The 71,943-nt window shown below is 43.6% G+C and overlaps 1 protein-coding gene and 1 pseudogene across 1 annotated transcript; one reads left to right on the forward strand and one right to left on the reverse strand.

Moving 5' to 3' along the window:
- The first annotated feature begins 2,888 nt into the window (after positions 1-2,888).
- On the forward strand, positions 2,889-60,067 carry ARHGAP40 (Rho GTPase activating protein 40). The gene is made up of 18 exons (XM_074970222.1): positions 2,889-3,207; positions 8,208-8,450; positions 9,409-9,531; positions 10,017-10,195; positions 28,578-28,777; positions 38,217-38,437; positions 42,354-42,432; positions 43,608-43,768; positions 44,815-44,980; positions 45,340-45,431; positions 45,542-45,619; positions 45,898-46,057; positions 47,813-47,895; positions 49,036-49,242; positions 49,882-50,022; positions 51,617-51,777; positions 53,246-53,301; positions 56,883-60,067. The coding sequence occupies exons 4-18, from the start codon at positions 10,080-10,082 to the stop codon at positions 56,987-56,989; spliced, it is 2,028 nt and encodes a 675-aa protein (XP_074826323.1). The 5' UTR covers positions 2,889-3,207; positions 8,208-8,450; positions 9,409-9,531; positions 10,017-10,079; the 3' UTR covers positions 56,990-60,067.
- Positions 34,702-35,519, reverse strand: LOC141997797 (lysine-specific demethylase 4A pseudogene; annotated as a pseudogene).
- Positions 60,068-71,943: the final 11,876 nt, after the last annotated feature.

Raw genomic sequence — 71,943 nt, forward strand, 5'->3', positions numbered from 1 at the left:
ACGTTATGCAACTACATCACTCATTGCTGGTAAAATAAATACTTGAACTACTTAAAGTCACTAGTGCAGAAGAACTTGAGGTTTTACTAAACTCCAGTACATACTAAAAAAAGCTTTTTGGCAATGAAAAAAAAAGAGAACTTTGCTATTACTAGTACATGATATGGTGCTTTGCCAGAAGAAAAACATTAATAAGGAGGATCAAATAAAACACTGGTAACATTAAACATGACCAAAGAATTGCTTCTCCAAGGCTACTCTTTGTATACTTGGCATGTAAGTAATGAGTGCAGTCCTACAGCAGAAATGAGCATCCAATTGCGGTCAATGCAGCAGGCAAGGAAAGGGAAGACTTTGTAAGGTAAAGGAAACACCACTTGGCTGCTGGAGGAGACATCTGTGAACATAGATAAAAAGATTTGTAACCTTTGAGCTCAACACAAAGTTCACAATAACATTTGAACACAATAAAACATCCGAATTGAGTCACGCACATGTGGGGAAAATATCAATTGTGAAGGACATGCTTTGCTGCTTAGAACTGATGGATTATAACACTTACTAGAGCTGACCTGAAGTTCAGATAGTACAATTATGGCATGCAGGATTTGTGAACTAAGAAACCAAATCACTGTTATAGCATATCTATCTGTGTAATGGATGTGTGCTCATTTAAACTTAATCTAGAGATACCTGAAATTCAGGGTGTGTGGGGGGAGGGGGAAAAACTGTAAAATGATGCCAAATTGTATGGAATGGAATTCTGTCCCCTTGTCCATCTCTAGTACTTCATACAGTGTCTTTCATCAGAGAATCTTAAACAAATTAAGCTGCAAAACACCACTGTTAAGCAAGTAAGTATTATTTCCATATTGCACACTGGGTATAAACTGAAGTTTAGGAAGCTTAAGTAACTTTGCAAGACAACAGAGCAAGTCAGCAACAGAACAAGGAGTTGTGGCTTCCAGTTCCTTGCTCTAACCTGTAGATATGTGAGGGATGCAGGATGATGCATGTTATGTGATGGTGGACAGGAAGTAAAGATATGTGGGTTCTAGTCCAGCCATTACCACTGACCACCTTCTGTGTAGCCTTGAGCAATCATTTCACCTCTCTGTATCAGTTTTCCAGTAAATTGGGGATAATAGTACTTGCTCTCATTGTAAAACAATTTGAGATTTATTGATGAAAATAGCTAATCAGATCTTACTATTATTTCATCTCTCTTTAAGATCTTCACTTCACTTCACAAATTAAATTCTGTATTTCCTCACTTCACCTACGCAATGTGCCCATCTTGGCTTTCATTAAGATCAATGTAATTCCATTTATCGTTTGCCCTAAAATATCTTGGAAAAATTAAACTAGAATTTCCACTGAGGGTTTTTCTGGATTGTTGAGGTAGGATTATAAAGAGGCTTAGTTATTACTAAGTGATTTGTATCTGATGTCCTCTTCCATAGCCCCCTCATGAAACTGGTAGCTGTATTGTGAAAACCACTGTTGCGTTCTTACTGCAGGTGCCGAGAGCGAGCTTGTTCCAGCTGTCATTCTAGCAGCTTTTTTGTGCATGATGCAAGGATCAGTCTGTTTTTTTTAAATTTTTTTTGAAGATCTAGTGTGGGGTAAACTGAGGCAACCAAGTTGTCTTTAACGGCACATTTTTCAAAGGAAAAAGGTCAACACGCTAAATATGATATTGTCCTATGTCGGTCCCAAATCGCTACTGACATGGATGGCAAATGAGGAAAATGACTGACTGTAAATCCCAGTCGCATGACATTTTCCATAAGAAAAGGACTGTATGACTAAGAAAACAATTGAATTCCTCCTTAGGGGCCTGCTCTGGTTCCCACTGGATGGATGACAAAGATCTTGTGGAGTGGAAACAGGCTGCAAGTTTAGACCTGTAGCCCATGCTAAACCAATGCAACAGTAATTACGCCTTTGAGTACAAACATTGGCTGATATCGCTTAGAGAGGGGTTCCCCAGCAAGCTTCTAATTAGCAAGCAGAGGACAAGTGATGCAGTTAATCAGGGAGCCGAAGTAAATAGACTTCTTTTCTGGGGTGAGACTAGTGGGCGTCAGTGTCCTGGTGAAACTGAGAGTATTATCCAGAGACAAAAGTGCCCCCAGCTCCTCTGAATTGGAAACAAAACTCTCCCTTGCTTTTGCCGCACAATATGTCCTTTTAAAGTAAATGCTCTCCTTCTGCAGTGAAGAACAGAGCAAAGGCTCTCAGAGGGCAACCGATGGGGATGGCTGGCGAGGGAGTTAAACTGGTACACGCAGACAGCTTTATCTGTATTTCAGTAGACAGAGGACCCCGTTGGCAATGTTATCAGATGAATGTATTTCTCTCTCGTTTAGCGCTCCTGTCATACTTTACTTAGCAAAGAGAGGCTGGCTGGTATCCAAAACCACAAACCAGTGCAGCAGCATTTGCTTCAAAAAACAAACTAGAGAGAAAAATAAAACACAGCCTGTGTCCAAAAATACTGAGAGCGGGAGGTTACCTTGGCCATGATGATGTGTGGGTGCTTGCTTGGGAGCTAATGTTCTGTGGGTACAGAGAGAAACAACATTGTTCTGGAGAAGTGAATTCAATTTATATGGTCTCTTAGTGCATTATTACAAAGCAGAATGCTGGCATTCCAGAGAGTGGCCTGTTCTACCTTCCAAACCAGCGGCTGGTTTGGAGCAAATGAACAAGCTGCAAGCTGTTTTGAATTCCAGAAGGGATTTTGGCACCTAGATATATTTTGTCTTCAAAAATGCAAAAGGGGGCAAGATTGAAGAAGGTGCAATATGCTGAGTTTGCAAGAAGCAGCATTTGCTTTTTTTTTTTTTTTTTTTTAAATCCTGACTTCAAAGTTTGCTAGTTCTTGTGTCTGGGCATGGGTTGCAATGGGAAATCTCACAATAGTCTTGTTGAGAGATTCAGCCCTCCTCCCTGTGATTAGATTCTCTTTCTCTCTATAATCCCTGCCTGAATATTATTTCAAATAAAATACGGGCACTAGTTGCCGCTTGGCGAGTTCATTTTGGACAATACACAACCTTGGGAACCCGAGAGCAACTGATCCCACGTTCCGGCAAAAAACGGTGAAGCTGCATGCGCAGCTGTGCTCCTTCATAGTGGTCGTGCTTCGCTCTTATCGAATGGTAAACCCCCTGGGATGTTTGGAAAATGCATTTACTCACAGTAAGTTGAGCTCACGGTGACCATCCAGCTGTTGCGGAGATCCTTGTAATTACGGGGCAGGAAATAAACAAGATGTCTGCCTTAAATTTCTGTGGTTTATGCTGAAAAGCAGGGCAGCAGGAGAAGAAATAGTGGGTCCATGTATAGCATTGCCTGCCCTACAGCTCCATCCATCTGGGTACCCCAAGTGTCTCAAGTCTTATAGCGAGTGTCTCCTTTAACTTCTTCCCGGGGCGGGGGAGGAGGGAGGGAGTGAAATTAGTGTTTGGAATGTGCTGAGTTGAGAGCTGGAGTCTGAGCTCTGCAGGCTCTTTCTCCATGGAGATGAGTAGGTGGCAGCCAAGAGTAGTGCAAGCTTTCAACATCACACTCTGCCAGTGGGTCCTAAACCTGGTGTGGAGGGGGTGAGCGCTAGGGAAAGAGGGTAGCTTGGTCAGTTCCTGGCTGCTCTGCAGAGATGACCAGTTATGTTGGGGTATTTTGTGATGTGGACTCTTGTCCAGCTCACATTGGACTGAGGCTACTGCACGGAAATTGGATATTCAGTCATTATGGTAAGGGGCTGAACTTAGAGGGTGGAAGGTGCTCTGACCAATTGCCAACCCCATCCTTGTATTCTGTCTTCAGAAGTTAGAGGCAGCATTTCATGTCATCTGGTGGTGGGTTGCAAGGGCCACCGTTTATTTTTATTCCTAAAGCTACCTGACCGACTACTAAAATGTATTTAGCATGCTAGACTGGTGGCTCTCATTCTACTCTGCCATCGGGTTTGTATCTCTCTTAAAGGTACAGCTGGAAAGATATAACCTGATACAAGATATTGTACGCCATTAACTTCTTTACTGTTCTTATTTCCCTATGGGGCCGAGTGAGGTGTGTGTTCAACAGCTAGGTAAACAGTCATAACCTGAAATCTATTTAAGAGCTGCAGTTTTTTACGGTCTTTGAAAAATGCCCTGGAGGCAGAAACTTGTGCAACTAAGTTAGTAAATAACTTCATTCATCAAAGCAATAGTGGCTTTTATGTATTAGAGCTTCCGTCTATTGTTACAGCTTTTCCTTGGGCAGTGGAAATGTTTTGGGTGGTTTTAAATCTCATTATTTACAGTAGTGACGAGACATATATTTGTTTAGATAAACTTTATTGTAGAGCTGCTTACAACTAAACGGAGAGCTTTGGCCCGAGTGTGAAATGATGTAATTAATAGGGTCCAAAAATGTTGGTTGCAGAAATGCATTCTCTTAAATGGTGTATGAAAAATACAGGAATAATGAAATTGGTGCTGTTTCCTAACCGCTATTTTGCAAGTGTTCTGGTTCCCAGAATGGATGACTGAAACAGGACAGTAACTAACTTGGAGTAGAAACTTCCAAGCAAATGTACATTTGTGCACAAGTTAATCAATTTTTGGTGGCCTGAATGGTCACCAATAATGAATGCTCCATACAAACAGGACTGAATCAAACTCAGGGTGCAGAATGTTTTAAAATAAATGTACAAAGGTGGGTCTGAACTACTCACATCAGAATTTAAATAAGCTCTAGTGGCAAAACAGCATAGTGAATGATACAGCATCCCAATACAAGGTATGGGGGCCGGAAGTGTATGACTCAGTGGATTTTTGGTGTAGTATGAGAAAAGACATTTGGGGAAAAATTTTTTTTTAGGTTCTGATAATTATAACGTCTCTATGTAACATCCCCTCCCAGTACAGCTGCCCCCACCTTAGCATCTAGGATACATACTCTCTTCTACTTACACACACCCTCACCCCTTTGGGTGCCCTGCCCCCGAACCCTATTGTATTTGGAAAGTTGCCTCTGATTAAGAAAGAAAAATACAGGTTGCAATTCTACTCTAGGCAGGAGCAATCATGGAAAGCTTTAACTCAAAAGGAGAATGTTTGACAAAGGTCTGAGTAAGTCAACATGGGTGGGTTATAAATGAAAAGGTTCTTCAAAGTTCACTATAGCTCTCAAGCCTGATGACTGCTATGTTAGGGCCCAAGGTACTTTTATAACTGAAATATCATTGATGTTGTATGCTAAATCTGTGTACAAAATTTGAAACTCTGGGCTTTTGTGTACAGATTTTCTGCGTTCTCCTTCCCCCCCCCCCACGTCTTCACTATTAACTCTTCAGTTCTCATGTGCCACTTTAGAGGCACACTGGGGAACAGCAGAAGTGGTGAGATAATGGGTCAGCTAATGCTGAGACCACTTGGGAATGCAGAGCCTGCTCGGCAGTGCCTCTTCCTGCCCTCTTCTCCATTTCCCTATCCTGCAAGTTTTCTTTTCCCCTGTGCCCACCTCCCATGGTATGCAATCTATTCCTGCTTTGTGCAGGCAGCTCCCAGCTTCTGCTCTACTTTCAACTGAACAGCACAGCTGCAACTGCTGATAGTGTGTTGAATGGACAGAAGTAACTCTGGGTTCCACTGCTTGTCTGTAGCTCTCACTGCATCCACCCCGTTTTCCCCAGCTGCTAGTGTATTCCCTGACCATCATTCCTTTTTTTTTTTTTAAAGAAAGATATTCAATTACAAGATTAAAAGTTTATTTGCATGAAAACAGAATCTGCAATGCTTTTCTGAGTCATCTGCTCCTGTTGTTTGTTCTCACTTGAAGTTCTGATCCTCTGTTTGTCACATAACACGTAGGTGCTTTAAAGCAGATTATGAATCCACAAATGGAGGATTATGCCCTCTGATTTACAGTCTTAGGCTGGGATCAGATTGGGTCTTATATGTGCCATTGAGCAGGCTCTCACCTGTGCAGTATTTGGATTGAATCCTCCGACTTAAAAGCCAGGTGGCTGCATGATGTAAAGTAATGTTGGGGATTCACTGAGGTGATGCTTCCCCTCTGAGTCAGCCCTGAACTGATGCCCCAGCATAGCATGGGGCTGCGTGAGGTGCCATTTTCCAGGTAAGATGTAAAACCAAGATCCTGACTCTTGGAGGAGTTGTAGAACCACAAACTTGGGAGCTCTATAGGGTCCAAAAATCTCTGTAGCTGCTTTATTGCTACCGGTTGGTCACCATTAAATAAACCTCACTGTTACTTTACACTACCCCAAGCCACAACAATGCCTCTGTAGCTAGAGCCATGCAAATCTGCGGATATCTGCTTTATATCTGTGAATATCCTCATCTGCATGCTTGCAGATTGTGGATTGGATGCGGGTACAAATTCGGTATCCGCGCAGGGCTCTATCTGTAGCATCATTCTGAGAACAGGCAGAGACTCGGATAATCTTATCCATCCATCACACAGGCTCATCTCATTAGGGACTACAAAAACTATAATTACTTCTTAATCTCAATAAGGATGTGTGGATGGATAGATAGTGTAGCTTGAGGTTTCTCCTGATCTCTGAGGAGCAGGGGGAAGAGCTAAAATTACTTGGATGACTTAATGTTGTTTTACGTACCTAGAGTTAATGGGCACTCTGTAAAATGTAAAGAGTGCTTTCTAACCTTCATGCTTTTTGAGCAAAGGACCTCATTCTCTTATGGGATTTCAGCTGACGTGACACACTTTCACCCTTCACTCCAGGTAAACACTGTCTTTCACTTGGGAGCATATATGAAGTCTGAATGGCTAAAATGCACTCTACAATATCTGTTTCTGTCACTTCTAGCGGCTTGTCTTCACTGCAGAGTTTACTGGAGTGGTGCCCTTAACTTGACTCACATGCCCACGCATACTCTTAACTGAAATATGGTGGTGATTTTTGACTCAAGTTGGCTGGCCCAAACAGTGGTATAGGCTACTGCTCAAGTTAGCGCAGCCCATCATCTTCTAACATGACTAACCAGCAGTGTGGCTGCAGGCTAACACCACGTACCCAGAAAGGTGTTGCAACATCTGAAACTGTTCTTGCAGAGCTCATCCTGCAGGAGCAAAATTCTCATAGGAATGTAGCTACAGAGATCTTGGGGGTTGCACATGAGCTTACCCGGAGGCTTCAGCCCTGTGGGGCATGTGCAGTCTGTTTGACTGAACCTCCTGGTTATCTGAACCTCTTACAGCGCCCCTCAGGCCTCCCCGCACTCCCCTAGCGAAATGAGGGTTTACTGGTGTTGGCCAACTTGTCTGAAAACGTTTTGTGCGGCATTGGCAAGCCACTAAGCAGCAACTCATGTTTTGACGATGGAGTCACCTATATTGTTAACAGCCGAATCCCAGTGCTGCGTTGTTGTAATGACTCATTCAAATGCTCTCAGAAGCCAGAAATGAATTCTTGTTTTTTCCTTTTGGCTGCGTCTTTTTTTCCATCTGGAAGATGCATGACTGAGGATGCGCGTGAGGGGCCTGGTTCTGAACCCAATTAGGCTTTATACCCGTGTAATCCCACTGACTTCACTGGAGAGATTCCTGATTCTCAGTGGTGTGAGATCAGAGTCAGAACAGTGGAGTTGCACCCGGAGCACAAGCTTAGCAAGCGGTGTGACTTTCTGTCCTTTTTTTGGAAAGAGTTTCACACGAATTATCCCTCGCAGATGCCAGCAAGTCACCAACTTTAATGCAAAAAGGAATGAATACGGGATAGGCTCAGAACTTTCACCCAGTTGGCCCCATACAAGATATGGAGCAACTCTGAGTTGCATACATGTACCCCTGTTGTTAAACTCAGTTTTGAAATATTGTGCGCAAGCTGCTCTGCTCCCAGGAATTAAGTTACATAAACAAATTGAAACATGTTCCTGTTTCAGTACATCCTATATACTCTAAACGCTTCCATTTTGTAGCTTACCTGATTGAACAATTGTCTTGTATAGTCACTGTCCATTTTAAAAACCCAGGACTGTGAATCTAGTTTGTATTATTATTATTATTGGGTATCCCGCAGACAACTTGTATATCGGAAAACCTGTTTGGCAAAGGCAAGACGTGTTGAGGCTGCCTACAAGTGCTGGGAGAAGGCGTCTGTGGGGTGTGACGTGCCCTCTGTTTTTTCAGCAATGGTAGTTATGTGCACTTGTTTTCTTTCATAGGAATTTTAAGGGGGAGCTGTGGAAGGATCATCTAAAAGGCGAAGAAAAGGCTGTGAATTTTACAGCCTGTGTCAGAGCACAGTGCACTTGGCATGAGACCTCTTGTGGGACAGGTCCTCAGCTGCTCCACTGGCTTCAATGGAGTGATGCCAGTTGACACCCACTGAAGATCTGTTAACATTTAACATTCATTCTGTCAAGCTCCAAGAATATCAAAAGGACAAATTCTTCAACACCACAGAAGTGAGGGTAATTTTTATACTTTTAAGAAAACTGGAAATGTTCCCCTCCTAGCTAATATTAATGCCCGGGCGACAGACTTACTGACTTCTACAAATGGGTTGGGGTGAAATTCACCCCAGTGCAGATTCCCTGCACATAGCCCCATGCCTCACTCAGTTCCTAAGTGAGCCCTGCGGAGGGACGGCAACGAGGGTAGAGTGCCACATGTTGCTGCCATGCGTCATGCGTGTCAGCAATGAATAAACTAGTGCAGACTGGCCGCTAGATCTAAATTTATGCAGATCCAGTGGTTAGGAATCCCCTACATAGGGTCTATAGTTACTAGTACACAGGCTGGAATAGTGGCTGTGTTAATAAGTAGAAGGAATTCACAAATGAGATGGCCTTAGCATACTCTTACTTTAAATATTGAGTCCTTCTGAGGAAATTCAGTTGGTGGTGCCCCTTCTCTTGACCCAGTAATAAGAAGAATGACCCATAGAACCATTAGTGCTAGGAACATTGGGAAGATCTGTTAGTATTTGACAAGCCTCACATGGCTTCGCTGAGTACATTTCAAATGTGATTTTATTTTTCTGTAAGATTTGCAGCGATTATGGTAACTCAGTGTTAGTGAAAAGACAAGGAACAGAAAACAAACATTGAAAATCAGACAGGAAAAATCTCAGAACAACTGAGGGTGGAAGGAAGGTGGAAAGAAGACCGCTGATGAAAGAACAAAAGGAGGGAATGTGACTGCTTTATCCTTTCCCCCTCTCCTGTCATATATTGCTTGTCTTCAATGAGTTTTTGGGCCTGGGATTTGTATCTTGCCATATGTTTGGTTGCATGTTGTTGGTACTACTGTAATCCAGTTAATACTGCTCTTTACGCTCCTAACTCGTCAGGAAATAGGTTCAGAACATGATACCAAAGCTTGGAACAGCCATATAACTGTCTGTTTCTCCTCTTCTCCCAGAGTTCTTGGGCTTCAGTTTGTGCACTTATATCATCTGACCCTCTGGTAGATATAATGCATTCTCAATGGGATTACTGAAAGGTTAACGTATCCCAGTCTGTGAGGACCCTTGGTACAGTTCAGGTGGGTTGATTGTTCAGAGCTATTTATGCCACTCATGGGAGTTACTTTTCACATGGTTGAGATTTTAGTTATCGTTTAACTAGCCCTGTCTTGGACATGTTCCCTGTCTGATTTGCATCAGTTATGTGGAAAATGGTAGAGCAGACAGTTTCTGTAGATCTAAACATATAACAATACAATTTTCAAATGCCAGAAGCTGGTTTCACTATGTCCTTCAGGTATGTATTGCATTCCCAGCACAGGACAGATGATTATAGCTCTTGGACGGGTTGCATAGCTGTATATTTAAAGTCACAGGTATGTTTACCATGATATTATTACATCAGGCTGGCTGGGTGGATGAGAGGAGGAGGAGGGAATTACCATCCAATTAGCAGAGTTTCTGCAGCATGAGTAGGTGGTGCTGTGGTTTTGCTTTCTTTGCAATCAGCTGCAGATGTAACGCAAGGAATAACAGCAACTCCCTTGCTCTGTGACTGTCAAAGGCATACGGATGGACTGCTGCTGCTGAAAGAAAGCAACCATTGATTCCTCTTGTAACCAAGACCATGGATAAACTTGAAAAGCCTGGTTCTGGGTTTGCCAGAACTCGGATTCCCAGACCTCAACTTGTATTCCGTTCCATCCAGCCTCCTTCCCATTCGCAGGTCTCGGGCATTTGCAGGTACGGAGTGCTCACATTTTTGAGTTACTTTTTTACTGTACATTTAAGTTCTGTTCAGAAAGCAGGATGTAGAGTTAGAACAATATTGCACTCCAGTAGAATATACAAATGTGTGGAAACAAGGCGAAACCCTAATGGGAATAGGAACAAGAGTAGTTAATTCCTTTAAAAACACACTTTTTGGCCATCTTGATCTTCCATAAATTCTCATATAGCATTTTAATCTAAATCAGTGTCACATAAATATGCTTCTTGGCTCGGAATTCTTGTGTGAAACAGAATAAACCTTAAGAATCAATGCATCATATCAGAGCATCTTTTACTGGATTCTGCTAGTTAGCTAGCTTACCACTTTGAATCCAGAATATACACCGGCTGCAAAGAGACCCTCTATTTAAAAATCATACTTCTGTTTGAAAATGTTTTATTGTTAGAATGAGCAGTGTAGATTATCCCATCTGAAAGGGTTTACAGGAAAATGTATGTTTCTCTGTTTTCAGTTTATGTACTTTTGAAGTTCACAATATTTTGTGTGGTCTGTTTTGCTGTATAATCAGTCTGAGTCTTTCACATAGCAACAAAGGAGGAAAACAAAAAACATGTTTGTAAAAACTGTTGGGAGGGGAACATTACTTTAGATTCCACATTTTTAAAACCTGGACTAGATTCTAAGTCCGCAGTATTTCGTTGAGACAGTTCGGGGGTTTCTTTTAAGACAGTTGGCTATTGAATAGTTTGAACTCTTGGTATTTTTGAAAACCACTTAGCCACATGTTCTTAATTCTCCACACTGCCAACATAATACCTGTATTGCTCAATCAGAAGGTGCTGGAATAGAAGTAGTTCTCATTAAATTCAAACAGTAGGTTGAAGGCAGAATGCCAGGTGTTGGTTAGAAACACTCATTCAAGTCCAGCCATCATATAAACCACTTAACTCTTGTATAACTAATCTCTCTACAGTAGTCTTATAGACATAGAATTTGATTGTTGTACAATGAAGTGTATGTTTGTAAAATGATGTGCAAAAAATCCCAGTATTCTGATTAATTGCTTTTAATGATCCATTGTTCCTGCAGTGGTAACTATGGAATGTGTATTGGATTGTCATTAAGATACCTATCATTTTACCCAGTACAGGGGGTCCCCGGGATATGTCTTCCTCTTATCTGTCGGTTTCACATATCCATTGCTCATCAATAGGGGAACATGTTCCAATTCGTATTGGTCCCAGTCCGCATATCTGTTGCTTCACCTTCTGTGTGGCTTTTTTTGGGTGCTTCCCCTGGTGTTCAGGAGGCGCTGGGAGGGAGGGGGAGGAGCGGGGATGGGGCGCGTCCAGAGGAGGGGGTGGAACGAGGTGGGGGGGCATTATTTCTTATGGGGAAAAATTCACTGATATTCGTCATTTCAGTATCTGTCGTATACCCCGTCGTATACCTGGGACCCCCTGTAATGGTAGCCTTGTTACCATTCCTCCCAAGCAATCTTGGAAAAGCGCTATTGATCCAGCTCAAATTCCTTCCCTGAGCGCACCTCCCCCTATTACTTCTAACCCTTCTATTTAAATCTGGCAGGCAAAGGCCATGTGTGAGTATTGGTGAGTTCCCTACTCTGCATGCTGGTAGCCAGCTGCTTTGCATTCTCTGAACTCTAGAACTTGCTTAGTGACATTCCGTGAGATGACCAAGCTGCACACAGGAACTGTTCATGCATCATGAACAATGGTGAGGTTAACCTGTCCTTGGCAGTTGCTTTTGCTAAACGCCTGAGAACGGTTACCAAGCTGCGGAATTTTCTGTCTCTGTGCAAAGTCAACATTTTTTACTGTTTCAGCATATGCCACTGAAAAAGTGAAGTCAACCCAGCTATGTCGCTCAGGGTAAAAAAATACACACCCAGAGCCATGTAGTTAAACCGGCCTAACCCCACCATGTGGACCGTGCTAGAAGAATTTTTTCTGTTGACCTAGCTACCACCTCTTGGGGAGGTGGATTAACTACAGCAGTGGTTCCCAAACTTTAACAACCTGTGAACCCCTTTCACTAAGATGTCAAGTCTCGCAAACCCCCTCCTAAAAATGAATATTTCCAGGAATTTTCTCCTTTACCTGAGTATAATTCATAAAAGCAGTGATCTTGGAAATATAAAATTTGTTTTTATGACATGCTTATTACACACTATTTATTATTAATTCTTATTTATCATTACGGTATTTTTATTACATTTATGAAAATGGCAACACTCTTTCAAGATCTCACTTTCATAACTTGTATCACTTTTTGAATAAGCCTGTTATAAGACAAGGCTCCTGTGTTTCATCAAGGAGTATCAGATGTGAAACAGCATGAAGGTATTTAAGAATCCAACTCAAAGAGTTCCTCGTACACAAGCATTCAGGTCTTGAGAAGTCCAGGCAAACAACACACCTTACAACAAAGCTTAAATTTGTTCTTCATAATAATTTAAAAAGCAATACTAGCTGCCTGCAAAAACTATCCACCTCCCTTTCCATTTCTTATAAGGAGTCTTGAAGTTTAAATCTCCTCAGTGTGATAGATATGCTTGCTTTGATCTGCTTAGCTCTTGGACGTGCAGGGGCTTTGGGCTGCTGGCTCCGTGCTGCCTGGGGTCCCTAGGGACAGCTCTGTCCGCCATTAGGGAATTTTTTCCCGAGAACCCCCTGTAACATTTCGCGAACCCCCAGGGGTTCACGAACCCCAGTTTGGGAACCACTGAACGACAGCAACTGGAGGATCCCTCCTGTCACTATAGTGAATGTCTACACTGAAGCACTACAGTGATGCAGCTGTGCCACTCTAGTTGTTTAAGTGTAGACATAACCTGAGCAATCCAAGTAAGGAGCTTATGTTTCTGCCCTTCATGTTTTTCTACTGTCCCTAAATCTCTTAAGCATGAAGCTTAACTTGATCCTTCAGTGTATCCTTCTCTGGTCCTTTCTTTCTTTCTTTTTTTTTTTTTTATGCTGTTGGTCAGTAGTTAATTCATGTACCTTCCTTGTAATCTCTTGCCAATTGTTTCCCAGCATTCCTGAGCAGTAAACTATGCTTATCTATTCTATCTGGTTTAATGCACAGTGAAATTGGCCAGCTTCTGGAATGGGTTACAACAGGAAATGACTGGCGCTGCTGAGTTTTTTTTCATAGTAATTACTACACCGATTAAGTAGGTGTTCAGCACTAGAGTAGTTGTAAGGCAAATTAGAAACATACTAACCACATGTGATATGTATCTTTGTAATTCCAAGGAGGCCTTCCTTTAATAAATGAAGGACCAAACAGAAAATAATCCTTGGCGTACCCTCCTACCATGATTTGCCTGAGGATCTCAAAGCATGTTAACACACAGACTAGCCCCCCCACTGAGAGACAGATAACTTGTCCCTGTACACATGGGAAGGCTGAAGTACACAGAGGTTAAGTGTTTTTCCCAAGGTTGCACAGCTGAGATTGGAATAGAACCAAGCTCACTTACTTTAACACGGAGGCAACATGGTCTACAGGTTGGAGCAGAAGTCTAGGAGCCAGGATATATTGACTCTCTGGCTTTTGTCAAATGATTGAAATTCTGTGCCCCAGTTACCTTGTGTGTGATGGAAGTAGATCATCATTACTCCCACTTGCGGGTAAGATGGTGAATAAATCATGGTTGCCTGTGTGGTTGCAGAGTGGATAAAATTGATTTAAATTTTTTTTTATTTAATCTTAACTAAATGCAAGTTTACTTAAACTATTTAAAATTTAATTTTAAATAAATTTATATTAAGTCCAAAAATTATTATAATCTATTAAAATCAGTTCAATTAAATTCAGAAAATAATATCAAGCAGTACATGTTTGCTGCTGTATTTTCAAGAAAGTCAGAACACTGAACTGATGGAAGAGGTTGAGTGTGCTAGCTTTTGACAGCAGTAACCCCTTTTGCTGATACAGAGAGAACGTTTTCTTCATTCCAGTGTATTCAACTAGTTAAATCAGTCGAGAGTTGAGAAAGCATGAAAGCTTGTTTTTTCTATTCCAATCTGTGAATAAAAAGTAGGCGTGAGAGGATGAAATCTACCAGTTCTGAAATCTTGAAGGACATGGTGGTCAGAAACAATCAGTTCACTTCGCTAACTACAATAGAATTTCCTTTGTTGAATAAATCACTTTTAAATGCAAATTGTGTCTTGATTTTTTTTCTTATGTATTGATTTTTTTCTTATGTCTCGATTATGTTTAAGGTAGTTTTGTTTTATTAGTGGTGTGCAAATCTCGTGTTTCCTTCACCTCTAATTTGGTTATTTCCTTTCTGCACCACCACACCCTAGGTGTGTAATGGTAGCCTTTTTGGGATGTAGCCCAGAAAGGAGAGGATTGAGGTGCAGTTTCCCAGGGCTCGGGTCATTTAGCTTGAAAATTTGACTTGCTCTTACATTGGCACGGCTGAAGTGGGAATAAAGATTGGAGAGGTTTAGATCTGGAACAGAAAGCATTTTTGTTGCTTGGATGCAGCAGTACAAGTTGATTTGAGGACGCACTTTTAGGCAAATGTAGGCTTCATAGTTCACCACCTCATGTAGACAGGGCAAGGTAATATTTTACCACTGTGTTCTCACCCTGCTCTGGGTAGGGTTGTGGGGTGAGAGGCCAGCAGTTGGGGCATGCTCTCCTTTTTCCTGGAGAAGACTCGGCTGGAGCAGGGGAGAATTGCACAGATGATTCAGTGCACATGCTAGGTATGCCAAGTCTGTGGAACACTTATTGTCTAAGGAGGCCCTGTGTGCAAGTGAAGAAACTGCTTTAAAAGTACAGCACAATACCACATTCAGCTGACAGAAGGAGCCAGTCAGCCAGCATTGCGTGCTTATTTCTGTTGTGCTGAGGGATCATCAGTGGGCTGAAAACATTGGTACCACAATAAAAAATGTGCTTGACATCAGGCTGAAGGCAGCTTAAGCAGAGAATTCCAGCTCCAGAGCTGTTCCCAGTGTAGAGGAAGGCCATGCTAAACCAACTGTCATGTCTGAGCACAAACTATAATCCCAGAGGCAGATGGTGGTAACAAAATCCCAGCTACTGTTGCTAGTGCCTGAGAGTTGCAAGTCTACAGTCTTATGGCCAAGCAATCTTGATAAAGTATTTTGACACAAGCATGAATGCTGCGGCTCCTCTGGGCTGTGGATGACCTGCATGTAGCATGTCAGGGGAGGTGTGTGCAGAGCTGGCTCAAAGCTCAGCTTTGCACTGCCCTGCAACTGATGCCTCTTGTTCTGCAGTGCTGATCCAGCTGTGCTGAGCTAGAGAAGCCTGGAGGCAGCTCTAACTTTCACTGGCTTCAAATCACAAGTAGAGGATCAGCATAGTCTAGAGGAATCTTGACCCTGCCCCTTTTCCTTGAAATGCCAGCAGTAGAGGAAGGGCAGTATGGAAGTCCCTACACCGGCTATAGCTTTGAAGGCTCGCTCTTGCACTGGTTTGATCCGCCCTGAGCTGATTACACTGGCATTAATGCCAGATTCATTAGTGGTGTGGTGTAAAGTGTTAGCCTTGCACCTAAAAAACTTGGTCTTGAAACTGCAATGAAAGACTGGGATGCCGCCATTAATTCAGGATTCGGTGTACATAGAGCCTTCCAACTTATGGTCTGTCGTCGGCAAAATAGCCTACAAACTGCCTTAATGCTAAAAGAAAAGGAGTATTTGTGGCACCTTAGAAAGCTCATGCTCAAATAAATTTGTTAGTCTCTAAGGTGCCACAAGTACTCCTTTTCTTTTTGCGGATACAGACTAAGACGGCTGTTACTCTGAAACCTGTCTTAATGCTGTGTCCTATTTTTTGTTCTGCTATCACTTTTTAAATGGAAGTTGTTTCCAGGATCTATTCCTATTCTCAGAGAGATGCGATGACAGCAGCTTTTACTACTATTGCTATTACTATCTTCACGGAACAATCTCCGGGACCCATTCAGTCCAGTTCCCAGCGAAATAAATAAAAAGATCAGGGCTGCGTGGCTGTTTCATTGGTGTGTAGACTTCTGGGCTTGGGCTGGACATGGACATTCCTGTTCACAAGGCCCATGATAAATTTTTAAAATTCATTGGTCAAGGTAAAGGCTATCAGTACAAAGATGTGTCATTTTACCCAGAAAGTATTTGGAAAATATAAAGCAGGGCAATAGGAGCGTATGTGCAAAAAAAGCAAGGTGGGTGAGGTAGTATTTCACCAACAGAAGTTGGTCCAATAAAGATATTACTTCAGCCACCTAGTCTCTCTCATATCCTGGGACCAACTTGGCTACAACAACGCTTCATACCAAAAAAGCAAAGCACTCTAAGACTTATCAGCTGAGACAGCCCCTAGAAAGAGACTGGTTCTAGCTACTTTGAAAACCCTATTCCTGCTTTCCAGCAATTAGTCTCTGGAGTGAGATTTTTTTTTGTGTTTCTCTCTTGTATGAGTGCATTGTGAACTTGTTAACCACTGATTGGATTTTATTCATAGATTCAAGGGCCAGAAGGGGGACCACTGTGATCTAGCCTGACTTCCTATATAACACAGGCCAGAGAAGTCCCCCAAAATAATTCCTAGAGCAGATCTTTCAGAAAAACATCCAATCTTGATTTAAAAATTGGCAACGATGGAGAATCTACTACGACCCTTCGTAAATTGTTACAGTGGTTAATTACTCTCACTGTTAAAAATTAATACCTTATTTCCTGTCTGAATTTGTCTAGCTTGAACTTCCTGACATTGGATCATGTTATACCATTCTCTGCTAGATTAGAGAGCTCTTGATCAAGTATCTGCTCCCCATATAAGTATGTACAGACTGTAATCGAGTCACCCCTTAGCCTTCTATTTGTTAAGCTAAGTTAAAATAGCCCTGGCCTGAATCCACCTTGTACAAGGTGATCCTGTCACAAACGGTGTTTTTTCCTTTCCTTCTTGCTGTTCTTTCTCCCTTTCCCTTCAAACACTATAGGAGCAGCAGTTACATTAGTAAGGAGGCATTGTTTCTTCTTCCTTCGCTCCAACAGTCTAAATCGAGAGGAGGATAACTTGCTCCGGTTTAGTGTTGCGGCCTATTGTGTTAGTATGGGAGCAGTTAAATTTATTTTAAAAGCAAGTAGGAAAATGAACCCATTGAAGAAAATCTGATATTATATTTTATCAGTGTATAAAGCACTGGTTAGGAGGTGTTCTGACTGGCTGTCGAACACGGTTTCAGAAATAGGGTACACTCAAGGCACTGTAATTTGCATACACAAGCTCTTGTTTTAAGGTGGCCAGACATCCTGATAATAGGGGCTTTGTCTTATATAGGGAACTATTTTCCCCCACCGTCCTGATTTTTCACACTTGCTGTCTGGTCACCCTATCTTGTTTGCATATGAAAACATTGTCTGGGCTGGAGGTCCCTCATTTGTGACACAGTTGAGAAGTAGGATGGCCTGGACTACAAATAAGTTATGGACCTAACAATTGCACCAACCTTGTTATTTGGCAATCAGTCTCTCCAAAGGGGTGAGTTGTATTGTTATGCTGTCAAACCTCAGGGACAACGGGTAGCATGAGTTGAGGACAGCGCTTTAACTGAACTGAACTTGGGGATTATAATGGACAATGAAACCTGTTTTTTAAAGACTTTTATGCTTTTGCCAGGACACAGATAGTTTCATCTAAGCATTGGGTAACTGGCAGCCAGATCAATATTGTGAATACAAGTGACCTTTTTGTGCACTGAAAATCCTTTTTTTTTTTTTTTTTTTTTTTTAAATTAAATTTATAAAGAAAATCTTAAATTATTTTCAAAAACATTTTAAAATATTTCTGATTCAAATGAAACAACTTCATTTCCTGCAGGATTCCCTTCAGCTTCTCAAATGATCTACCTTTGTTGGTTCTTGAGTGGCTGTTCAAGTATAGAGTCAGAGATTCCTGTACCCTGCACCCCAAAGAGAATCTCTTACAGCTTTCTAAGTGAAATTCTAGGGCCAGTGTTCTGCAGAAGGTCAGACTGTGGGATCACAGTGGCCTCTTCTGGCCTTAAAATCTATGAATCTACATGTGAATAAACCGGACTGGTTGAAGTGGCCTATTTAAACATGCTGGCCAAGAATCTCTACTTCACTAAGCTTCCTGTCTCAGTGAGAAGGGGGAAGTGTCTGGGGTGGATCTGTGCCATACTGAACTCCAGTGTAGGGTAGACCAGCTTAGATGCTGTTCTTAAGATATCTGGCTATGGTCTGGAGGGGCCATAAGACCATTGAATGTTGCCTGTGCATTGTACTCTGGCTGCAGCCTTTCTCTGCTCACTGTACTCTACGCTGGGCATGGCATGGGGGTGGGTATCCTGGGTCTGTAATGGCTCACCATTCCCCCACAATGAGGGGAATGCTTAGCTGGCCAGACCTGGCCACTTTTTAGCCCCTTCATGTAGCTCAGGTCACAGAGCAAAGGGATCCGAATCCAAAGGAGAATCTATCCTGTTGTGAGCCCCTATCAGCGGATCTGCCCTATGTACAGCTCTGTTTCAGAACTCACTCGCCTCTTCATTAGGATTTGTACTCATGGCTCCGGGCTGAAACTTGGAAGCAAATTAAAGAGGACTTTAGTTTCCCACTGCATGGGCCTCCTACGTTTCCTTTAATCCTGCGCTCCTGTGCCAGCTGATTGTTCTTAGAGGGTTTTTTTGACCTTGAGAAATAAACTGAAGGTCAACAAGAGACAGGCTTCTTTTGAGACCTTCAGTTGTTTCCTCTAAATTAATAGCCTATCCAACTAATGACAATCAACTCCTGCTTTCCCCTTCTCAAGAACTGTTGTTTATTCCACACTGAATGTTGTTCTTTAAAACCTGTGATTTTTGTAGCACTGCACCCTGCTGACTCCTCCCCTCTGAGTTGATACATTTTTGTATTTAGTTTTTCATTTTAGTTTCAAACTCACTCTTGCCTGTTTTGTTTCTTGGTGCCAGGAGTCCCTATGGGCCTGGCTCATGTCCTTGGAAATACTTCTAAGTTAAGTGATGTCTGTCTTGCATTTTTTGATATCTGGAAGACTTCAGTCTCCTTCCTTTTCCCACCTTGGTTAGGTTTGGAACAGTTTTAAAGTGGGCCATATTTTTTTGGTTTAAACTGGTAGCAAGTGTCCCCTTTGAAGTAGTTTAGCACAACAGGAGGAAACCTTTTTATTAATGCATCTGATGAAAGAGAGGCAGTCTGAGGAGTTCTCAGTACAGAAAGAACATTGAGCAGGTGATGCAGAAGTCCAAGGACCAAACACCCCATAGAGAGCAGCTCTCTGGATGGAATGATCCTGTGCTGGAACAAAATGAATACACAGCAACAATGTTTTTCTTATCAGGTTCAGAAGAGCTTGGGTTATGTGAGTGTTTTACGATGCACTTTTTGTTTTGTGTTTGTCAACGTCTACTGATTAAAAATGAAACTGTGTTTTACTATTCCAGTACCCAAAAAGCACTGCAGGAACAAGGGGCTGTGGCAGCTTTGACATCTGATGCTTTACGAGCCACCAGATTTAGGAACAAGTGCTGTTGAAGAGAGGGGAATCCTTTCTTTCCAGTGGTGCTGTAGAAAGCATTTCTTTCTGGTCCTCATAGCCTCTAGAGCGATTGTGCCTTTAAAATTCAAATCATTCCAGATATCTGATTGCCTCCTGTCCCCCTCCCTAATTTCTTACCATCACAACACTTGGCCCAGGATTGACCTGAGCATGAGATGACATCCCATGCCTAGTTGACTCTTCATAACTCTGCTCCATCTAACTTACTAGGCTTCTTCAGCACAGCACTCAAACATGTGCCTAAATAATAATAATGGCACAGTCACTCTTTATAGAGCATGGTGTAAGCGCTAATGAGTTCTTTGATGGCTGCTGAGTCCAACGCATGAGTGACCGTCCCTCCACTGGTAGGGAACACCCACACGCGAGCAGCAGATTCTTTCCTCCTCTGACGCCAGACATCAGGAAGCTTGATCCAGTCTGCCTTGCTCCATCTACAAGCTGGCTCTGCCAACCAGCGTGGCATTCTGCACTCCTTTCTCAATCGTCCACAGAGATTCCAAAGGATACTAAGTCATCTGTGCAAGCATCCTCAAATCTGCACAGCGGTCTGCCTCTTCACGAGCTTCAGAGTACAATGTACTCTTCAGGATCCTATAATCCAGCATTTACCCTAAACATACAAAAAACCTCAACAGCTTTCATATCAGATGCTTGCGTAAAATTCTTCAAATAAGATGGCAAGACAGGGTGACAAACATGGAAGTGTTAAATCGTGCTGGTATGTCATTTGTGGGGACATTGATTAGTAAGTAAAGGCTCAGGTGGCTTGGACATGTCAAATGAATGCCAAATCATGTGCCTAAGTCTCATTTAATATTCATGCTTTGCTGAATATGGATGGCTTGCTGAAATGGGCTAAATGCAGTGTCCGTGTTGCATATCTCAGCCTGACTCATTCAGCTTTACCAATGTTGGGGGTCTAATTATCTTGTTTTTTTCTGTTTTTCCCATAACAAATATTAGCAGTGGTTTTCATGCTGCCCCTTTCATGCCGAATGCCTTCCCTGAACTGATCCTTAAGGCCGTGTCTTTTCCTCTCCATGATGCTTAGCAGAAGTTGGCTGTAGAGATGGCTGGAGAATTGTCTCACCTCTTTTCTCCCTTTCATTTGTTTCATGGAGAAGGTTGGATTGACATGGCTTACATCACTATAGAGTAGTTTCTTTAGGAGGGTATGCCAGATCCCCATTGGAATAAAAAACAATGTCCACAAAAGAGTAACTCCAGATGGTGGTGCTGCTTTGCAGCTAGTTCTTGACTGAACAAAGGCCAGGGGAGAAAACCTTGAATCAAATTTGCTGCGGGGAAAATGTCAGGTGGTTGGCACTGCAGTACAGCTCTGCCCTCCGGCATCTCTTGTGGCTGTGGTGGCTTCCAAACATCATGGCCTTCAAGCCTTTGGGCCTAGTCAGTATCGCTTTAATCCTACTTTGAAGAAATACTTCCAGTTATTGAAGCAAAGTGCAGAACATATTTTATTGGTGATATAAACCTCTATCCTGAGATATGTGCTAACCCCAGAGTGGTCAAAGGTGCATTGCAATATCCTCACGCTGTCTTGGTCTATGTGAGAAGATGCAAATGTCCTTTTGAGAATAGACATCTAAGAGGTATGTATGATGGAATCAAGAAAGCAATAGAACTTTCTGCCAAGTAGACTGTCCCACTCAAATCTCTTAATGGAGACATCATTACTGTTAGACACAAACAGTGCTCCACCCAGTGTTGCATCAGTTACAAACTATTTGCATGGAACCTTTGTTTTGGAAGTAGTGCTAAGCATGATCCTTAGATTCCAGATTACTGAAGAGTTTGATATAGAACCATCTATAAATGTGCTTGAAAAGGCAATCACCTCCCTAGCATCAGGGAAGGACACGGGAAAAGATGGAATTCCAGCTGAAGTACTGAAACAAGGAGAAGTTGTGCTTGAACATCTGCACAATGCCTTGCTTGTCTGCTGAAGGGAAGGTGGGGTACCACAAGACATGAAGGATGCTAACATCATAATACAGTATGTATTAAAAAAAAAAAGAGAGAGAGAGAGAGATTGGAGTGATTGCAACAATTACAGAGGACTTTCTCTCGTTAGTGTTGCTGGCAGGGCATTCACATGGGTCATCCTTAACACTGAGTAGTGAGGTGGCAAAGTTTGCAAATGATACAAAATCACTCAAGAGTTAAGTCCAAATTTGACTGCAAAGAGTTACAAAGGGATCTCACTAAACTGGGTAACTGGGCAAGAAAATGGCAGATGAAATTCAAGGTTAATTAAATGCAAAGTAATGCACATAGGAAAAGTATAATCCCAGCTATACGTGCAAAATAATGGGGTCTAAATTAGCTGTTACCATTCAAGATAGATCTTGGAGTCATTGTGGATAGTTCTCTGAAAACATCTGCTCATGTGCAGCAGCAGACAAAAAGGCTAACAATAGTAGAAACTATTGGGAAAGGGATAGATGAGAAGACAGAATATTGCTACTATATAAATCCATTTTATGCCCACACCTTAAACACTGCATGCAGTTTTAGTTGTCCCATCTCAAAAAGCCATACATTAGAATTGGAAAAAGTACAGAGAAGGGCAACAAAAATGATTAGGGGTATGCAACAGCTCTCTTATGAGGAGAGATTAAAAAGGTTGGTAGTTCAGTTTAGAAACTGAGGGGGGGGGATATGATAAAATCATGAATGGTGTGGAGAAAGTGAATAGGGAAGTGTTATTTATCCCTTCACGTAACACAAGAACGAGGAGTCACCCAATAAAATTAACAGGCAACAGATTTAAAACAAAATAAGGAAGTACTTCTTCACACAATGCACCATCAACCTGTGGAACTCATTACCAGGGGATGTTGTGAAGGCTAAAAGTATAACTGGTTTTAAAAAAAGAATTAGATAAGTTCAGGGGCAATAAGTCTGTCGATGGCTATTAGCCAAGATACCCAGAACATGGGGTTGGGTCCCTGGCTGTCCCTAAACCCTTGGCTGCCAGAAGCTGGAACTATATGATGGGGATGGATCACTGGATAAATAGCCCTGTTCTGTTCATTCCCTCTGAATCATCTGGCACCAACCACTGTCAGAAGACAGGATACTGTGCTAGATGAACCATTGATCTGATTCAGTATGGCCATTTTTATGTTCTTAATTCTTGCTGAATGTGCATATTCAGAGAATCAGAGCAACTTCTGTGCTGGTAGATCAACTATCAACATGCTCTTCACACTAAGGCAACTGTAAGAACAATGTGAAGAACAACAAAAACGTCTGTATATGGCCTTCATAGATCTTACGAAGGCTTTTGTTGTGGTCAGCAGAAAGGGCCTTTTCCAATTCCTAGAGAGAACTGGTTGCCCCTCAGTCCTCCTTAGTTGCGTTTGGATTTGATCCTTCCATGGTTTCATGAAGGCTACAATCTAGTATGTTGGTGACCAAACTGGTAGCTTTGAAATCTACAGGTGGTGTCAAAAAGGGATATGTGTTGGCACCAATCCTCTTTGGTATATTCTTCTCTCTGCTGCTTTGTAATGCTTTCTCATCTAGTACCACAGATGTTCATCTCCATACAAGATTGGATGGAAAACGCTTCAATGTTGCATATTTAAGAGCATGATAAAAGAACTACTTTATGCTAATGACGCAGCACTTGTCACAGCAAGAGGAGCTCCAGCAGCTTTGCAGTAGCGTGCATTAGTCTGAGGAATTCAGACTAACCATCTGCCTAAAGAAGACAATGTTGTGTGCGGTTTTGCACCAGAAGTTTTAATAGCTAGTACCAAGCTCGAAGTTATGCACAAATTTTGCTATGTAGGGTCAGTTACATTGGTTACCTGATCTCTAGATGATGAGTTCTGAGAAGGGCTGCCAGCCGCATTCGGTCAACTGACTAAGCACTTGAACATCAAGATATGGGTCCTCCAGATGTTCATTCTGAGCACGCTGCTGTATGGTGACGAGACTCAGAGTGCCTAAGCAGGCATAAGAGAAGGTTAAACAGCTTCCATGCCTCCTGTCCTCATTGTATTTTAAATATCAAGTGGAGAACCAAGGTGCCTAATAGAGAGAAGTACTTGAAAAAGCAAAATTCAGAACTGCCAAGTCTAATCACTGGTCTCAAACACAGACATCTCCATTGGCTTGGTTATTGGCACTGAATGGACAATGGATACATTCAAAGGATCTCCAGTATGGAGAATTTGTGGATGCTCCAAGGCTACTGGGCCAACCTAGGCTCAGGTTTAAGGACGGTTGCAAGAGGGACTTGAAAAGTTTCAACATGGACCTTACCAGCTGGGAAGATGCAGCTAGCAACAGCCTGCATTAGATGGTTGTGTTGCATGAGGAAGCTAAAGGGACTGGAGAGAGATGGCTGCATGGATAGGAGTGAAGAGAAAAGAGCAGCAGCCCTCCAATGCTTGTAATGAGTCAGCTTTATCTTCTGGCCCTGCACCTTATGCCTACACTATCTCTTGCAATGACTCTCACTTCAGAATTGGACTTTTTAGCTACTTGTGGTGCTGCAAGCATGACATGCAGTAACTGAACTGCTTTGCACTTACACCATTGTCTTTCAAGATGGAGGGTTGCCGTGTTTTTTTGTTTGTTTACTATGCACTTCACTAACTTGATTTTCTAGCCAATTGCTTTGTTGAGTTAATTTGTAAAAAATCTAAGTGTTAAACTTTTTGGTTACGGTTCGTCTGAGTGAACTTGGTTATTCCACCTACTCTTTGCTTAAAACATACAATCTCCACCTCCAATCTAAACTGCTGTTACTCGTGTAGGTCACTGAATGTTCCTTCCTCACTGTCTTCACAGGTCAATGAGAGATAATCTTATAAGCGTCTGGAATCTGAAGCTAACTTGATGTATGCTTTCTGCCTCATCAGTCACATTTTTAAAGCAGCTTTAAACTGTCAATTTTGTTCTTTAGAAAATCAAAAGAAAACATTGTCTTCAGTTTAGAGAAACAATTGGGTTTTAAATCTGTTTGCATTACAGTAGTGTGAGAGGAAGGGTGGTCCAGTGGTTAGCGTGCCAGCCTAAGACTTGGGTGCAAGTCCCTGCTCCACAGCAGATTTCTTGCATGACCTTGAGCAAATCATTTAGCCTCCCTGTACCTCAGTTCTCCTTCAGTAAAATGGAAAGGATAGCAACTCCTAACCTCATAGGGTGTTGGGAATAAATACATTAAAAATTGTGAGGCAACCAGATACTACAGGTCATAGAAGTACTTTAAATAGAGCGTCCACTCAGGGCTGTACAATGCATAATGCTGTACAAATGCATAATGAAAAGATGGCCCTTGCACCAAAAAGCTTGCAGCCTAACTTCACACGTGATGTCAGTGAGAATGGAACCCATGGATGTCTGTGGGCCGAATTCAGTGAGGAAAACAGTGGTGTCAGTTACACATCAGATGTAAATAGGTCAGAAAAAAGGGATGTTCTGAGTTTCTGGGGTTGGGTGGGAATCATTGTTAGTGTAATTAACCATGTGGGGCTGGTTCTTTATTCAGAATTGTTTGGATAAATGTCTTCTACTGTCCCTCCCAGGGCAAGCAAGGCGATGTGTCCTTGATTCAGTGTCCAGATTCTCTTGTACGCCTTATGTTTTTATTTTCTGTAATGGGATCAAATGTAGAATTAAGTCGTGTGGTTTGTGTATACATATTTAAATATGATTACTTGTGCATATTTACATATCAATATCTGTGGTGTGTATGCAGATATATATTCCTCTGTGTTCCTGACTCCAATTTGATTTCACTTTGAAGAGCCGCAAGCTGTCATTTGCTTCTCCAGAATTACTTCCTTAGTGAAGCCAATGACCACTGTAGAATGAGAAACAGCTCTGATCACCGAGGCAAGTGTTTGATCAAGTAACCATTACTTTTATTTGGAATTGGTGTAGGGGAATACCAAGCAGAACTACTCAATTTGGGTCAATAGGGAAGGATATTTCTTTTTTCATCTCCCCAACTCCTACTGTAATATGCTCGTTTCCTCTTCTTAAGAGCTGGTTATCAGATCCCTTTTGTAAGCATTTATCTCCTTTCTAGGGGACTTCCCAAACATGCAAACACTAGTCTCTTACTTTGTGACCGTCAGAGTAATAAAACTTTCAACAGCTGGGGAGGGGAAGCAGAGGCTCATGGGGGGGGGGTGTGGCTGGGTGACCTAATAGGGCTTTAGTATCTTGAACTTCCCTTTCATGGAATCATATCAGTGCACTGTTTGTTCAGTAGGTCCTAGTTGTTTTGGTTCTCTTACTAATTCCCAGTACTGTGAGTCCCAAATGTTTTAAAAACAGCAATCCATGAGCTGGGTCCCCAAAAATCATGATTGGCTTAAGCACAGAGATTTAAAAAAAGTATTGGGGTAAAGACTCTCTCTGGTTTTTGAGCCTTTAGGTTTTATTTCCTTGACCATGATTTCTTTTTTAAAATGAGAGTTTAGTGACTGCAGGAGCTGTCGCTTCAAGGAAAACACCAACCATTGTGAGACTTGTGATAAAACCACAAGAGTTGGCAACACTGATTTCACCCATAGAGCTAGTGACAGCCCTCTAAAATGCAGAGTTTGATAATGGCAAAATCTCTGTGACATAACGTAGAGGTTCAGGGTTATCATTACTAGTTAGTAGGTTACATAGGGCTAGATCAGTTTATACAGCTTGTGGTAAAATGAGTGGTGTACTCATTTTTTGGTTGTCTCTGTTGCATATATTGCTTGCACTACAAAAGATTTGCATTCTGAGTCTGGAATGATCTAAAATCATTCTTTCCTTCAAGAAGTTTGGGAATACCTATGGAAATCAGGCAAGCGTCGATCAACTGGTGTAGGGACTAGGGTTGAATCCAGGTTCTGTAACCATCAAGTTATCAAAGCCATTGTGAAAAATCTACTCTGCTCTTGCTCACTTTGAGTGCTGTGGCAGTGTTAATTCCTAAATCCTCACTTCCTGAGACTATGCCTAGAGCATCTTCTATTGTCAAAATAGATCAAGTATCTTTGCTTGAAGCCTAATAACCTGCTGCTCGGCAGACAACTGGGGAGGAATTCTGGTCTCTATATTTGGTCTCCTAAGGCTTGTGTGACGGGTTGGATCACAGAAACCCCTTTGGAGCTTCCAACTGGTATGGTGAGACTAACCCTGAGCCTGTTTCCCCTGGCAGCTTGGGACTTCAGTGCTCTGCCTGGTTTGAGCCAGACCCGTTAGTCTGCTGCAAACCCAGACCCGGGTCTGAACCACATCCCGCAACAGCTGCAGGCTTAACTGAAAAAAGCTTAAGAAGTGTTCCTGTCTCCAGCACTCAGATGCCCAACCCCCAATGGGGTCAAACCCCAAATTGTTTTACTCATAAATTGTTCGCTCTCTATAACACTGATAGAGAGAGATGTACAGCTGTTTGCCTCCCCCCCACAGGTATTAATAGATACTGTGGGTTAATTAATAAGTAAAAAATGATTTTATTAAATACAAAAAGTAGGATTTCAGTGGTTCCAAGTAATAACAGACAGAACAAAGTGAATTACCAAGCAAAATAAAATAAAACACACAAGCCTATGCCTAATACAGTAAGAAAGTGATTACAGGTGAAACCTCACCCTCAGAGATGTTCCTGTAAGCTTCTTTTACAGAGTAGCCTCCTAGTCTGGGTCCAGCAATCACTCACACTCCTGTCGTTACTGTCATTTGTTCCTGTTTCTTTCGGGTATCCTTTGTGGATGGCAAGGCTATCTCTTGAGCCAGCTGAAGACAAAATGGAGGGGTCTCCCAGGGGCTTAAATAGACTTTCTCTTGGGGTGGAGACCCCCTCCTCTCTTCTATGCAAAATCCAGCTCCAAGATGGAGTTTTGGAGTCACATAGGCTAGTTACATGTCCATGCATGACTCAGTTTTTACAGGCAGCAGCCATTGCCCACATGCTATCTTAATGTCTTCAGGAAGACCTTTTATGTAAATTGGAGTCTTCCAAGATCTGTTGTCAGTTAAGTGTTTCTTAATTGGGCACTTAATTTGCACATTCCTTTCTCAAGAAGCTAACCAAATGCTTTACTATGGCTACTTAAACTCAAACAAGTACACAGCCAATATTCATAACTTCAAATACAAAAATGACACATGCATACAAATAGAATAAATATATTGAGTAGGTCATAACCTTTGCAAAAACTTTACATGGCATATGTAGCATAAAACATATTCTGGTTATGTTAGATTTACATTCATAAGCATATTTCCATAAAGAATTATGGGGTGCAACATCACAGTTTATCTATGCGGCGCTGGCTAAGTGTACCAGAAGGGTGTGATTTGTAGAGCGCTCTAAAGTCCTGTGCTCTGACTGCCCCATGTAGACTCTGCTGGCATGCTCTAAAAGGTACCTAGTTTGCACTAACAGTCCCACATTCAATAGGACTGTAGCTTTCTTTTGGGGAGGCCTACAGCTTAGCTGACCCGAGCTAGTATGAGACTTTGTTACTCCTCACTTATACTGATGGGTATTCCGTATTAGGTCGTCGGAAAGACAGTCAAAGGAAACGTGCATTGTTACTACTGCCACTTGCGTCATTCTGCATGTAGTTAGACTAATTAATTAATGAGCCTGTTTCCAGCCTTCAACCTCCTATTATCACTAAACAAAAACAATAGGATGTCGCACACTTATCTTTATTTGGTTGTTGCAGTCATTAATCATGAAGTGTTGACTTATTCTCACTCGGCGTGAAAGTCAAGCCCAGATATCAGTTTATTTAATTTATTTCCTTCCTCTCTCCTCAGCAGAAGTTGCCCTTGCAAAATGAGCCAGTTTCCTCAGAAGAGTTCTATGGAGCCCCCATTGTCGGAGTGCATGAATTCCAGAGCAGATTATTTGGACAGCTTGTCAATGGACAATTTTTGGCTGGAGGTAGAAAATATCAAACAGAGCACAGAAGCTGAGCAAGAGGAGTGCAACCTTACAGATGTCAAAACCCCAGAGGGTAGGTCATTGGGAATATGGGTAGAGGGAGCAATGGAGAGGAAAATGTATGTCATTGGCAAGGAACAAATCTCACTGGGTAAAGTTTTGAAAAGTACCTTTGTATTTGAGTCATTTTGAACATGGGATGTAGGCTCCTAAGTCATTTAAGTACATAGGTACTTTTTGATAATTTTACCTATTACCATTTGGGGAGGGGGATAAAGAGTAGGGGCAGCTATTTGGATGGGGAAAAGGGCAAAAATATTCTGGGGTGCGAAAGGAATTGTGCAGCATGGTCTCATCTAGAATTAAGGGACAAATTTTTAACAGTGCAAGTGATTAACCGTTGGAATAAACTACCCAGGGAAGTGGTGCCTTCAAGACAGGGAGCCTTTATGAAAGATAGATGGGAACTCGAGGGTCACATTAAAAGATCTGATTGGCTGGACGTGGCCGTAGTTTGCCCACACCTGGACTAGATCTAATAGTCCCTTCTGGGTTTGAAATCAACGAATTTCCCAATAAGCTCTTTCTTTCATTCTCTTTGGAACTAGTTTCTCCTTGCAGCAAAGAGTCCTGGGCACCTTTGTAGACTAACAGACGTATTGGAGCATAAGCTTTCGTGGGTGAATACCCACTTCGTTGGATGCATGTAGTGGAAATTCCTGCCTCTGTGAATTTCCACTACATGCATCTGACAAAGTGGGTATTCGCCCACGAAAGCTTATGCTCCAATACGTCTGTTAGTCTATAACGTGCCACAGGACTCTTTGCCGCTTTTACAGATCCAGACTAACATGGCTACCCCTCTGATACTTTTTCCTTGCAGTAAGTCTAGCCCACTAGATGGCATTGTAGCATGAGCTCTTCAAAGCTTTGTGTAGCAAAAGAGAGAGAGCACTGAACGTTTTTTGCAGATCATGAAGTGCAAAGGAAGAGCTTGGATTCCAGACTGCAGCTTAAAGCTCTGCTAAAGCAGTATACTCTGCAAGGCATGTGGTTGGAGCTTAGCAAACAACAAATAACGATAACAGAAACAAACGGAGGGCTATGCACAGATGAGGAGCTCCCCAAAATGCTGATACAAATGAAAAATATCCTGATTCTTTCCTGAGAGGAAGTGGTTTATCTTCTCTGGAAAAATTAATCATAGAACTCCCCCACAAACTGTCAGCAAGGCACTTCATGCATGTAAGATGGCCTGGACCCTTCTGGTTATTTGGCTCTCCTGGTACTCCCAAAGCCCCTCATAAGTCCTTCTGTGGCACTGTGTGTGGGAAGGAAGATGGCAGCTTTTCATGCTTCAGAAATTGTATTTAAATCATAACCTGTTCATCGTGCTGCCTCCCCAGTCCTCATAGTTCACGATCTTCACGAAAAACTGCCCCAGCTGTCCAGTCACAAGCATGTAGAATTAAATGGTCATTTTTAGGAGCAGGTTTTTTTTTCCCCCAGAAAGAGAGAATATGATAAAAGACATCAAGAAACTTGTGTATTGTAGAAAGCAGTGCTGGGCTGACACTAAAACTGAAGTTACAAAGATTGAGATTACTGAATCTCAGAAGTTTTTTGTCTCCTGCCCAGCTTGAAGCTCAGTGACTTTGCCATATGCCTAACAAAGAGGTCTGTACAAGGGAAAACCCTTGCCTCTTGCAGCTTCTTTGAAACCCATGTGTCAGAAATTTTCTCTTAGCTTTTGGGATTACAACATATTTTAGTCCAATGCAGGATGGGCTAAATCTCTTTAGGTAATTCAGGGTAGTGTTCCTTTATGACTACTATTTTTGGCTAAATTACATCTCAAAAGGTGTGTTCATGATGGTCAGTGTTCTCTTTAAATTCCCAGATCCATGTGTCTTCCATATGGTGTTCCCCAATGGTCAGTCCTAGGACCAATCCTATTCAATTTATTCATAAAGGATCTGGAAAAAGGGGTAAACCGTGAGGTGGCAAAGTTTGCAGATGATACTAAACTGCTCAAGATAGTTAAGACCAAAGCAGACTGTGAAGAATTTCAAAAAGATCTCACAAAACTAAATGATTGGGCAACAAAATGGCAAATGAAATTTAATGTGGATAAATGTAAAGTAAGGCACATTGGGGAAAAAATAACCCCAACTATACATATATGATGGGGGCTAATTTAGCTACAACTAATCAGAAGAAAGATCTTGGAGTCGTCATGGATAGTTCTCTGAAGACGTCCACGCAGTGTGCAGCGGCAGTCAAAAAAGCAAACAGGATGTTAGGAATCATTTAAAAAGGGATAGAGAATAAGACAGAGAATATCTTATTGCCCTTATATAAATCCATGGTACATCCACATCTTGAATAGTGCGTACAGATGTGGTCTCCTCATCTCAAAAAAGATATACTGGCATTAGAAAAGGTTCAGAGAAGGGCAACTAAAATGATTAGGGGTTTGGAATGGGTCCCATATGAGGAGAGCTTAAAGAGGCTAGGACTTGTCAGCTTGGAAAAGAGGAGACTAAGGGGGGGATATGATAGAGGTATATAAAATCATGAGTGGTGTGGAGAAAGTGAATAAGGAAAAGTTATTCACTTGTTCCCATAATATAAGAACTAGGGGCCACCAAATGAAATTAATGGGCAGCAGGTTTAAAACAAATAAAGGGAAGTTCTTCTTCACTCAGCGCACAGTCAACCTGTGGAACTCCTTGCGTGAGGAGGTTGTGAAGGCTAGGACTATAACAGGGTTTAAAAGAGAACTGGATAAATTCATAGAGGTTAAGTCGAATAATAGCTATTAGCCAGGATGGGTAAGGAATGGTGTCTCTAGCCTCTGTTTGTCAGAGGGTGGAGATGGATGGCAGGAGAGAGATCACTTGATCATTACCTGTTAGGTTCACTCCCTCTGGGGCACCTGGCATTGGCCACTGTTGGTAGACAGGATACTGGGCTGGATGGACCTTTGGTCTGACCCAGTATGGCCATTCTTATGTGTTAGCCGATGGCCAGGGATGTTTGGTGAGGTGCCAGCTATGCCCGTTTATACCATCCGTGACTTTAACCGCTAGGACGCACTGTCCCTTCGCGGCGGGCAGCCCGGGCTAGGCTGACGGATGCCCCAAGGTCCTAACCACCCGTGACTTTAACTGCTAGAGCTCAGAGCTCCTTCGCAGCGGGCAGTCAACACTGACTGACAGGTGCCCCAATGGCAGCACTAAGAGCCTCTCCACACCCGTGACTTTAACTGCTAGAGCTCAGAGCTCCTTCGCAGCGGGCAGTCAGGATTGACTGACAGGTGCCCCAAGAGTTTGCCCCGTGGAGGCGGCACAACTCAACGCTAGGCTCTTAGTACTCTCACCTAATGGCCAGGCTTTATAGCCAAAACGGCTGAGGTTCTTTAATTGTGTTGGCTGCTTCACAGTAAATCAGAGAAACAAGTCAGGCTTATGCACAAGTAGTTACCAAAATTTATTAAACTAGATTCTAATCATGTGGTTACAAAATTGCTAGTGCCTACTTATTTAAGTGTAGAGATGTTACACACACAAACGAGTTACAAAACTGAAGCTACAATCCCAAAGAAAGAAAACAAAGTATAGAGCTCTATTTCAAAATATGTGTACACTAAAGATAGGAGATCAGGTGTGGGTGCTTCTTACCCTCCTTGCATCTCTCGATTCCAGCGGTGCCAAGCCAGGATCGGTCACTCAATTCCGCAGAAAGACGAATAAGGGACAAGGCTTAGGGACCCTCTTAGCTGCAGAAGCCTTGGGAGGCTGTCACTTATCTGACCAGCAGATAGATAGTGAAAAGCACTCAAAAATCATGGTGCTGTAGGTCCCCTACTTATACCTCTGTACTCCTTTATTCTCTTTCTCCTTTCTATGCCAAATTGGGGCTGGTCTGTCGGGGTGACGCCAGCTCTCGCAAGAATAGTTCACACTTACAAGGGAGAAACAATAAGTTTCGACTACTGGACACTTCTTTTATCAGGGTAAATATTTTCCCACCTAGGATGTTGGTGTGTGTGCATCATGCTGTTTTAGTAGGGGCTAAGAGCCATGTCTGTCACAGCGCCTCTGCCTGCTGTGAGCCCAATTGTTGTATACGTTCCCAGAGGCACATTGTAGCAGCACACCTGTGCTTCTCACAGCTTCAAAGGCTGTGCTGGAGTGCCCTGGTGTTTTGGCTCCCGTGTGTTTCCAGCAATGCTGGTCTGGGGGGGGGGGGGGCTGGCTGTCTGGCTACTGACCCAGTATGGCCATTCTTATGTTCCTCAGTTACATATTTCCCTTCTCTCCCTGGGAATGTTTTATATCTAGCATCTATATAGCTTGGGTCAGCCTTGAAATTATTCTCCAAATTCAATCACCAAGGCCAGATTTTCATGAACCTGTGTACTGGACAGTTCCTCCCAATGGAGTTTCCCAGAGAAATAACCAGTCATACTTGTTTCCTTATATGCCAGCAGTAAATGTAATTTAGCCAAAGGTTATTAAATGGAAATTATTTAGATGAATTATATCCAAGATACTTTGGATGCATCAGACAGGCCAGTAGGTTTAACAGAAGACCATAAATCAGATACCGAATTAGCTGTGTGTGCCAGTTTTTTTGTTTCCTGTTATGATTGGAATTGGAAACTTTCAGAGTTGCAAAAATTACACTGACATTTCTCCTCACCACCAAAATTTAATAAACTAAGGCACTGTTGTGCACACCTTGCTCCCACTGACTTCAGAGGTCAGGATTTTTGTCAGAATAAGGTGTCTAGTGCAAGGCTCTTTGATTAGATTAGATTAAGGCTCCAGTCCTGCAAATACACGAGTAACCTCAAACATCTGAGTTCCCATTGAATTCAGTGGCACTACTCATGTGCACAGGTGTTTATAGGATTGGGGGCTTAACATAGAGCTGGCTGCATTTTTTTTTTGTCCCCTTTTTCCAGCAAAAATGGCTCTCTGACAAAATGGGAACTCAAAAATCTTCCTGGCCAAGTTGAACCTCAAATAGTAAATCTAGACTACAAAGCAAGTGATACTTGTTTCTGTTCTATTTTCACCAAGTTAGAAAATAAGGGTTAGTGTGGAAAATATCTTGCACTGTGACTCCATAATGAGCTGTCTCCTCTTTTTTCATGATGTAAGCAGAGTCAGGATGGGCTCCACCCTGACATCTGGTGGTGAGGTGTGGCAAGTTGTGGAAAAGAACTTCAGGGGCTGATCTCAATTTGCATAGGCACACCCACCCCGCCTAGAATGAGGCCATAACTGCCCAAATGGTCACTTTGGCTGTTGTGGGATCCCCAGTGTCTTTGTTATTGGGGCGGGAAGAGTAAATTGTTATTACCCCGATTATGGGAACGGTGCTTGGAACTGTACTTGGCCTTTTGTTATGATGGAGGGACTCACCATCAACTGAGTAGCACTCGCTAGGCATGGGTTCCAAAACTCTGTGAAGGGAGAGAGACTTGAGACAAGTATTAGTACTTGGTGGTGTGGGCCCCTTTGTGAGGGCCTGAAGCACCAATTGCACCTCTGTCTCTCTCCACTGTGGAATGTCAGAGCTAATTTTGGGTCTATTAAGAGTCTTGCTACAGGTACTGTGCTGCATTCACTTTGGCCTTATGGTGCACCAGCACTAAGGCTCCCACTACTATGAGCTGAAATCACTGAGAGCTGTGTCAACTAGTGGTGGAGCGGAGCCGTTCGTGAGACGGCGAGCTGAGCAGAGTTGTTTGTGAGACGGCGAGCTGTGCAGAGCGGAGCCGTTCGTGGTGGAGCAGAGCCCTGTGGGGCAGTCAGCTTCAGGACACGTAAGGTGCCCCTTACCCCTTTCCCCCACACACAGGCACATTTTAGCCAGACTGGGGAGTAAAGCTCCGCAGATAAACTTTTGAACTCTGGGGCTGCCCTGACCAGGGACAGAGAGTTTTGGGTCACTGGACTTTTGGGACTTTGGGTGATTTGGGGTTGCTGGACTCAAGAACCCAAGGGAAAGGGGCATGCCCCAATTTGCTTGGGGTGGGTTTTTTTTTTTTTGCTCATGGGTTGTGTTATGAATCCTGTTGGTGGTGTTTCCCCAACATAATGTCACATTGTTTCTCTCTGTTGTTAAAAGGTTTTTTGCTACACTCAGACTATGTGCTTGCGAGAGGGGAAGTATTGCCTCTTGGAGGCGCCCAGCGGGGGTGGTATATATTTGTCCCAGGTCACTGGGTGGGGGCTCGAGCCGGTTTGCATTGTGTTATTGGAATGGATCCCCTAGATATTGAACCCGGCCCTTGTTGCTGCCAACTCTGACGGGCAGAAGGGTTACATTTGTGGGGGCTCGTCCAGGATTGTGTTCAACTTGCCAATATTCCACTCATGTACATGCTTCTCATAGAGCGTGCCATTAACAGCACCATAGATGGGGGCATTGAAAGTGAGGTTCTTCCAGTATTTCCGCTCAAGGTCCTCAAAGTCGGTATATCGGGGTGTGCAGTACTTGTCACTATTTGCAATTCTTCTAAATTCCCGGACAGTCATAGCCTTCTTCTGGATGTTGTACTGTGTGAAGAGGCCAGACTGTCCAGTCACCACCTGCTGAATTGGAGCCGGGATGACCAGTTCATCAATATCATCATAGCGTGTTCGCCGTTTCCATTCCTTTGGGGGAATTACCTTGGTGAGCCCGGCCCGGTGGGCGCCGCGGGCCTCGATGTAGGCGACGTCGCGGAACTGCGCGGTGGTGGGGCGGAAGGTCAGGATGCGGGCGCCGGGGTTCAGGCTCTCCAGCTCGGCGGCCATGGTCCCGGCCCGTGCGGGCCCCGCGCCCCCTGGGCGGAGAGCTGAAGCCAGTGAGCCCGCGACGGCAGCCGAGCCCCGCGAGCCCGCCCCGCACAGTTCCGCGACTTCGGCCGCTACGCAAAAAAAAACCCACCCCAAGCAAATTGGGGCATGCCCCTTTCCCTTGGATTCTTGAGTCCAGCAACCCCAAATCACCAAAAGTCCAATGACCCAAAACTCTCTGTCCCTGGTCAGGGCAGCCCCAGAGTTCGAAAGTTTATCTGCGGAGCTTTACTCCCCAGTCTGGCTAAAATGTGCCTGTGTGTGGGGGAAAGGGGTAAGGGGCACCTTACGTGTCCTGAAGCTGACTGCCCCACAGGGCTCTGCTCTGCTACGCTGTCTCACGAACGGCTCCGCTCCACCACGACCGGCTCCGCTCTGCTCAGCTCGCCGTCTCACGAACGGCTCCGCTCTGCTCAGCTCGCCGTCTCACGAACGGCTCCGCTCTGCACAGCTCGCTGTCTCACGAACGGCTCCGCTCCACCACTAGTTGACACAGCTCTCAGTGATTTCAGCTCATAGTAGTGGGAGCCTTAGTGCTGGTGCACCATAAGGCCAAAGTGAATGCAGCACAGTACCTGTAGCAAGACTCTTAATAGACCCAAAATTAGCTCTGACATTCCACAGTGGAGAGAGACAGAGGTGCAATTGGTGCTTCAGGTCCTCACAAAGGGGCCCACACCACCAAGTACTAATACTTGTCTCAAGTCTCTCTCCCGTCACAGAGTTTTGGAACCCATGCCTAGCGAGTGCTACTCAGTTGATGGTGAGTCCCTCCATCATAACAAAAGGCCAAGTACAGTTCCAAGCACCGTTCCCATAATCGGGGTAATAACAATTTACTCTTCCCGCCCCAATAACAAAGACACTGGGGATCCCACAACAGCCAAAGTGACCATTTGGGCAGTTATGGCCTCATTCTAGGCGGGGTGGGTGTGCCTATGCAAATTGAGATCAGCCCCTGAAGTTCTTTTCCACAACTTGCCACACCTCACCACCAGATGTCAGGGTGGAGCCCATCCTGACTCTGCTTACAATTATATGGATTCTTTTACTTCAATATACTTCTTTTTAAGGCTATGTGATGAGATGTTAGCTTTATCCAGTTATTAGGTGAATTTAACTTCACAAGGCTGGGGTACTTCCTATAAAAACATTTAACAGACATACGGTATAATAGAGTGGACAGTCATGGTTTGCTTGAGCAGCTGTCCCAGAAGAGGAAATATCAGTTTCTGTCAGAGGAAGAGCATGAACAAATATTCCCTCTTTAGTCAGTTCAATAGTGATTTTTTGGCCATGTTTGTAAATGGATAAGTACAGAATGTCTGTGAACCTCCCTGTAGTGAATAAGTGCGGTATGCAGAGACCGGGCCGAGGAAGAGAGGAGGCTGTATGGCATACAGTGTATTAAGGCTGAAACTTTTGAAAAAATGAATATTTTTATCCTCAAGAGTTCAAACAGCTGCCTCATTCTCATAGCACTGTCTGACCTGCGCACCGAATGAGTTATGCAGGAAAAATATGCCATGTCCTCAGACTTGATTCATTTGCAGAAGGGGACAGGGTGAAGTTTTTGCAGACAACCTTACATTTGGGATATCTTGACTTCTGAGAGCTTCACTTTGGACCCATAACATGCTTTGACTATAGTAGTAGTGTATATATATATTTTTAAATGAATATAGTTGTAAATTAAATACATAATTTTACCTGCATGTAGAAATACTGCAAGGATGTCTGGGCCCACTTGAAATGTAATGGCAAATAAACTGTGGTGGTAAAAGAATAATGTTACTGCACCAAGATAACTGCACATAAGAAGTTAAATAAAAGACGATAAAATTGAATCCAGGCAGAGTCTGGATATATCCTGAGGTAAATCTAACTATGTATCTTGCTGTTAAAGGAACAATCTAAATAGTAAGAGCATAAAAGCCACCTAGGCAATATCAGTTGTTGTGTTTTAAGAGAGCTTTTCTCTTGATTGTGCTAGGAAGCTGTCAGTGGATCAGATGGAGTGAACTGGTGCCGACCCCAGTGCAGTCACTGAGTGGAGTGCTGCTTTATGACAGGGCAGAATTTTGCCTAGGAAGTTCCTTTGAGACCAGATTGTGGCGGGCAGCTGTGCAATGGGAGAGCACAAGTTTTGCTCCCCCATCCTCATCCCCACAGTGTTCAGCCATAATCACAGTCAGTGCACTGTCAGAGCGTAAAGATTAGCCCTCAATAGGGAACGATGTGGCATTAGCCCCCCCCTCCTCCCCCCCAAGCGGACTTGTTGGTAGCAGGGCCCTACCTTTTCTCCCCATAGCTCAGTGGAGCTGTCCAGCTGCAGAGGGGAGTTTAGGCTGCAGCTTTTGCAATGGGCATGTCCCTCCACACCCCCCAACCCTAATTGATAAGCCCAGTCTCTCCTTGTGCCCACTGGGGTGATGTGACTTGGATCCAACCCAGGGCCGTGGCTCAAAGCCCTCTAGATTTCATAAATTGGTAGTTCAGGAGAAACAATCCTTGAGGGACCCAAATGAAGTGAGCTGTTGGGATTTTTGGCATGTCTGACTGTCTTTCTAGCCCTGCTTTGTCCAGACTGTATCTGTTAGTTCATAGTGTTACCCTGCTCTCTCACTGCCTTTCTCCTCATCCCTTGCCTCTCAGAGGGAGAAGCCGAAGCTGAGTGGCTACAGGATGCAGGCCTCTCTGACCTAATTGGGGACGACACCTCAGACAATGACAACGTAGTGCTGCTCTCCACCTTGACCAAGACCCAGGCTGCAGCCGTGCAGCGAAGGCTGGATACTTACTCACGGTCACGGCGGAAGAAGAACAAACCGCCTGTGCGTGACGTCAGAGACATTTTTGGTGTGGCCAGCTCCGAGGTATGTTGCTTTACTGACTTCCAGAATGTTTCCATGTGTCTTAGCAGCCGCTTTGGCTTTCTGGCTCTGTGGGGTTATATGACTGAAGCAGCATTTCACCTTTGAGCCTAAGCGGAAGTATAACTTGCAGAGTTTACACCTCAGGGTTACAGTAAAATAATGTTGTAGAATCTGAGGATTTAGAGATTTAACTCTAGTCCAGGGGTTCTCAAACTTCGTTGCACCGCGACCCCCTTCTGACAACAAAAATTACCACATGACCCCAGGAGCGGGGACCAAAGCCAGATCTCCACCACCCCGGGGGATGTGGGGGCAAAGCCAAAGTCCAAGCCCCTCCACCCCAGGCGGGGGCCAAAGCCGAAGTCCAAGTGCTTCAGCTCCAGGGCAGGGGGCCTGTGACCTGAGCCTGGCCACCCAGTGCTGAATCCAAAGCCTCAGGCCTTCAGCTTCAGCCCCAGGCATTGGGGCTCAGGCTTCAGCTTCAGCCCCAGGCCCCAGCAAGTCTAATGCCAGCCATGGCAACCCCATTAAAATGGGGTCACGACCCACTTTGGGGGTCACGAGTCGCAGTTTGAGAACTGCTGCTCTATTGAGTATAGCACTAGTGAAAGGTAGCAGAATGGCAGCTCTGTAAGTCTGAAGACCTCTCTGTAGCCACAGCAGAAAGACAAACTTTCCAGCCACTCTTCTGCCAATGTGCCTTAACACTGCCTGTGTTGAGGGGCTGTTTCAGTGTCCATAGCTTTCCTGCAGACCGTCAACAAGCACCTTAGTTAATGTCCTTAGTGGTGGGGATCTTTGTGATGTTTAATACTCCAGTACATAGTCGACAAGTAGGAACCTCTTTTCAGAGCTTACAACACCAGTGACTCCTTGTTGTTAACTGTGTTGGTCAGATCTGAATTCATGAAATGTTTTTGTGTCATACATGGAACATTAGTATTTTACTTGTATTCCAAAAGCACTTAGAGGCCGCAGCTGAGATCATGGCCCTCGCTATGCGTGTACGCAGTCCTCAGAGAGCTCAGAGTCTAAGCTGACCATATGGACACAAAGGGTAGGGAGAAGAGGTATTAATTTATAATTTGCTATGGAGTTTGGGGCCAGTGTCCTAGTCAGGAGTGAGAGAATGGATCATAATACAGGCCCCATTTAACATGTTCCTGAACTTAGTCCCATGAAAGTGGGGCATTTGGATTAATTGCTCCTCTTCCAATTAATTTGCCTTCAGAGACTTGCTAGTGTCAGTCGGTTTTTGAAAAGCATTAGGCAGGATAGCACAGTCCTTAAACCTATCTCATTACGAGCCCTGGAAAGTGGACTTGCTAGTGAATTAACCCAGGGAGCTTACCCAATAGAAGTTGCCCAATTCCTTCCTTTCCACCTGATGCCTTTTAAAAATTTGGAATACTCATTTATACAAGCTGAGCCTAGCCTGGTGTCATCCTTATAACTCAGACCTTTTGCAGGAATGAGCTGTTCCTTCATACTTCTCCAGATGACCTTTCTGATAGGTTTCAGTTGAACACACTAGTAGTATAAATGTTTGTTTAAATACATGCTGGAAAAATAAACTGTCTCCTTAATATAAGGCTGAAAACCAGTGGCAGATGTTAGCTGTAGCTTTCTCACTGTTCTTAGATTGAGATAATTCTAGCATGCTTAATTGCATGGAGATAGGGTTATGAATAATCCTGTATAAATGCAGAATGTTCTTGTTCATGCACAAGTGGGTGACAGCACACATGTAGTCATTTTGCATGTGCAACTAGGGTGACTAGATAGCAAGTGTGGAAAAATTGGGACACTTTTTCAGGGGGTGCGAGGGTAAAGGTGCATATATAAGATAAAGCCCCTAGTATCAGGATGTCTGGTTATCCTCTGTGGAGCTACAGTAACTGTTTGTGCCCTGGGGTCCAATCTAGTTACTTTTCTGCAAATTTAATGCTGAATGTTTTAGTTATGACTTATCAGCAACAAATGTAATGTGATCCCATTGGCTCTTGTGAAATTCCATTTTCCATGTCTCCTAAAGCATTTGCTGAGCTTATAAATATCAGTCTCCTGTGTGCATTTGATACATTGCTAATATTTGCGTTTGATAATCCATGCAACTGAGATCCAGCTTCACGCTTTAAAATATTTGGTATAATGTGTGCACATTCAAAGATACTAAACCTGCTTATTTAAATAGCTTTTAACTTGATAAGAAAACAAAATGTTCCATCTCATTTCTAGCTGTAAGCAAGATTCCTAGACACCATTCTACAGGCTCTGGTTAGACATTGGAATTATTCATGTTTTCTCTGTCTCAATATTGTTGGACTTCAAAGCTTTGCAGTCATGTGTTTAAGATCCCCAAACATTAGCAAAACGTACTGAACAGGGTGAGCAAAGCTAAAAACTGCAAATAAGTATATTTTAAAGCTAGCTGTTTGAAAACTTGTTCCTCCTTTACTGACTTGCCAAGACCTGAATTCCATATTCCTGGGTTTTCTTCCCATTATTGCAAGAGAAGATGAAATCATAAGCACTTAAAATAAAAAGGGAAATTAATCTGTTCTCTCTTCTGAGTTTTGCGATACCCTCCTCCATTGCAGGGGAAATACCAAATCCTTAATTTGGGTCATTAAAGAGCAATCAGTGTCTTTATTTGTAATATTTAATTCTTTGTATTTTAATGCCCTGGGATCATAAACAACTTGTATAATGTGTTGATTAGTACCCATTTACAGACCCTGATCCAGAGTCCCATTGATTTCAATAAGCTTTGGAGCAGGCCAGTTTTTTTCACAGAACATCTTGAATGTTGGGCCAACTTCTGCCTTCCAATGCAAGTGTGGGTTTCCTGCTGAAGATTGTGGGAGCCCTGTACAAACAAATATACTTAGCATGTCTTGTCTTCTTGGTGCTTCCACAAACATGAGCTCTCACAATACCCCTTTGTGTGGTTGAATATTATCCCCACTTTACAGATGAGAAAACTGAGACACATAGAGGTAATCTGATTTTTCCAACAGGCGCACAGGAAGTTCACTACATTTCAAGTCTTGAACCCAGATCTCCTGATTCCTAGTCCACTGCCTTAATCACAAAACTATCTCACTCAGAAAAAAGTCAGTGCAAGAGGCTAACGATTGCAAACCTGGCTCCTGGTCCTATGATCAGACCCTCGCCCATGTTCCTGTTCCCCTTCAGATGCATGTTTCCTCCTGTTTCTAATGCTGTTCTTACTGTGAATTCTAGGTGCCACATTTGATCTAAGGAAAGTATTATGCCCAATAAATATGTCAACGATGAGAGTTATCCTGCAGTTTTGCGGTCAATGGGAGTCCAGCTGTTGACTTCAGTAGGGGCAGGTTCAGGGCCTATGAAGGAACCACTCATGCTCCAATGGATCAAAACCAGCAAGGACTCTTAATTTGCTTCACGATCACAACATTTCCTTATCTAAGTTCTCTACCGGTGTTTTCAGTGGGTGTGGCATTGCAGTCTGCCGTGACCTCCTATTTACATCTCTGAAGCAGCATTTTTAGTCCTCAAAACGACTTGCATTTCTAGCATAGAAAATTATGCTATAACAATGGTGTGAGTGTACGGGTTATGGAGGGAGGGGCAGGGAGAGGAGTGCTAATTGCAGGTTTCTGCTACTGAAGAAAGTAGCTATAGATACTCTAAAACTAAGACATGTACCCTGAGGTTTGTGAAGCATTTTATTTCATAGCAGTTTTTAAGTGATTGTCACATCCATGGCAGACCTTTCGGATTTCAACTCAACCAAATGGCATTGTTATAGCTCTTCAATGGTAGAGAGCAAGGTTATTTGGCATGTTACTTTTTGCCAAAACGAGGATGCTCCATGTTGATCTCTGATCTGCTCTGCATGTGGCATATTGTGTTCCATCCTTTTTTCTAGGAGATGGTAGTGGAGATGGAGGAATCCGACAAGAATCGGTCTCAGCACAGTGTGGAGACTTCAAACTACGCTCAGAAACGTAAGGCGGTTTTACTGTATTATAAATCTACAGTGTGTCATTGACGTTAAGGAAGGGAGTATGTTTTGGGAACAGCATCTATGATAAGCTCTTTTTCACAATATAAAAACACAAGCAAATATCCCTCTGCCTTCTTCGTTAGCAGCAGTGAAAAACTAAGAGCTGTACCTGCACCACTTCCATCAGAATCTCATCCCTTTACAAGGGATTAAAACATACACATGAGATGTAATTCACTCTGCTGTTTAATTTCTCTTTTTTCACGTATGCGAAGGCCAAGGTTTAGAACTGTTCAAGTTTCGGGTTTTCCTAATTGATCCTTGGCTTAAAAGAAGTCAGGGAGTGCAGCACTTGTTTACACTCTGAATTAGTAACTGACTTTGGAGTCAACCTGGCAAACACAATATTCAGATAATGTGCAACTGCGTACGTGAATTGACCTTTGTTTATCATCTCCAACAGCAAGGAAATTCCTAGGTAGGGCTAAAAATCCAGGAGGGAAAGGCTTCTAATCTAAATTCTTAAACGGCTTTGCCTCCACTATTAAAGGTTCTGAGAAGAGTGTTATCTTTATGTAACACACATCCTACGTGCTATGATATCTAGGTTCAGTGCCATCTGGTAATGGCAGAGCATTGGCCTAGATTTTTTAACCCAAACATTTCATCTGTCATGGGTTTACTAGACCTGTCCCAATGCAAAAATAGTGTTGTGTGGTGTTGGTTTTTTAGAGGATAAAGTTTATGGAGTAATATCACATCGTTACAGACCTGGGTAGTTGCTATGGATTGTGAAAATAAATAGTTTGAGATTAACGCATGCTATCATACCAAAATCAATTGTGTGTCTTATATTTAAGAAGTTGTCCATCTAGACATTCATTCATTCATTCATTCATTCATTCATTCATTTCAAGGTCGTCTTAGACATCTTGCGTGTCGCTGACCTGGTAGATCGTAGATATAATATGACTTTAAGCCAGTCTATCCTGTTGAACATGGACATAATACTGTGTGCTGACAAACCTTGCCCAGCTCAAATACCCATGGAAGTTGTTTGTTTGTTTATGGTGGCTCCACAAGTCTTGCACTTTAATACACATTCCTAGGTTAGTTTGCCCATGTGTCCCCTTTGCTTTCCAAACTTCCTCAACTAAGAGATTCTTTTATCCATAGCAGATTCAAGGGGACTCCAGGATTTTCCTTGCATGCTCGGAAGCCCTGGAAAAGAGGAGATATTCTGTACTGACATTGCCTACTCGGAGCAAGCAGCCATTTTGCTCAAGGGATCATTTGTACGGGAGTCTAGGAGGATAAAGGACGAGAGCGCCCTAACTGTAAGGGCTTTAAGGCATTTCTCCCCTCAGAACCTGTTGAACTCCCCTCTTATAGAGAGAAGCCTTGGGAACTTAGTTCACTTTGTGTTTTCAGGGTATTAAACAAGTTAGACTTCTGGGTAAGCATAGCAGAACTGTGTACGTGTGAATGGGGGAGTTTGTGTGCTTGTAATGCAATGATAAATAAAAGGAACTGTGTTGTGGTAGAAGTCAGGAAAGGCGGTATCTCTGCATCAAATCTTAGCTGATGTAACACCTACAGTTCTGCATTGTTGGTGTCTGGACCACTTGCATTTCCTCTTTTCACTGTACATTAGAGGAAGGATAATAACCAGACCCAAGGTACGTGTTGGGGAATTTTGACTTGCATAGGAAAAGAGACTCTGTCAAAGCCGAATTAAGCTATTGGGCCCCTTTCTAAGTGCTACAGTGGATTGGGATGGTCTTGTGTACTGAATTTGCCTGACGAAATTGGGATCCCAAATAAGACAGCAATCAAGGAAAAGCAATGCTGAAGGGAGCGAGCTCTTTCAGAGCGTAACAAATCTTATTTATTTAAAACACACATTTAGCATTATTTAAATTATCAGCCTGTCTTATGTGCATCCACCCTGAAATTGTAATCTGATTTAAGTCCCATCCAAACCGGTGGTGGTGCATTTTGACACTGCAAGTAGCTGAGCCACTGCATTCAACTCATTCCACTACACTATTGAGAGCTCTGGGTGCAAAGCAGGCTGCAGCATGAAACTTTACAGCTGCTAGGAAACCTTCAGTTTAGGACTCTGGGGCAACCCCAGAGAAAGTGATTGCAGTAGTGGAGACAAGAGGTGGTGAATGCCTGGATAAGAACTTCCCTGGAGGTGAAGCAGAAGTAGCGAGTGGTATTCCTGGGCAGTGGTTTGTGGCTGGTGAGAGGCAGATTTACAGCCATAAGAGCAGTGGAAGGAAGTGGTAGGGACACAAAGGAATTCAAGACACACAAGAAAATCAACAGAATTATCTGCATCAAACCTTACAAACTTTCTTCCATTCTTTCTCCCTAGCAGTTTAAGATCCCTAAGGGCAGGCTGGGAGTGACCCGGATAGGAGACTTATCTCCACAGGACATGAAGAAGATCCCCACATTGGCCCTGATTGAGCTGACGGCTCTCTGTGACATCCTGGGCTTGGAGTTAAAGAGGAACAAGGCAGCCAAACAGAAGGCAAAAGGTCAGTTCTATCTCAGTTCTTGTGATCAAAGCTGAACAATGGTCTCGGTAACACTAGACTTCATTACAGACTCCCTCAGTCTAACCAACGTAAATCCAGACTAAAGACTATCGAGATATTGACACACTTGCACAGCTGTCACTTGAGATCAGAACATGGGTCCATGTTTCTCACGGCTGCTCTATGTGGTTCTCCCCTATTCCCTTGCTCTGCTAATTACTGTTGTAGCTTCTGTTCCTCTCTTTCCTCCAGCAACTTGGGTATTGATAAAGTGTAGTTCTTGGTTGCAATAGAAGAAATGCCCCTTTTGATTTATAACTGTAGTAAAGAATTACAACCTGTATTGTCCTTTAATGCAGAGAATCGACTCTTTGGAGTTCCACTCAGCACTTTGTTGGAAAATGACCAAAAACTCATCCCCAACACCAAGGTCCCGCTGATTCTCCAAGCAGTAAGTTATCTTTAGAGTTTACTTGCACGTGATAGCTCCTTGGTCTTGAACCATAAGCTGAAACGGCTGCTTTCAGATCTTTAGCTGAGAGCTTTCTGTTTCCCTTGTAGTTGCTGTCATGTTTGGAAAAGAAAGGGCTTGACACTGAAGGCATCCTGAGAGTTTCTGGGTCCCAGACCAGGATTAAGGTACAGTCATTTGGGTAACACTGTAAAGTATAGGACTACATGTCAAGTGATCATGTTGCATGAGCCTTATTTATGGTATCAGCCTTATTTAAAACAATCCCCACTCACCTTGCCAACACAATAGGGAGAACTCACTGCTGGGGAGCCTGCTAGTAGTCTACCTTGTGAGGCACTCTGCAGTGTGTGCCTTGTTGAGGGGTTGCCCTGTGCAAGATCCCCCGGTTGGATTCCCGTTCTGTTCGTTAGTGAAAGTGATGGGGTGTTTCCTCCCTATACAGAGCCTGGGGGAAAAGCTGGAAAGTGACTTCTATACTGGTCTGTTCCGCTGGGATGAGGTCCGCCAGAACGATGTGTCTGGCTTACTGAAGAGGTTCATTCGAGAGCTGCCCACCCCTCTGTTGACAGCCGAGTATCTGCCGGCGTTCGCTGCTGTGCAAAGTGAGTCCTTTTCCAAGCAGCCTGGCCTTAGCAGCCTTGGTTTTTTCAAAGCTCTGTTGGTCGTGTGATCTCTTATTTGATATGTGCCACATAAGCGTTTGTGTTCTAGACAGATATGAACTAGGATCAGTCAAATACATATGGACGCTACACCCAGTGTGCTGAAAACACTAGATTCTTTCTTATTTCCAATAGTGTACAAAAGTTGTTTGCATGGCACTCAAGTATCCCAATAGTATTATTTATTACTGGTGTATCCGTAGCACCTAGGGGCCACAACTCCGATCAGCGGCCCTGTTGTACCAGTCACTGTACAAACACATGGTAAAAACTAGCCTCTAAGATAAGACTGATAAAGGATGGGAGGGAAAATAGAAGCACAGACAGAGGAAGTGACTTGCTCCAGGTCAGATAGTAGGTCAGCAGCAGAACCAGGAATAGACACCAGCTCTCCTGAATCCCAGTCCTTTGCCCCCCCCCCCCCCACTCCCCTCCATGGACCACAATGCATCCTCCATAGCCTGCCCTAACACATGGATTGCTCACCTCTGGACAAGACACCCCCTCCCACACACACACACTCTCTCTCTCTCTCCTCCCCCCCCCCCCCGATAGAACATGGCTTTTGTCTCAACACAGAAGAATGTGGCACCAGTTCACTTTTCAATCCATCTAGTGTCATGTATTTTTCAAGTCTTGCAGGTGCTGTAGTGGAATATAAATGCATTATTAAATTAGTTAATTTTTATTAATGCTGTCTCCCAAAACTCACTCGTTCCCTAGTTTTCTGTACTTGTTGTCTCTCTGCCTCTGGAGAAAACATGGAGTAGCGGTTGGAGCACATTCTAGGAATCTGGTTTCTTGGGTGCTGCTAGTGGCTTTGCCACAGAGTTGCTATCTTAATTAAAGCAAATCACAACCTCAGTGCTTCTGTTGACCCATCTCTGAAATGGTTATACTCTATCTATTCACAGGGATGCTGCGAGCTCAGTTAATTCTGTAAAACACTCTCACGTTTCAGTAGTGCCTATCCTAGAATCGAAATAATGTACTGAGGTTCTTTGGAAAACTTTGGCCTCAGATTTAGGAACCTAATTACCATTTTTCAAAAGTGACTTACTCTCTGAAGTTTCTTAGAGTCAGTAGGCTTCAGGCTTCTAAGGGCTAGTCTGCCTGGTGCTGCAGTCTGAACTTTGGGGGTGTGAACTGCAGAGTGCTTTAACTGTCCTTTATAGACCCTACTATGGCTTTTAGCTCAGCCAGTTAGCTTTTAGCTCATATGGTAGAGGCTCATGCACTAAGCTCCAGAAATCCTAGGTTCGATCCCATCCGCTGCCGACTGCGGTCTGTCGGTGTTACACCTGCAGGTCTCGCTCATGGTTTGGACATTAACAATTTAAACATCTGTCACGTTTACAGGGTGTGCTGGGGGGGAGGGATAGCTCAGTGGTTTGAGAATTGGCCTGCTAAACCCAAGGTTGAGAGTTCAATCCTTGAGGGGGCCATTTAGGGATTGGGGCAAAAACTGGGGATTGGTCCTGCTTTGAGCAGGGGTTGTTTTGGGATGTTTTGGAAAGTTTTACCCCTGCGATGTTCCCATATTCGTGGTATGTGTTTCACAATAGGGCACCAGCATGTTCAGAACTCTGATTCCATGTGGGAGCCAGGTGGATTTAGATGTTTAACTAGACTCAGATTATTTTGCATGTATACTCTTGCTGTTTGATGTGACATAGTACATTCTCCCTCCTGTAGATATCCCAGACCTGAAGCAGAGATTGCAAGCTCTCAACCTGCTTATCCTGATTCTGCCAGAGCCCAATAGAAACACCCTAAAGGTAATAACCACCTTCTACTGTATCAGTTGTGTGAGAGAATGTGAATCCTTCCAGAGAACCTATGTCTTAATACCTCATGTAAAGAGATGTATAAGCAATCTGGACTTATTCTTTTGATCTCGCGTCAACTCCATTAATTTGTCTAGGTGTGGATGCCTGGAGCCAAACAAACTCCTGTGTGAGTTGAGTGGGATTGCCAAATTTATGAATGCAAATGCAGAAGCAGCAGGAGTCATGCCTTGTCAGGGTGCATCTCTTATGCCCATGTTTAAAAATCTGGCTCTTCCTATTAGAATATCCATTGACTAAAGTCTCCTTAGCTCTTGGATACCAAGATGCAGCTGATCTTTGTGATTCTTATATAATATCTGTTTAAAACATGGAAAAAAGTGCTGCAGAACTTTTAACTTTCTACCCCCTACGGATCAGACTGCACTAAAATCCCTTCCTCACCTATGCAGCTAATTTTGAACAAGAGAATGTTGTTTCTGGGGCAGTTTTGTGGCAGTGCAGGACATTTGGCTTTTACTTCTGTTTTCTAGCAGTTTGGGGACCCAGGTGTCCTGGGTACTGCAGAAGCCATGTCCTTAATTCCGACAAGTATCTCCCAAGTCACCCGATACTGCCGCCTCCAGATGATCAAGTTGCTATATCTCCATAGTCCTGCAGAACTATTGTAACTTTAAAACTCAGGCTCAATTGGTCAAATGATCTAGTGTTCTGAGGCAGCTTGGGATGGCTTATGGTTTTGGGTAGAAACAGGAGACGTTTGTCTGTTTCGTCTGAGTGAAGCTTTGAATTTTGAGGGGTCTTTGGAATCTGAAATTCAGAGTGAATTCCAAAGGATGCAGCCTGCCATGGGTCAGGAAAGAAGACCTTGTCTGCCTTGTTGTCTTTCCTGACTTATGGATTTGACGCCCCAAAAGCCACCACCACAGCTTGGTGTACAACTAATTGATGACTTCTTAGTGCTAGGACCTGACGACCAAGCCCACTTACACTTGTGATTTGCATTCAGGTCTCCAGAAATGAAAGGCTATTGATATTAACCAACTAAGCCACGCAGCACTTGCCCAAGCAGGTTTGCTGAATCGTACTGTTCACAGATGTCTTGAAAACACGTCTTTCTCCCTCTTTCAGACTCTGCTGGAATTTCTCAGTAAAGTGGTTGCTAGGGAGAAAAAGAACAAAATGAATCTCTGGAATGTTTCCACAGTCATCGCTCCGAATCTCTTCATGCATAAAGGACTGGCGAATAAGATCCCAGAAGGGAAGGAGAAGCAGCTGGCAGAGGGGGCAGCCGACGTTGTGCGGATGATGATCCATTACCAAGACTTGCTTTGGACTGTAAGTCACATGGCTGTTTGTTGGGTGATAGCAACCTGTGCATTAACCAGACTGGGGCGTGACTCAGAAGAATGAGATAATCCTGGAGATCTTAAAGGAAACCGAGCTCTATAGACAAAAGTTGTTTGACTAAGCTCTGTTGCTGTCTTTGCTGTTCTTAAGGCACATGGGCAAAATATTATGCCTACGGAATGTTGTTTTTTTAGGGGCTTTTCCCTATTTACAGTAGAAGTCTTTGAAAGTCTCTGATTTCTCTGCAGGTGACCTGGCCTGTGGAGGTGATACGTATAAAGCCACAAATCCTCCCTTTTAAAAAGAAACAAAGCCACCAAAAGTCCCCTAAAGAGCACTGGACATTGCAGAAGCTAACTTTCTGCAGATGCTCTAGGAGGCATTCTTCTTCCTCAGGGTTGAAAGTGGGTGGGAATGTACCACCCCGCACTCACCATGTTCTCCTTAACCCTATCAACCTTTCAATGCAGGGAAAACTTACGCATGCTCCAGTGTAACTGTCAATGTATATTGAAGCCCAGTGCTTTCTGAGTATCTTTATAGAATGACTATCTAGTCCTTGAATGTATCCATCCACACGCCCCTCTCCATTGGTTCTATTTATTGGTTTGTTTTTATTTCCCTTAGATCTCCTCTTTCCTGGTAGCTCAAGTGAGAAAACTGAATGAGAGCAGCAGCCGGAGGTACCAGTTCTACGATAAACGAATCAAAAACTTGCTACGGAAGATTCACACAGACAAGGACAAAGTGGAGAAGAACCAGGCAGAAGTAAGTAAGCTGAACCCTCTGAGGATGGGGTTGAATGAGGATTTCCCGTTAAAGGTCCCCTCATGAGCGATGAGTGTATGCCAACAGGTTAAATTTCTCCTTAAACAACATTTAAAGAGAAACAGACAAAAACATTATCTCACTGGCTTGCTGCAAAACACACCCAATTCCCCTTACTAAACTGCGCAAATGCTGTGGCCTAGATGCCATGGGCTCTCAGGCTTGTGTGTGAGGAGGGAAATCTGAAACGTTGGCGGTTGAATCTTGTCTTCTCAGCTGTACCAAGTGTAAACTTGACACAACTGAGGGTCTGGCCCTGTATGTTCACAATGGACATACTGGCTCATCTTACTGATACACACTGGCTTTTATTACAAGTGCCAGCTAGAAATCCTAGAAACCTAGAGATGAGGGCAGCAGCCTTCAGGTACCTGTCAGTCCCTCCTGCCCTGCTTTTGTGCTTCCAAACACTTGTTCTGATCAGTAGGGTTGCATGACACCAGTGTTAATGAGTATAGGTACGTGCAGTGGTGCTGGATATTAGCAAACAATAAGGCTTGTAGGCAGTGAGACAATACGAATAATAATAGTGATTCACTGCACTTGTTTCCGTACCAATTTCTTTCACATGGGTGCTGACAGACCCTTTCCAAACTCTATTTAAAACAGTTACTAAATGGGAGTCTCTCTCTCTCTCTCTTTTTTTTTTTTTAAAAGGGAAAATGTGCCAAAATTAGGAAGTGATGCACAGACTGGTGTACTTGCAAATTTTGGCTTTTACTGTTAAAGAATTAGAAACCACAAATCAATTAAACAAAAGGGACAGGTCACTCCCGCATTATAGAATGCATGTTATCACTGTTGAAAAGCTGCTACTTTCTAGAGTTGGCAACTATCCATCCGGTATGGAGCAAGCAGAGGTATAATTGAAGCAGGAAGAACTGTGTGCATTGGGACATCCATTATCAAACTTTTAAAGGGCTCTGCAGGGAATGGAAGTTCAGTTTTACGAAGGATTTTGAGACTGACATTTTGGCTTTGTTCTGATTGGAACCAAAACTGAATTTTTTTTTGAAATTCTCTTAACAAAAACAAAAACAATCAAAATGTTTTGTTTGGAAAATGTTGCAATGGGGCATTTCAGTGCTTTCAGAACTCCTTTTCCATTTTTCTTCCAAAAATGAAATTCCGGCAAAATCAACCCAATTTCACTAAGCTTTTCCATTTCAATGGAACTGACTATTCTGACAGAAGATCGCTACGTTAAAGTTTCTATACCAGCTTTAATGCCCATGCCACTCAGGACCACCAGAGGGCACCCACACTTAATTCTGTTCCAAATTATATCCAAGACCAACAATTCTATCCTTGGCTACAATATTAAAACAAAAGTCGATCTCTTTAATCTTCACCGCTTTTAGACAGTTCTGTATTTTCACATCTCAATCTGGTGTAAATCCCATCAATGGGCCATTGGATTTGTACTTGTACAATGATTTCCCATCTCTGTTTAGAAAACTGGCATCTTTCTTGTTCTAAATTGTCATTGTCTTTCTTTTAAAACCATTTCTCTCCCCCGACCCTTTATTTTTAGCCTTCCAAGACCGTGAAAGTCCAGACATCTCTGTTACTGAAGGATTCACTGGAGGTTCACTTGAACAATGGAACCAAAGCTGCAGATGTCCTAAGGCAGTTTCAGAAACACCTCAGCCAGAACGGCTGGAGTATTGTCAACAAAGTCAGCCTCATCAAACGGTAAAAGGCTTTTTCTTGTGTTTCCATATGTTTCTCTTGCAGGGGTGGGAGGCTGGAGGGGGGAGAGAGGTTATACAGCAGGGGCGGGCAAACTTTTTGGCCTGAGGGTCACATTGGGTTTCCAAAATTGTATGGAGGGCCAGTTAGGGGAGGCTGTGTCTCCCCGAACAGCCAGGCGTGGCCCGGCCCCCACCTCCTATGCCTGCTTCTCGCCTCCTGACTGCTCCCCCGGGACTCCTGCCCCATCCACCGCTCCCTGCCGCCCCATCCAACCCCCCACATTCCTGACTGCCCCCCCGGGACCTCTGCCCCATCCAACCCCCTGTTCCCCGTCCCCTGACCACCACCCTGAATTCCCCTGTCCTCTGTCCAACCCCTCCACCCCCTCACTGCGCTGCCTGGAGCACTGGTGGCTGGCGACACCACAGCCACACCGCGCAGCACAGAGCACCGGGTCAGGCTGTGGCTCTGCAGCTGCGCTGCCCGGCTGCCCAGAGTGTTGCACTGGCAGCGTGCTGAGGCTGCAGGGGAGGGGGACCTGCAGGGGAGGGGCCGGGGACTAGTTTGCCCACCTCTGTTATATAGTGACTACGTTCAGTGACTCCTTCTGGTTTGCTGTTTAAACCTTTTGAAGTGTGTTTGGGGGTGGGGGAGGAAACCCTAATCTCCCTTTTGATTTGTGACTGCGTCGTCATATGGGCTTTTGGGGATGTGGAGCAGCTATTGGTTTGCTGCCCCCCAGGTTGCTAGAGAGCAGGTGAACTGTAACAATACATGCAAGATCCTCTTGGGGGTGAGGAGTGGATGCCTTCCGGGGGTTGTGGGGAGCCCTTATTGGCTTCCATTTCAAAGATTGCAGTAAACCAGGAGAAGTGGTGTCAGCTTTCCTTAGAAGCCAAAATATCACCCTTTGTGCTAATCCAGACAGTTTCTTGTGTCTGGCAGTGTTTTCAGGAAGCATACATTGATGCATCTCTTGCACCACATCCCTAAGCAGAGCATGTCCAGGCTTAGGAGAGCGGGGGAGAAGGCAATCAAAGCTGTCACGTTAGGCTGGAAAGCATTAGCACTAATATCCCAATGACCAGCTGCCATCCCTGCCAAAGGCTGCTGCAGGGTTCCTTACACAGATGAGTGCTGCTCAAATAGGCTGTCGGTCCAAGGTGGATGCTGCTGATAGACATTGATTTTGTGCCTTTTATTTTCTGTCTGAGAAGCTAGTCCTTTGCCAGCCCTTGTGGGTCTCATAGCAGTGAAGAAGTCTGCCTTGCTTCAGTCTTGATTCTTGGGTGAGCTTTTCAAGAGTTGCACTCCTAGAGCATGAGGGGAGTCTACTGCCCTATGCCCTGTAGCTTCCCTTACCCCTGCTGTCCTTAGAAACATGAACTGCTGAGTTGGATGCGATTGTTCCGGCCTGCCTTGTGCAAAGCCCAATTACAATGTTGTGTTTCTTCTTTGTCTCCTGCAGCAATGGTGCTGTCGAGTCAATGAACCTGCTCCTCTACGAAGTAGGCGGCAATATAAGTATGTGAGATTGGATGCTGAACAACTACAGATCTCTTCTTGGTGCTGGGGCGTTAATGGAAAATTAAGAAAGAGAGTCCGGCTGGGGGAGAGGGTTCTGATAAAGGTGGATCAAAACCGTTCTCCCCATGGGTGAAATTCACCCCAAGTACACAGGACCCATACGAGACCCTCTGCCACTTAAGCGGTTCAAAGAGTCCTCAAAGTGGTTACCCAGGCAATCTAGCTTGATATAGAGGGGAATCATTTAAAAAATGGGCCCAATAAGCAATGTTAAAGCCCAGACAGTCCAAAGTTGTGGTCAGCTCTCCTTGAGAACAAGGCCTTGTGGAACAATGGGAGCTTGTGGGTGCTGAGCTCTTTGTAAAAGTGGTCCACTGTGGTGCCTACAGTAGAGATCTCTTGAAAATGTGACCCTAAAATAGTTACGCTTTCTAAAGAAACTCCTCTGAAATGCAGCAGAACAAGGTACATGTCTACTACTTTTCACGGTGATACAAAGGCTTTTCTGGCACTAGTTCTGAATGACCTGCAGAACTTGCTTGTGGCTTTAACCCTGAGTTACACAGATATCCAGAGCAATGCCATCCCATCCTCTGCCATCCTCCAATTCACATACAGGTTTTCTAACCAAACCCAACTTTATTCTTGTAAGTCAGTCTCCATTGTACAGCTCGTCCTGTTTAAAGACCGAGTCTGCAGCATTAGTAAAATGAGCCTGTACCATAATATGATGTACAGTATCATCTATTAAATATTCAAGGAGAAGGCTAATGCTGCTGGAAGGCTTGCTCACTAATGAACTAGTAACAACCTGTTTGGGTTGTCTTTCCCTGATAGCAGCTGTCTCAACAAGGTCAAGGTTCTAGTTCAGAGGTGGGCAAACTACGGCCCACGGGCCAGATCTGGCCCGTCAGGGCTTTGGATGTGGCCCGCAGGATTGCCACCTCCGTGGTGCTGTGGGCCCCGTGCCACTCCTGGAAGCGGCCAGCACCACATCCCATGCTTAGTCCACGTTGCCTCACTTCCATGTCCTCTGTACTCATTAGAAGAGACCAATCTTTAAAGATTCCTAATACCATACCAAACCTTATCAGTCCTCACAAGACAAGCAGGGACCAACTAGAACAGGGGTGGGCAAACTTTTTGGCCCGAGGGCCACATCTGGGTGGGGAAATTGCATGCAGGGCCATGAATACAGGGCTGGGGTGGGGGGTGCAGAGTGCGGGAGGGAGCTCTCACCTCACCTGCCCTCACCTGTGGGTATCTCCCCCCGCAGCTCCCATTGGCTGGGAACAGGGAAGTGTGGCCAGTGGGAGCTTCGGGGGAAGTACCCACAGGCGAGGGCAATGCGCGGAGCCCTCTGCCCCCCCTCCCCCAGGGGCCACAGGGACGAGGTGTCGGCCACTTCCAGGAGCAGCGCGAGGACAGGCAGGCAGGGAGCCTGCCCTGGGCCCGGTGCATGCCGCTGCCACCCTGGAGCCGCTCCAGATAAGCGGCACCGGACTGGAGCCTACACTCCAGCCTCCTGTGGCACCCCGAACCCCTGCCCTGAGCCCCCTGCCACACCCTGCTCCCGTCCTGCACCCTGAACCCCTGCCTTGAGCCCCCAACCCCTTGCCCTGAGCTCCCTCCCGCACTCTGTACCCCCTGCCCCAGCCCTGTATTCATGGCCCTGCATGCAATTTCCCCACCCAGATGTGGCCCTCAGGCCAAAAAGTTTGCCCACCCCTGTTCTAGTTGGTCACTGCTTGTCTTGTGAGGACTGATAAGGGTTGGTATGGTATTAGGAATCTTTAAAGATTGGTCTCTTCTAATGAGTACAGAGGACATGGAAGTGAGGCAACGTGGACTAAGCATGAAGATGGAGTTTCTGTAATGCCCATCTATAATGGGTTACAGGATTGTCAGGAGAATAACTCGATCTAGCAGTAGAGGTCTGCCTTTAATGCGTCTCCATTATAATATCAACAGAAGACAAAGGACTCTGCCTGCTTGATAGAAGCAACTAAATCCTTTCTACCAGATCTAAAGGCTGCGAGTGATTTGTATGAAGGTCTTTACCAGCACTAAAGTTCTTGGCTATTAATACTGTGTTATAATGCCTTTATCATGATAAGACCAAAGCTAGGAATGAGGGTGGTAGGCTGATTCTCTGTAATGACTTAAATTGGTAACAAGAGTGTATCTGTTCAGGAATCTTTACCAAGTCATATGCTGGAGGATGGCCCAGTAAATGTCATTTATTCCAAGGGACACTGTCAACTTACCCCAGAACTTAAAAAACACACACAACACTGTGGAAAATTATTCATGATCTAGAATGAACTTAATTTTTTTTGTTAGCTGCCAGCTCTTTATTAAAAATACACAGAACTGTTGGTAAGACAAATTATTGTCACGTGTAAGTATTAGAGGGTGAGGTATCTAACCACATGCCTCTCTTTAAGCTCATGATGTTGACTTTAATGAGGAAATATTCACATGCTTAACGTTAGACACATGCTTATTACCTTGCTGAGTCAGGGCCATACTTCCATAGTTAATATAGTCAGTAAATTGCTGCATTACTCTTAATGCTTCTATTCTGGTCTGCCATAGCTATACGCGGCAGAACTGTGTAAGGAAAGTAAAAGGTAATCTGATCTCTGGTTGATTTAAAAAAGGATATATGTTGATTTCTGAAAGGTTGCATTGGCATGTGATTAACCCAAAGACTCACTAGTGCACGAGAACTAGAAAGTGAAATTGACTAGAAACACATGTGAGAATTACAAATCTGGCTTTTAATTGACCATTATGATATGAAATAAAAAGCATAGATTGTGAAAACTAAATTAAATAATACAAATTCTGTCATCTTTATAAGCTAAGGTAGCATTAGTAACACAGGTAAGGAAACTTCATTATTTAAAAAATGTTTTTAAAGGGAAGATCAGGTTGTAACCCATTTCTGCGCTTAAACTTCTCCAAAACCACTGCCTGCACACTCCGGCTATCTCTAAACTCAGAGTTGTACTGCTTTAAATACACCAGTATAATTAGTGGAACAACTCCTCTAGTGGGAGTGCAGTAATTTTGATATCGCTTCCTGTATGGGAAAGGGAATAACTATATCTCTTTTATACCAGTATAACTGTTCACACTAGGACTTATACCAGTATAGTTATTTCAGTAAAAGAAATCAGTCCCATAACCAAATTGTTATACCAGTAAAACTTTCTAATGCAGACTAGGCCTCAGATCAGATTCCAGCAATGCACAAACAAGTGATAGAACTTCATACGTGCAAAACCCATCACCCGCACTGAGGTGGAATTGTCTCTCTCATATCTGCAAGCATGAATGGTCCTGAAGTGCACGGGTAAAAAGTTCACAAATGAAAATCCGTTCTTAAAACTTGATCTGTGATGAGTCCACTTCTAAAAACAAGGACAGCTATTACTGACTTATGGAACTTGTTTGCTCTAAATAGCTATACATATATATATTTGAATAGTGTTACACACAGGAAAAAGTAATAGCTATGGGACTGAGGGTGCAAAATACTTCTCTTTAAAATTTATGTTTTTATCCAACAGGTGAACATTGCCTGGACCCAGATACATATCTCTTAGACTTGTACCAGATCAACCCCCATGCTGAATGGATTATAAAGCAAAATCCGTCCTTTCCACGGATGCTCTAGGAAAACATGAGTGAAAACAGACTTTTGTTTCAAGATTCTGGGTGGGAGCAGAAAGCTAGAACTTTTCTTAATGCATGTGGCATCCCAGAATGGAGGAAGGTTGTTACTTTGGAGGGAAATAAGCAGTGTTGGTTTGGAATGTTTTTTACTATTTTAGTTACAGCAGGCTGAAAAAAGAGAGCACTTGAGAGTTGGTAACCAACGGAAGTCAACATTAGGTCACAGAATCCAGAGGGTGTGAATACTCTTAGTAAAGCACCTGCAAGCAGAGCTGCAAAGAAAGTGGAGGAGAGACCTGTCCTGGAGGAAGAACCTGGTAGAATGTCTCTTAATCCTTTTGGGTTTGCATTGTTCTTTATTTTGACCATGTCCTCATTTTGGAGGAGAGAGATGGTCAAATCAACTAGCACTATCAACCGTCTAGTCTCCTTGTGTTGCATGAGTTAAGTTTCATGGACTATTCAGTGAGCGTCACATGTACAGTGCTGGGAGAACTAGACTCATTTCTCCCCCTCCCCCCCCCACTCCTCAAGTCTTACGGTTTCTCTGAAAAGTGTTAGGATGCTTTTGGTTTTGTTTGTGGAGGGATGTAATGGATGCCCAGAGTGGCCAGATGTAAGGAGAGACTTGCATTCTTCATGTAACATCTACAGTTAAAGCTGCTCACAAGAAGAATTAATTGTTTCTGGAAAAACGTGGACTTGGTATCAGCTCTTCTCAGAGGGACCAGCTGATAGAGGAGACATGCCAAGGTGCTTGCCTGTCCCTGCACATGTCCTTTTGGTAATGCACAGTGGAAATCGTAATAGATACACCCAGGATGTGAAGTGCTCCAATACTGAAAGGAAGACCAGCATCTAGTTTTGCTGCTTGATCATCTTTGTGAAACCTCAAGGGTAAAAGGTGGCAGAGGAGAGATTCTGGAACTGTATTTGCGGATTTTTTTTATTGTATTTCAAAGAACTTTTGTCCTGATCTAGGGGCCAAACTGGGCTTGGTTTGAGTGTGGTAGATGATATATTAAAGCCTGCAACATCAACATTAATGTGAGGCATAGTCTGACCTGGCCACAGCTCCATGCAGCTTCTTATAGTCCTTGCCAGGGTAAAGGTAATCTAAGTGATGTGCGGAGATCATCTTTGACTACAAACTCCCTCAGGCAACTGTGGGCACTGAATCAGGCTCTTTTATACTGGCTGCAACCTTCCATGACTCTGGCGTGTGCATGCTGTGGGTTTGGGGAGAGCCCAGAATTGTTACGGCCTGTCTGGTAGCATAAACATCTGTGTACTGGCTTCCTTAAGATTGGAACTGGAATGCAGCTCTGGAAGAATATCTCAGAAGTGTCACTGTCCTTACAGTGGTGCTGAAATCCCTAAAGAATGAGGGAGCCCACTATACACAATCATAGAATGTGGAATGTGCAGCAAATCTATCCACCTAACTCTACCCCCAGCAGGCAATATAATGTATTCTAAACATTCATGTGGCACAAACATGGCTGTCCTTCAAGTGTACTTCAGAAAGTCGTCTTTGGCCCATCCTTATCCACCCTGGAGACGATCTCAGTATTATTTCTTCAACTAATTGAATTGTTTCCAATGCCATCTGAACTGATCCTCTTTACTATTTTCTCAGGCTGATATTTAGCTGTTGCTCTTCCCTGTCTTGGACTCATAAAATTTCTTATAAGAGCACTTCAGATATAGATTTCTTTTCCTTTTTCCATCCCAGTTAAATTCTTTTGAGAGGATTAAGATTCTTGAGAAACAGCTGAGCCATATTCTGTTTAATTTTTCTCAGTCCTGATGTCGTTCCTGTATTTACGCTGCTGACTTTTTAAAATGTTGTCTGTATGAGAATGTCTGTTGTTTGTTTGTTTTTTTTAGATTAAAGCTATGATGTGCAGATGCACAGATTTGAGGGATCATTACTTTCATTTCTTCCACTCTCCTGATCCTCTTTTAAAGAACCTAAAAAACAATCTGAAATTGTAAGTGAAGCTTTTCAAAAGTGGCTAACAACTATGGTGCCTCAATGTGTGTGTGTGTGGAGGGGGAATTACTTAAGTTACCTTAGGGGGGGCCTGGTTTTCAGAGAATGGATGCTTCACAACTCCTGCAAATCGGGCTGCTCTTAGTTTGGGCCGTTAAAACCCAAGGGCCGCAAATTACTGGTCACTTCCAAAAATCTTGGCCAAAGTGATTTGTTATGAACATTAGCAAAAGAACAAAAACACAGCTGAGATTTACAAAACATGAATACAATATTCTAAAGTAATAGCTGCTGCTGCATGGTGGCACATTTTTGGATACCAGGGTACCATCTCATGAATGATGTGGGAGTTAGAAGTATATAGATGAGCCTATTCATGCCCTCCTACTAAAGGTTTTCGTACTGTAAGATGCACTCCTGATAGTTCTAAATCACGGGGCTTTCTTTTTTTTTCTCCACCCATGGGCTACTATCCTAGGTGTCTTTGTTTATATATTCAATTTTTTTCAGTGTAAAACTTGTCTAGTGACATTTCAGAAGTCATTACAATATATCTCCAATCGGGAACTGGAGCAGAGCATTCCTACCAGATACAAACAAATGACTGCCCTCCCTCCCAAGCAGATAAGCAGCTGACATTGCATTTCCCTCTTCTCCCAATCTCAGCCCAGTTGTTCAGAGAGATGGCAAGATATGAACGCTTCAGAACGTTGGGAAATGCCGATCAGTTGGTTGCTGGGGGTAATGTTTTAGAGCTCTCAGGAGGAGGGATACTCTACATCTAGGGCTAAATTTTTTTCAAAGTTTTCAAATATGTATACAAAACGCATGCCTCATTTGCATGCACAGTTAATTTAACTGAACGTTCAAATGCTCCTCATCCATTTGCAGGTACAACTATCTGGCTTGTGCATGCAAATTATAGATGTTTTGTGCACGTTTTTGAAAATCTGACATGTAAATGGCAAGTATAATTGTGTGCTTTGAGACAACAGAGGTTCTTTATACATGAAAACACAAAGGGCATTGGCCAATGTAGTGGTGAATGAGATGTACTTGTTTTAAAAAAAAATATAGTTCAAGGTACAAAGACGGACAACAGCAGCAGCAGGTGACTCTGCTTGCTTTGGTATGAGGAATATTTTATAGTGCTATAATAACTGTGCATTCTGAGTGGCTACAAGGGCTAGGGAGTGGGGACAAAGGAAAATGCTACTCCGTCACTTCTATAAAACAACTCATCTCTTTGTTTGGTTTGCTGAGAAACTCACCATGTGAAATAAGTGCTGTGAAAAACAAGGTTGGGGGAATGTCTCATGAGGCAAATAGGCTAGGAATATAAAACTGTATTCAAATTGTATTTCAAACTCCTCCTCTCTGTCTATAGAATTGATGTTCTTCTGTATTTTCAGTTTCCTAGTTTTGTAAAAAAGACCAAGTCAGGTGAGGCTAGAACAATGTCACCACAATGTAAAAGTTTTGTTTTGAATGTTAGCTTTTATTAACTTTTTACAATATTTTTAATGCTGTATTTAAAATCCATTTAATCAATAAAGCAACAAAAGAATCATAAGATGTTAGATAAATGGCTTTCTTATGTCCCATGTTCCAGTGGCAGGGTATGAAATCCGCACTTAGGATGGGATAGCAACTATGAGCTTGACTGGACAAAAATACATTCATGCAACTATGTTTGTCTACTGGAGATACTAGCCCTATATTCTGATCTAAGTTACATGCTGGATTTATTAACTTCATTTGAAGACAGTGGCCCAAATTCAGTCTTGGTGGCATACAGTGAGTAAAACTTTGTGCATTAATATTTGCAGGATTAGACTATAAAGAGACAGATCCTTATTCTATTGATGGTAATGGCAAAACTCCTATAGATGGGGCCAAGATTTGGTCAACCAGAGACACTCGAGTCAAAATATCAACAATAAATTTTTACAGGTCTTGAGGTGAAATGATCAATATTACAATAAAACGTATTGACTGTAAGTCTTAGTACTCAATGGCAAAAAGACCAGTCAAATGAACTACAAGATGACCTTTTTTGAAAGTAACTTTTGACTTTCCCCATATCTTTAGTTCCAGACATTGGCAAGATGTACACAGAGCTTACGAACTTGTCTCTGTGTTCTTTGTGGTATGGGACCTGATTCAAACTCTCTGTAGACATTACTGCCTCACGTCAGATGAGGTGCCCTTCAGACCTATTCTTAGGAAGTGACGAGGTCTGTAACAGAGCAAGCTGGCCATTTAAAGGTAAGTTTCTACCAGCGCACTTGTAGGGCCTCAGCCCTTTTAAAACTTGGATGGGTTGTATGACTGAGAAGGGAATCGTGTGATGTCATGACTCCCGCTAAATAAGAGGGAGACAGGGTGGGCAAGATGTGCCTGGCAGCAGGGGTGTTGGAACAGTTTTTATGGGGGTGCTGAAAGCCATTGAACAAAACTTTAAACCCTATATATGATGGAAACAATTTAAAGCCGGGGGTGCTGTTGCACCCCCAGCACTTCAAGTTCCAGCACCCCTGCTGGGAGCATTTCCACAGTTGGACCTGGGAAGGGAAGAACTGAAGGGAACAGTTGCAGCTGTCCCAGAAAGCACTAAGAGGGGACTGAAGGAACAAAGAAGAGCGTGCAGGGAAGCCTTGAGGAAACAACCAAAGGGCTGGGAAAGGAAGCATTCAGGGAAGGGGTGGTGTTTGGGCTAGAAAGCTAGTAGGGAGGCCTGGAGCTGTCTATGGGTCTCCATTGCAGGCCTCTGGAAGACACCCTGAGATACAGGGTTGTTGGGTTTTTTTTTATGGGGGCCAAGGAGGAGTGTGCCCTGGATTGAGATGTAAAGAGCTCTTGTTCTGGTGAAGATTTGGGGTGGGTGGAGGACGGTCTGGCCTTGGACAGATGGACCAGTATGGGGATGACACCTGCTCCGTGCTACTGCTCTTCAGTTAGGGGGTCCCAGGCCAGGACTGTGGAAGAAGGGGGAGGAGCCCCCCAACACCCAGTCCCTGCAGCCATGGAGAAGAACTTTTCCCAGGAATGGGCAAGAACTGGTGTTAACCCCTATCTTCAGGAGAAAGGGACTCAACCCAGGAGGGTGAGGGATGGTCTGCTTTTGTTCAACTCATTTTCTTTGGGAGGGGATCATTTTTGTTTGGGCAGAGGGTTAAAGCACCCAAAGCATCCTACCAGCTGGAGGGAGACTCTGGGCCACAAGGGGAAACTGAGGTATGGCATACCTGATGAGGTTCCAGGTAGGATCTTGTAACAAGGAAGGAAACCAGACTGCTGATTGCTTCGTTCCTGAGCCGTATTGTCCTGTAATGTCTCTATGGCTTCGGAAATGAACACTTCAGCCTTCAACAGCTTCCCTTCTCCTCTAAGGCCAAAGGGAACCAGCTGGGTTGGGAATGATCTGCGCGCGCGCGCGTGTGTGTGTGTTCGTTCACAACTCCTAGTTCCTACCTCTGCCACTTGGTCACCTGTCCACTGTGCTAGGCTGTGGCTGCTCTGTCTCCAGTGTTTCCGGACAACGAGAAGCATAGCCAGAGGCTTTAGGTTCTTGATGGACATCCTGACCTAACCAAGAAGAGGCCACAGGCCCTAGAAAGGCAATACATGTTCATTCACCTACATCTCAACTTCCAGCTAAAGACAAAACCCCTCTATCCTTCTGCCCCCCACCCTCCATTGGGTCACGTCTATGGTTACGCATAGTTCAGAGTAGTCCAGCTATTGGTTAGCGGCTAATAACCAACTATTAACTAAGATTAAGGGAAGCTAAGGGTTTCACACGTTTTCTGTGGAATGAAATTATGATTAGTTGCTGTTTTATTGCTGGGTGCTGCAATTGCCTATTTGGGTGGTGAAATTTGGCACAAGCCCAAAGCTGTGTTTTATATAAAAAGCAACAGCAGTGGGCACAGGATTATCACTCTAGATGCAGGATTCCCTACGTAATTCTTAGATGAATGGGAGGAAAAAACGGCCCAAGTGGTTCGAGGCTGCTTTTCTCTTTTTAAGTATTTCAGAGGGATTATCTGAGGAAAACACCAGTTTATCAAACTCAGTCCACTCATTCATCTTCCGCATTATCTCTCTCATTCCCAAGGGCATTTTTTTGATTGATCATTACATGGCCATCTTGTCTGCTCTGAATAAAAGCCCGGTATTTATTTTGTATACTCTTCACAGTGAGACGTGAGGTGATAATTGGAAATAGCATGCAAGAGCTTAGCAAAATGTTGGTTAAACAGATTTATGTGAATAAAGTGGAACTGACTTAAATGTCACCTATTTAAAAAACATTTGCTCCCGGACAAAATCTGTGTAGAAATACAATGAAGTCTAGAACAAGAATAAGCTCAGTGGCTGAATGAAACTTTAGCACGGTGAGATGAATGCCATAGAAAAACAACCAGATAACAGAACAGTTCTGCTAAATAAACACATTTGCTAAAGCAACATGAATAATTTGTAGCAAATAACTTACCTATCACATTTTGGATGCTTTTTTCCCTTTGGTACTTGCCTGTGAGGAGTTTGACTTCCTCCCCATACATTTATTCATTAAAAATGCCATAATTTCTACAAATTCCTGCCAGTAGGTCATGATTTTCAGGAGAACTGTAAGCTTCAAAAAAAAAAATCTGTTTGGTTTGGGATACATTTTTGTGTTTTAATTGGTGGTGGTGGTGACAGGCTGGTTAAAACTGGAGGTTTCCAGGACAAACACACATGGTTATGAATTGAAAGTTCTTTTTGCAGATATTCTCAAGCGGCCTCTGAGGTGTGGGGGAGGGGAACGCCATACAAATGAAAGGAACCCCCAAACTTAATTTGGGAACACTGTTAAATGTGAGGTGACACTTTGTATGTTAAGACCGGATTCATGAAGCATGAATTCCAGTGTTTGTCTACGTTTTTCACTGGGTTTTAATGTCTTGGACTGAAGTAACATGACGTGAAAGTAGTTTTGTGCATCCTTTAGTGCCATAAAGGTTTATCCTTGGATTGTGGGACTGTCTCAGTTGGGCAAGACTGATGCATTTAGGCCAACCTCTTAAACTGTGTGCCATTTTTCAGGGTCCCACTGAAGATAATGCAGAGTTGCAGTGACTGTACACCACGTAGGTGGTGACTGCAGAGTTGGCAGCTCTGGTTTCCATAGTTTTCCCCATAGATGCAGGTTTTCAGGCTTTCTGAAGTCTATGGGGAACACCTGTCCCTCTGTGGGAACGTCCCTTTGATTGGCTGTCCTTCCTCAGGAGGTGGGGGAGAGGGAAAAGGCAGCTAATCAGCTTCTCCCCGCGCCACGTGGCTTCTTTGTCTGTCAGCACCTGGAATGGGCTGAGCTCCACCACTCTCGAAGGCCCAGAAGCATGCCTGAAACACTTGTCCTTTCCTTCCTTTGTAGCTGGTTCTCCAGCACCTCCTCGCAGGTTCCCGTCATGGCCCTGTCCTTGGGCTGGAACAGCAGGGTGAATAAACTCTCTCCTGTTTATCCCCACCCCATGGCTTGGGCAGGGGATGGAGGTGAGCCTCCAGGTGCCCCAGACAGCACTAAGGGGACTGAAGGAACAAAGAAACTGGGGACGGTGCAGAAAAGCCTAGTGCTGAGGAAAGCCATGGGATTGGGCACATCTGGAGCATCTGCACAAGCATTTGGGAGGCTGGGTAAAGGGGAGGCAGATTAATTCATGGGGCAGGTGTGTGTGTGTGTGTGTGTGTGTGTGTGTGAGATTATATTATAGAGAGGGGTTTCTCTGGCAGAGTTCTGCAAAACTCCTCCTTCCCAGCAGACTACCACAGGCACTCCCTCTTGGGGCAAGCTCCAGCAGTTGCCCCCCTGTCTCTAGCTTGCATGGGATGGGGCTTCCCTGGCCCCCATTAACACACCCTTCCTGCACTGTGGGTGCAGGGTGGTTCTGCTATGCTGTACCTACTTCAGGGCTCCACTCTGCTTCAGGCATTCACGAGCACAGGTGGCTTGCAGGGCAAGTGGCACAGAAGCCTCTAGTGGCCAACAGGGGAAGTGACAAGGGCAAAATTCCAGAGCGGCATGTGTTTTTTCTTTCAAGGTGCTGAGAGCCCCCTATCTACCCTAAATGACAACAACACTGAGTACTGTACTTGATGCTTTCAGCTCCTCTCCATTGGTGTGGGAGTGCATGGAAACTCCTTTCCCAGTCACTGATAATCACTCTAAGGCCTTTCCTTGACTAGGGGGTTGTCCTGAATATAGCTAGTATGCTATAATGGTGCAACCACTAGTGTAGATGGACAAAACCACATCTGCTTTGGTAGCCTTTACCTCTTGCTTGAAACCCTAGAGTAAGTTCCAGCAGTGGTGTTATACTGGTACAGCGACTCCGACCCTCGTAATTGAGGCAATTCCCCAGCCTAGTTAAATTTATGCAAATTCAAAATCTACTGTCTCTTTTCCCCTCCAGGAAGATATTGATGGGGTGGGGGAGAGAGGGGAGGAGAAGCCCAAATACCCATGCCAGGTTATAGGGGAGGCTCACAAATTGGCTACTTTAATGATGAAGAAAAACTGGAGGGCTATGAGGCGAGGAACTCCATAAATAATCGGTGTCTCCTGCTGCCTCGCATCGCAGCTTTTCAAATCTGTCAGTGTACATCGAAGAAGGTGCTCTTGGCCCGTGCTGATGACTTTGTGGTAAGCTGTTCTCCGGACACAATAAGAGGCAGCCAAAAAGGAAATAATTGGGTATTACTTATAACAAACCAACAGTGCTGGCTGATGAGCTAGATTCCAGTTTTCAAGCAAGACAATTAATGATATTGCATTGTTTTTTTCAAAAGGAGAAATAGACATGGGGGTTCCCTAATAGCCCTCCTGACTCTGCATCATGTCCTTAGCACATATTGTTGTGTGTTGCATTTATTATGAGCCACTTGTTATTATCCCTAATTATTTAGCTGGGGGGAGGTCTCTTCCTAAACGGTGAATTTGTGCTTTGATGAACACTCAGCTGCCTGCATTTAAGGTAAAATTACTGTAATTAGCAAATCGATCAAGCCTGGCTGCACTTTGGCTGCCTGTGACAGAACAAACGGACTGAAAGAGCGTTATTTAGTTGGAAAGTGGGGAAGAGGTTTGCAAATTTCAGGAGGGGCATACACCGCATGGATTTTAAAGCTTTTCACATGTTGGTCTTAATGGCAAAGCTGCATAATTGTCTCTTGTTAAATTTGTTCTGCAGCCATAGAACCTTGTATTGTGATCCCTCCCTCCCCTTCTCCCCCTGCCCCAGCTCACCCAAGCTTAGCGGGGTTGGGCTTGGTTAATAGCTGGATGGGACACCTCTAGTGACAACCCAAGGTGCTGCTGATTCAGTAGGTTACCTGCTTCCTTCTGAATCATCAAGACATCTGCAAAACTCATGTTCATTTCAGTGACAGCAGGATCAGACCCAGAGGTTGTTTTACATTTAGGTATTTACCTAGGCTCTCTTCTTCCCTCTTCCCCACTTGCATGTCACCCTGTCTTTCTAACAGAAGAAGATGCAACATGGCTTACCTTTTTGTTTAATTTCCTCTGCAACTCAACAAACCTCATCTCGATACACAAGCAGAGATTTTTTTACCCTAAAAATGAAGACGAGCCAGATGCTTATGGAGTCCACTAGGGACACTGATATTGATTTTTGTGTGGAAACATTCTAACACTATGGTGATGGGCAGCAGCAGAGAACCCTAAGCTTGATAGAGCTGTGCGCTTTCTTTGCTGACAGAGAACAGGAAGTACAGTGTTTACCCAGACTGCTCTGTGATTGCAGGTAAAGGATCCCTGGAGATATGCACATCGCATCCTAACACGATCCCTTCAAAAGAGATGAGAAATTCATGAAATGGAACAAATAGGATCTCCTTTCTTCTTGTGGTATCTTCTGTCCTACCAGAAAATGGACTATCTGGTGGATGGTAGAGCAGCTGGGAAAAGATGACAGCTCTGTTCAGGACAGAGGTGTAGCAGGAGGAGAGGGTATCTAAACAACTGGTCTTTCTAAGGAGGATATCCCCAGTGCATTTCCCTTTTAACAATGGGATTGGTAGTGACTATCAGTAAAAAGGGACCATCTCGGTATCCCCTGGGGGAGCTGGGGGTGGGTGGGGATGGAAAACAGTGTACACTGTCCTGCTGGGGACAGCATTCATCTGTTTGCTGGATCTGTTTCTCCAACTGCAGGATAGTCAAGAGAAATTGCATCCATCCATGAATGGAGTAAATACATTCAGAATCAAACTTATTTTAACATAGCATTTTTAAAGACTTGATTTTTGTCTTTAAGTGCCCTTCCCCATGTTAGTGCATGCATTAGCAGAAGGGTATTTGAACTACATAACCCAGGGGAGAAGGATCACTCTTTCTCCTCCTCCTGGTTAGCTAATATTAGAAAGATTTCTGCTCCCTGTCCCTGTTGCAGCATGAATATAAACTCTAGCCTTGGTAAAATAGGACTATTGCAATCTGTGATTAAACAAAATCCGCTTGGTCTTTGGTGCAGGTGGCTCATCGTTTTGCAGATCGTGCTTGTTGATTGCTCTTTTATCCCCTCTTTTTCTCTCTCTCTCTCTCTCTCTCTCTCTGTCACTGTCCTCCATTTTGAAAACTAGCTAGGTGTCAGACATTTTGCCACTCTTTTCCGCTGCTGTCTGTCTGTCACTTTCCACTGGGCTTTTCCTGTCCGGGCTTGAGAGGCATCCATGGTTGGAGGGGATGTTGAGTCACTGCTGTGACTGTCACATACATGCAGGGGGAACCTGTGTTGAACCGTCAAAGGCAAAGCCAACAGCATTTGAAAGCTTCATTAGCCAGGCTTTGTTCTGATTCAGTGCAGTCAGGCACGCAGATAATGCCTTGAGTGTTATCAGCCATGTGCAGGCCTTGGTTGCATAGCAACCCAGATTGGTCTACATTGCCTGTTTTCTGGGAGGAAAAAGTATGCATCATTTTCTTCAATTTAGCCTCAATGTAAATAAGAATTTATTCCTGGCTACAGATCCTCTTAGTTTTTACATTTTTAAAAAATGTGATGCAAGGAGTCTTGGCTCCATGTTGTTGTATAGGCACTATTGCACTTGAACTTATTTGAAGGGGTCAGGCACTCCTGGAGTTCTTGTTTGTTCTTTTAGCTGCTATTTTTCATCTCCTCTTCTTTTCAATTTTGCAGAAGGTCGGGTATGTGACAAGGGCTGGGCCCTGCGTCATTCCTCTGACCGGATGCAAAATCAGGTCTAGGGAATTCCTTTCTTGTATCACGTTATCTGTCAGCGAGGGGGAAAATGCAAGGTTGACATCATTTGTCTAGTTCAGATTGTAAAGCTATGGAAGGTGGAGCATCTGCTGGTTAATTTGTTTTGTTTTGTACCCATTTTGCAGGGGTGAAAAGTGCTGGGTTGGCAGCTCTGGAGACTGAAGTCTTTTCTCTCAGGAGCTGTCTGTTTATTAAATGGTTTTGATGGCATCTAGCATGATGGAACCTTCATTTTTTTTTTTTATTGGAATTTTCTACGTGTTACTAGAATACAAAGAATTTGAGCTGGGCAAAAAATGAAACGTAAACGTATGTACGTAAAATGTAGACCACCTTTTCATTCTGTGGTGTCCAAAACTGACCTGTTTCTCAGTTTAACCCCCTCACTCCATTTTATCAATAATATTAAAAGCTTATTTAGAAAAACCTAGCAAAATAGCTATTGAAATTAGTACATTTACCATTTTATAAGCACAATTTCTCACAAAAGTACTTTTTTGGTGAAAATCTCATTCTTGAATAAAGCCTATGTTTTTTAAAGGAAAATCTTTTCAAAGGAAAAATTTCCAATAAATCATTACAGTAGTGCAGAAAAGTAAGCTTGGCATAAGACTCCCTCCTTTCCTCCTCCTCCTCAGCAATGCATCTCAACCCTGATGTGAGGGGCAGGAAGAGAAGTGGTCACTCTTCATAATCTGGTCACTTTGTTGCCTCTTCTGAGACGGCAATATGTGTGTTTTGTCACGTGGACACATTTAGTGGGGACTGGATTAAGACCCACTAACTCACTTCTTACAGGCCACTGATTATTATTTTAGAAATTCAGGAGGTGGCAACTAGGTGAAAGGAGGCTGCCAAGGATTTTGGGGGTAGGGGAGAGTTTTGAGGTAGTTTCACTGGGTATAACAGCATCCACTTCACAGGAGTCGCCATCACATGCTGGCTTCACAAGTACCCAGACTCCAGTCACTTGGACATCCCCTTTCTATACCTTGCTGGTGTGTAGGAGCAGACTTGGTACATGGGATTCTCCCTCCTAAAGGCCTTGGAGCTGCTGAGTGTTCAGAGCTCATCTGGGTCATGCTTCTAAATCTGTGTCTGGATTCACTATCCCCAAGCCATGGCACTGCTTGTAGGAATGTACCATCCAGCTGCCATTCATTCATTTGTGCAATGCATAGGACCCCTTTTTAGAAATGAACTTGCTTAGATTGTAAGCTCCTTGGGGCAGGGACTTTCTCCTTCCTGAGAGGGTACAATGTCTAGCAGAGCCTAATAGGGGACTTCTAAGTGCTACCACAGTGCAAATATTTTAGTAAGAAATGAGCACCTATAGAAGGTGGCTTCTGCACTCCTGAGACTGAAGCTAGGCAGTGGTATTGGCTCTGTAATTGGGAAATCCACTCAGAACTGCCCTGAGCCCAGCTCTTCTTTTAATGTAGACCATCAGCTGTTGTCAGGTGGAAACAACTGTCTGTACAAGGCCAATCTCAGTTGATAAAATCAGAGAGTTGATGGCCACCACGTAGACAATGTCAATAAGGTTGAAATAAGTGTTACATAAAGTTTGAGTCTAATAAACAAATTAACAGGCATTTTCTTTCATGGGCTGATGCATCAAGTAGTAAGAGAACAATATATGTATATTGTGCATCCCCTCCCATTTCTCTAGCCTTGTCCTTTTCACGCTAGTATTCCAATATTGAACGATAATACATTTTCCTTTCTCATTAGTGATGCAGTTTGCAGATTGATTCAGATTAACTAGGATCCTCACTGTATTAAACACTTTAAAAGAAACCCATAAGAGCTTAGGATGTTTATGAAAAGCAATTTCCTCAGGACCGAGCAGTTTAATAATAACTCTAGAGTCAGCGGCATTCAGGCTCATTTATTTTAAGCTACATTTTCCAAACCATGACGGGTCCATAATAAATAAACAAGCCAGGGTGGCAGATTTTGTATGGCAATGAGCTAGTTTCAAAGGAAAGAACCTATGTGGTTCAGTCCACAATGTGTCCTTGCAAACATGCTTGTCAATGCAGAGAATAATGGGGATTTCAGGGAGGAATAATGGTCTCTTTTGATTAACTGCTAAACTTGATTAACTACTGTCATCAGTATTCCATTGCTGAGGGTATTAACAGAAAGTAAAGCTTTGGGGAGGTGGGTGGCAGAGGCAAGCAAAAAAACTGGAGGAAGTTCTGCCCCTTGAACAAACTCATAGCTTCATGTTTCCTGTAATAGTGAAACTATGCCCCCTGAGTATTCATCTGGATTCTTCCTGTAGCTGAGTCCTTTGCAGAGCCAGGCATGTAACCCCAGGCAGTTCTTTGCAACTGAGACCTGATGCCAATTCAAGCAGTGAAAAAACACATTACAGTATGTTTTAAAACACTTGTTTAAAAAAAAAAAAATCAGATCCATATCCCACAGGAAGCAAAAAGGGCTCTGATACTGTCTGTGAAAAAGCCTTTATAAGCCTTGTAAGATGTTCAATAGTTGGCAAAGGTCTTTGGGGAAATTATAACACCTTGCACTTATTCCTTCTTGCAGCTATGGCTATCCAAGCACCGACATTAATGTATGTAGCCTCTGACCCCTTCTGTGGTGATTGTATGTGTTGTGAGCTCTGTTTTAGAGCACAGAATAAGCTGAGTAAGCAGGCAGGAGCAAAAAGGTGAAGTGTCCCAAGATCCCACCCCAATGACAGTAAGTCTTATACTGAGATTGTGAGCTCTCCAGGGCAGAGAATGTCTTCTATTGTGTCTGTACCATGTCTAGCACAATGGGGTTGAGGCCTGTATTATTTATAATACATAAATAAGTCCAGAACAGAACTTGGCATAAAAGGATTGTGATGGGGTGTTCACCCCACATCACTCCTGAAGAGGTTAAGGTGGCTCAGAAGGGGCTAATTAGCTTAGTAGGCTGCACCTGGGAGAATTAGGGCTTAATTGACAAGCCCTAATTGAAGATAGACAAGCCCCTGCCTACTATTGCCTAAAGCTAGGTAGTGAGAGCAAAAGGGGCTGTAGTGTGGCAGTCACTCTCTGGGCCTAGTGAGGGGGAAAAGGAGGAAACCCAAGTGAGGACCAGAAGCCCTGGGATCCTGACCCCAAGGGAAAAGGTTTATCCAAAGGAGTGGTGAAGAAGATGCCAAGGGAAACCACTACAAGGCTTGAGGTGGTACAGACCTTGACTGCTGATTGTAGGTTCCTGAGCTGGAGCCCAGAGTAGTGGTTGGGTCTGGGTTCCCCTACCAGCCACTGGGAGAATGGCACAGTCTCTTGAATTGGAAGACTGGCTGGAATGGTACTGGGACAGCTGGTCCGGTGAAACTTTGATACCCCAGAAGGGGAAGTGACCTGGCCAGAGGGACAAGGCATGAAGAAGGGCCAAGTCACAAAGAGGAAGCACTGTGACACAGAGAGAGAGAGCAAGAGAGGTTGTGGCGCGAGCTACAGAAGGAAGGGGGCATCAGACTGGGAGGAGATAATCCCCAGAAGCAACCACAAGGGGATGCCTTAGAGGTGAGTGTAAAATAAATAAATAAATAATGTAAGCATGTAGGGACAAAATCAGAAAGGCTCAAGCACAAAATGTGCTACACCTAACGAGACAGAAGAGGCAATAAGAAGAGGTTCTATAAATACATTAGGAGCA

This window comes from Natator depressus, chromosome 13, assembly GCF_965152275.1.
Source record: "Natator depressus isolate rNatDep1 chromosome 13, rNatDep2.hap1, whole genome shotgun sequence".
Classification (NCBI taxonomy): Eukaryota; Metazoa; Chordata; order Testudines; family Cheloniidae; genus Natator; species Natator depressus.

Bases quoted from the DNA above. Each gene is read 5' to 3' on its own strand.
- ARHGAP40 (XM_074970222.1), top strand. From the start codon at position 10,080: ATGGATAAACTTGAAAAGCCTGGTTCTGGGTTTGCCAGAACTCGGATT. The intron at 10,196-28,577 runs GTACGGAGTGCT...CTCTCTCCTCAG, and splicing joins CAGGTCTCGGGCATTTGCAG to CAGAAGTTGCCCTTGCAAAA. The intron at 38,438-42,353 runs GTATGTTGCTTT...CCTTTTTTCTAG, and splicing joins TTGGTGTGGCCAGCTCCGAG to GAGATGGTAGTGGAGATGGA.